This window comes from Coregonus clupeaformis, chromosome 15, assembly GCF_020615455.1.
Source record: "Coregonus clupeaformis isolate EN_2021a chromosome 15, ASM2061545v1, whole genome shotgun sequence".
Taxonomy (NCBI): domain Eukaryota; kingdom Metazoa; phylum Chordata; class Actinopteri; order Salmoniformes; family Salmonidae; genus Coregonus; species Coregonus clupeaformis.
This window is the reverse complement of record NC_059206.1, coordinates 67,042,169-67,114,257: the sequence shown is the minus strand read 5'-3', so window position 1 is coordinate 67,114,257 and position 72,089 is coordinate 67,042,169. Positions and strand designations below refer to the sequence as shown.

At 42.4% G+C, this 72,089-nt stretch overlaps 4 protein-coding genes across 4 annotated transcripts; 2 read left to right on the top strand and 2 right to left on the bottom strand.

Annotated features, from left to right (window-relative positions):
- Positions 1-25,119: 25,119 nt before the first annotated feature.
- On the bottom strand, positions 25,120-28,172 carry LOC121574681 (DNA replication complex GINS protein PSF2). The gene is given in 6 exon segments (XM_045225429.1): positions 25,120-26,452; positions 26,987-27,113; positions 27,256-27,355; positions 27,512-27,626; positions 27,965-28,002; positions 28,005-28,172. Coding segments are annotated over 6 exon segments (558 nt in total). The 5' UTR covers positions 28,054-28,172; the 3' UTR covers positions 25,120-26,323.
- A 2,990-nt stretch (positions 28,173-31,162) lies between these two features.
- On the bottom strand, positions 31,163-34,417 carry LOC121576057 (ER membrane protein complex subunit 8). Its single transcript, XM_041889348.2, has 5 exons — positions 33,900-34,417; positions 33,534-33,610; positions 33,369-33,438; positions 33,171-33,265; positions 31,163-32,147 (listed from the first exon to the last, which is right to left on the bottom strand). The coding sequence occupies exons 1-5, from the start codon at positions 34,110-34,112 to the stop codon at positions 31,988-31,990; spliced, it is 615 nt and encodes a 204-aa protein (XP_041745282.1). The 5' UTR covers positions 34,113-34,417; the 3' UTR covers positions 31,163-31,987.
- Positions 34,418-35,811: 1,394 nt separating this feature from the next.
- LOC121575675 lies at positions 35,812-43,201 on the top strand. Its single transcript, XM_045225342.1, has 5 exons — positions 35,812-35,911; positions 38,301-38,377; positions 38,744-38,908; positions 42,499-42,630; positions 42,897-43,201. The coding sequence occupies exons 1-5, from the start codon at positions 35,880-35,882 to the stop codon at positions 43,031-43,033; spliced, it is 543 nt and encodes a 180-aa protein (XP_045081277.1). The 5' UTR covers positions 35,812-35,879; the 3' UTR covers positions 43,034-43,201.
- A 475-nt stretch (positions 43,202-43,676) lies between these two features.
- On the top strand, positions 43,677-70,807 carry LOC121575674 (dual specificity protein phosphatase 22-A). Its single transcript, XM_041888934.1, has 7 exons — positions 43,677-44,010; positions 44,885-44,918; positions 45,774-45,856; positions 46,653-46,702; positions 64,292-64,366; positions 64,462-64,633; positions 69,442-70,807. The coding sequence occupies exons 1-7, from the start codon at positions 43,990-43,992 to the stop codon at positions 69,640-69,642; spliced, it is 636 nt and encodes a 211-aa protein (XP_041744868.1). The 5' UTR covers positions 43,677-43,989; the 3' UTR covers positions 69,643-70,807.
- The last annotated feature ends 1,282 nt before the right edge of the window (positions 70,808-72,089 follow it).

Below are 72,089 nucleotides of genomic sequence, written 5' to 3'. Positions count from 1 at the left end.
CACGCAATGACTACATCCAGCTTGTGACTCTACAAACTTGTTGGATGCATTTGCAGTTTGTTTTGGTTGTGTTTTGGATTAGGTTCTGCCCAATAGAAATGAATGGTAAATAATGTTTTGTGTCATTTTGGAATCACTTTTGTTGTAAATAAGAATAGGATATGTTTCTGAACACTTCTACATTAATGTGGATGCTACCATGATTACGGACAATCATGAATGAATTGTGAATAATAGCGGCAGGTAGCTTAGTGGGTAAAAGCGTTGTGCCAGTAACCGAAAGGTCGCTGGTTCTAATCCCCGAGCCGACTAGGTGAAAAATCTGTCGATCTGCGCTTAAGCAAGGCACTTAACCCTAATTGCTCCTGTATGTCGCTCTGGATAAGAGCGTCTGCTAAATGACGTAAATGTAATGAGTGAAAAAGCTACAGAGGCATACATTTCATGATCAGAGGTTGACATGTTTTGGGGGCATGATCTTTGTGCATCTGTAACTTTTTCACTCATCATTATTCACAATTAATTCATGATTATCTGTAACCATGGTAGCTTCCACATTACCATAGAAGTGCTCAGAAACATATTCTATTCTTATTTACAATAAATGTAGCTTTACAATTACCATCCATTTCTATTGGGCACAACATCCGAAACAAATACATCCAACAAGTTAATAGTCACAAGCTTGATGTAGTCATTGTGTGCTTGGAATATGGGAACAAATATTAAACTTTGGACTAAATTTAATACACTATAAGGGCCCGATACAGCCTTTCCCACTCACGCCTTTCCTATGCACTTCTCAGTAGTAGACATACGTGCGAAAACCCTCCCACTTGCTGGCCAACAGATTTTCTCGTGGAGTTTTCATTCAATAGGGTTTTCATTTATCTAAAGCCATCCCTTTAAATTGGTGTACCTCTTAAGCTGACAGTCCCTTAAATTGGGCACTAGAATTACTTTAAAAAATATGTATATGTTTACATGACTTATTTTATTGATTTCCCACCGTTTTATAAGTCAGGAGACAGACATCCCTCTGGTGGTCGGCTGCATCATTACATCGATTTATATCACTTCACTGCAACATCAGGTCAAAGGAGCGGTCCTTAGTAAAACAGGGGGCACACACTACTAGATTTATCAAATATTGCCCTCTTGCTAGATTAAAAAACGAAACAGTGCAAAATGGCTGTCAGCTTAACTTTAATTAGAATTTTCTCGACAGACTCACTAGAATATATGGAGAGAACGGTAAAGAATATTAGGGATCAATGAAAGAAAGCCATGTCAATACAAGCATTTTCATCTGTTCTTCAGCACCAATTGGTCGATAATAAAAGAGAGCATTTACACACTAAATATATTGTTGAATAAAAAAAATAGTTATTTGATTCATCCTGAATGTTGCCATATTAAATTGTTCAATCTATGAAATATTTGAAGGTTAGACAAATGTATAAATACAACATTCTACAAATCATAAATCAACTCGGTAGGTTTGGCACTATACTGTCATTTACGCTTGGCTACAGAAGCCTATAGCTTTGTTCTCCAAATGTCATCCCTGCAAGGCCAGCATTTCATAAACTTCACTGTGGAAAAGGTAATATGCTTCAGTTTTCTGCCATATGACTGATAAAGAAATGTGTGAGTAAGATATGACTAAAACATCACACCCTCAGTTAAACTAATAATGTATGACTATTAGTAGACTAGAGCTTAGAGAGTTAATCAAATGTGTTTATATAAGATGCATATTTGCCCAGCAACAGAGTATTTGTGTCTTGTAATTAGGCAAGCAGAAGTGCAAAATGATTGAAACCAATAACAGGAGACCGGTTCCCACACAGGGAGGGGGAGTGAAAAAGGCTTGCAGAATATTGTGAGAACAGCGATAACTATGTATGGGAGTAGAGAAAAAATGCAGCCTGCCCGAGCAAGGAGTAGGCTATGATAAGAACATGTGTGTGTGTGTATGTGTGACCTGATGGTCAGGAGAGCAGAGGATAATCACATGAGCTAAACCCAGGTGTGAGCTTACAAGATGTGTACAGTGGAAAAATACAGCCCGCCTAAAGCGGGGTGGGATTTTTCCTCTGACGTGTATGTATAAAAAGAGTGTATGTCCATTTTGTGGTAGAGCGCTCTCAATGAATAAAGACTGACCATTGCAGTAAGGGGTCTTTGTTTAATTTATTTAAACTAGAGATGTACACCTCTGGGAATTATTCAAAGATTTAAGAAGTGTTTGACACAACCATTGAGATAACAAAATTCTCGTGACAGCTTGGTCCTTCGAGCCGGATATCAATACCCATCTTCTGTCATTCCGGGGGACACCGAAAACCGTGCACGGGCGGATGATACATCCGTATAGACAAAGACCTGCCCTCTGAGATTGAGGGTTCAATACAGGCTGGTGACAAACTGGAAATGACAGAAACGGTGACGATATCTAACCAAAATTCAATCCCACCCTGCAAGAATAAGGTCAGTAATCTTTATTCATGGATTTGGGGGAATTGAATCTGTAACCTGCAGTAAAAATGAATAGTTTAAATTTGCTGTAGTGAGGTTCCGTCAATAATCCGAAACGGGATTGACATCCCGGTAGCCCGCTTTTAGACGTTTATCTAGAGAAAACCCAATGCGGCAGTATTCTAGATAAATATAAGATGGGGGTGTAAGATCAAAAACGGAGTGGGGGTCCGAAATTGACTCCTGGTAGTTGAGGCCATTACCAAAAATAAACTAACCTTGTGTTGCGTTTAATCTGGGATTGTCAATAGTACACAGGAAGGAAGTAAACTTCGCAGTTTTTAGACGTTTATCTAGAGAAAACTTCAAGGAGGGAAATAACTATTATCGTGTGAGATAGATACATTAAACAAGTCAAAAGTCATAAACAACTGTAGATTAGCTGTAACTCTATCAGTTTCAGTGAAAACTGGAGCCTTACAAACTCTGGGTTACCGATAGTGTTAACTAATAAATCATATACTTTTTTTTTCTTTTTTCCCAGGATTGAGGGAAATCCCCTGCAGTATACAGTGAGGGAAAAAAGTATTTGATCCCCTGCTGATTTTGTACGATTGCCCACTGACAAAGAAATGATCAGTCTATAATTTTAATGGTAGATTTATTTGAACAGTGAGAGACAGAATAACAATAACAAAAATCCAGAAAAAAACGCATGTCAAAACTGTTATAAATTGATTTGCATTTTAGTGAGGGAAATAAGTATTTGACCCCCTCTCAATCAGAAAGATTTCTGGCTCCCAGGTGTCTTTTATACAGGTAACGAGCTGAGATTAGGAGCACACTCTTAAAGGGAGTGCTCCTAATCTCATTTTGTTACCTGTATAAAAGACACCTGTCCACAGAAGCAATCAATCAATCAGATTCCAAACTCTCCACCATGGCCAAGACCAAAAAGCTCTCCAAGAATGTCAGGGACAAGAATGTAGACCTACACAAGGGTGGAATGGGCTACAAGACCATCGCCAAGCAGCTTGGTGAGAAGGTGACAACAGTTGGTGCGATTATTCGCAAATGGAAGAAACACAAAAGAACTGTCAATCTCCCTCGGCCTGGGGCTCCATGCAAGATCTCACCTCGTGGAGTTGCAATGATCATGAGAACGGTGAGGAATCAGCCCAGAACTACACGGGAGGATCTTGTCAATGATCTCAAGGCAGCTGGGACCATAGTCACCAAGAAAACTATTGGTAACACACTACGCCGTGAAGGACTGAAATCCTGCAGCGCCTGCAAGGTCCCCCTGCTCAAGAAAGCACATATACAGGGCCGTCTGAAGTTTGCCAATGAACATCTGAATGATTCAGAGGAGAACTGGGTGAAAGTGTTGTGGTCAGATGAGACCAAAATGGAGCTCTTTGGCATCAACTCAACTCGCCGTGTTTGGAGGAGGAGGAATGCTGCTTATGACCCCAACAAACACCATCCCCACCGTCAAACATGGAGGTGGAAACATTATGCTTTGGGGGTGTTTTGGGACAGGACAACTTCACCCCATCAAAGGCACGATGGACGGGGCCATGTACCGTCAAATCTTGGGTGAGAACCTCCTTCCCTCAGCCAGGGCATTGAAAATGGGTTGTGGATGGGTATTCCAGCATGACAATGACCTAAAACACACGGCCAAGGCAACAAAGGAGTGGCTCAAGAAGAAGCACATTAAGGTCCTGGAGTGGCCTATCCAGTCTCCAGACATTAATCCCATAGAAAATCTGTGGCGGGAGCTGAAGGTTCAAGTTGCCAAACATCAGCCTCGAAACATTAATGACTTGGAGAAGATCTGCAAAGAGGAGTGGGACAAAATCCCTCATGAGATGTGTGCAAACCTGGTGGCCAACTACAAGAAACGTCTGACCTCTGTGATTGCCAACAAGGGTTTTGCCACCAAGTACTAAGTCATGTTTTGCAGAGGGGTCAAATACTTATTTCCCTCATTAAAATGCAAATCAATTTATAACATTTTTGACATGCGTTTTTCTGGATTTTTTTATTTTTATTCTGTCTCTCACTGTTCAAATAAACCTACCATTAAAATTACAGACTGATCATGTCTTTGTCAGTGGGCAAACGTACAAAATCAGCAGGGGATCAAATACTTTTTTCCCTCACTGTATGTTAAGGGACAGTAGGAGACAACGTATCAAACATTTTTTTTAAAGATGCCTGGGAATAAAATATCACTGCTTACTTACACGAAGTAAGGGATTATATTGGCAAATGATTGAAATATGACATTAAGAAGGGTGACAGGAACAATATACGGGGAAACAGATATTTCCTAGGTTCTTGATTACATTCAGACGTGAACTGGCTGAGTCAATTCAGTGGCTAGCTTTGCACTTGGCTAGCTAACAGTAGCTGCTAGGGGTAAGTCATAACCTACATTTGTGTTTTGTTTTTACATATTGGTAGCCAGAGTCGTTCAAGGAATTCGGGACATGGGTGACTAGTTAACGTTAGCTTGGCTCTCTCTGTGTGTTCGTGCCGTGAAAGGAGGGGTTTATTCTTTGTCTGAAAGCAATGGCTAGCTAGTATGCTAACTATTCTAGCTAACTAACTGGCTGAATAAGTTGACGACGGACTCGCTCAAGCTGTCGGGACTAACCCACAACGTTAGACATGGACACGAACGATCTGCTTGGCGTGTTGACACACTGGTGGTTTGTTGTGGCCGAGTATTGGTGCTAAACCGTGTTGTTGGAGTCCGGGATGCTAGCTGGCTGTGGCGTCTTATGACTAGGTGCCCTGGACGATTTTCACGGAAGAATACTGTACCTAGTTAGCTAGCTGAATAAACTAAGTTAGTCTATTCCTAGAAAACATTGAACCGCTGTAGTTTACAACAATTATAGTTTCTGAGGTGGAAGTTGGGAGAGTTATATTTGGGTGTTGTGGTGAGGGAGGCCCCACTCTCTCCTTTCCCAGATGTTTAGTTCATTTCATTCCGATCTCCTTTGCATTATTGTAGCCATTTTCTGCAGCCTGTCAACTATGCCTCTGTCTATCCCTGTTCTCTCCTCTCCGCACAGGCTATACAAACGCCTCACACCGCGTGGCTGCTGCCTCTCTAACCTGGTGGTCCCTGCACGCACCACCCACGTGGAGTTCCAGGTCTCAGGCAGCCTCTGGAACTGCCGTTCTGCTGCCAACAAGGCAGAGTTCATCTCAGCCTATGCTACCCTCCAGTCCCTCGACTTCTTGGCGCTGACGGAAACATGGATTACCACTGAAAACACTGCTACTCCTACTGCTCTCTCCTCGTCTGACCATGTGTTCTCGCATACCCCGAGAGCATCTGGTCAGCGGGGTGGTGGCACAGGAATCCTCATCTCTCCCAAGTGGACATTCTCTATTTTTCCCCTGACCCATCTGTCTATCTCCTCATTTGAATTCCATGCTGTCACAGTCACTAGCCCATTTAAGCTTAATATCCTTGTCATTTATCGCCCTCCAGGTTTCCTTGGAGAGTTCATCAATGAGCTTGACGCCTTGATAAGTTCCTTTCCTGAGGATGGCTCACCCCTCACAGTTCTGGGGGACTTCAACCTCCCTACGTCTACCTTTGACTCATTTCTCTCTGCCTCCTTCTTTCCACTCCTCTCCTCTTTTGACCTCACCCTCTCACCGTCCCCCCTACTCACATGGCAGGCAATACGCTTGACCTCATCTTTACTAGATGCTGTTCTTCTACTAATCTCACTGCAACTCCCCTCCATGTCTCTGACCACTACTTTGTATCCTTCTCTCTCTCGCTCTCCTCCAACACTACTCACTCTGCCCCTACTCAGATGGTAATGCGCCGTCGCAACCTTTGCTCTCTCTCTCCCGCTACTCTCTCCTCTTCCATCCTATAATCTCTTCCCTCTGCTCCATCCTTCTCCCTCCAATCTCCTGATTCTGCTTCCTCAATCCTCCTCTCCTCCCTTTCTGCATCCTTTGACTCTCTATGTCCCCTATCCTCCCGGCCGGCTCGGTCCTCCCCTCCAGCTCCGTGGCTTGATGACTCATTGCGAGCTCACAGAACAGGGCTCCGGGCAGCCGAGCGGAAATGGAGGAAAACTAGACTCCCTGCGGACCTGGCATCTTTTCACTCCCTCCTCTCTACATTTTCTTCATCTGTTTCTGCTGCTAAGGCCACTTTCTACCACTCTAAATTCCAAGCATCTGCCTCTAACCCTAGGAAGCTCTTTGCCACCTTCTCCTCCCTGCTGAATCCTCCTCCCCCCCTCCCTCTCTGTGGATGACTTCGTCAACCATTTTGAAAAGAAGGTTGACGACATCCGATCCTCGTTTGTTAAGTCAAATGACACTGCTGGTCCTGCTCACACTGCCCTACCCTATGCTTTGACTTCTTTCTCCCCTCTCTCTCCAGATAAAATCTTGCGACTTGTGACGGCCGGCCGCCCAACAACCTGCCCGCTTGACCCTATCCCCTCCTCTCTTCTCCAGACCATCTCCGGTGACCTTCTCCCTTACCTCACCTCGCTGATCAACTCATCCTTGACCGCTGGCTATGTCCCTTCCGTCTTCAAGAGAGCGAGAGTTGCACCCCTTCTCAAAAAACCAACACTTGATCCCTCTGATGTCAACAACTACAGACCAGTATCCCTTCTTTCTTTTCTCTCCAAAACTATTGAGCGTGCCGTCTTTAGCCAACTCTCTTGCTATCTCTCTCAGAATTACCTTCTTGATCCAAACCAGTCAGGTTTCAAGACTGGTCATTCAACTGAGACTGCTCTTCTCTGTGTCACGGTGGCTCTCCGCACTGCTAAAGCTAACTCTCTCTCCTCTGCTCTTGTCCTTCTAGACCTGTCTGCTGCCTTTAATACTGTGAACCATCAGATCCTCCTCTCCACCTTCTCCGAGCTGGGCATCTCCGGCGCGGCTCACTCTTGGATTGCGGCCTACCTGACCGGTCGCTCCTACCAAGTGGCGTGGTGAGAAGCTGTCTCCGCACCACGTGTTCTCACCACTGGTGTCCCCCAGGGCTCAGTTCTAGGCCCTCTCCTATTCTCGCTATACACCAAGTCACTTGGCTCTGTCATATCCTCACATGGCCTCTCCTATCATTGCTACGCAGACGACACACAACTAATCTTCTCCTTTCCCCCTTCTGATAACCAGGTGGTGAATCGCATCTCTGCATGTCTGGCAGACATATCAGTATGGATGACGGATCACCACCTCAAGCTGAATCTTGGCAAGACGGAGCTGCTCTTCCTCCCGGGGAAGGACTGCCCGTTCCATGATCTCGCCATCACGGTTGACAACTCCGTTGTGTCCTCCTCCCAGAGTGCGAAGAGCCTTGGCGTGACCCTGGACAACACCCTGTCGTTCTCCGCTAACATCAAGGCGGTGACCCGATCCTGTAGGTTCATGCTCTACAACAGGGGTGTCAAACGTACGGCCCGCGGGCCGGATCAGGCCCGCAAACGGGTTTAATCCGGCCCGCGAGATGATAAAAAATAATAATAATAAAAATAAAAAAATTGGTAAAGTATAAAAATGCGCTGCAATTTTTCAATAAAATAAACTGCTGTTCCAATTGCGTCCACTGGATGGCGCAATAGCAATTGTGTTAAGCAAGCAAACTGTTTATACCGGGGCAGAGCAAGTAGGTCAAGCACGTGCAGCCAATGAGCTACTTTGTTTTGTCCGCGATATTTATTACGGCTTCTACTTTTAACATTATGTGCTTTGGCACCCTCATTGCCCCAATATGTCTCTGTCAAAAAATAGAAAAGTGGACGCAGAGTGCAGAGTGTTCCAAGAAAAATGGTCATCCTATTTAATCACGGAATTGAATGGGAAAGCTGTATGTTTGGTGTGTTCAGAGCATGTTGCAGTGCTGAAAGAATATAACCTTCGTCGCCACTATGTTTTTTTATTTATTTATTTATTTCACCTTTATTTAACCAGGTAAGCCAGTTGAGAACAGGTTCTCATTTACAACTGCGACCTGGCCAAGACAAAGCAAAGTAGTGCAACAAAAACAACACAGAGTTACATATGGGGTAAAAAAAACATAAAGTCAGAAATACAACAGAAAATATATATACAGTGTGTGCAAATGTAGCAAGTTATGGAGGTAAGGCAATAAATAGGCTATAGTGCAGAATAATTACAATAGTATTAACACTGGAATGCTAGATGTGCAAGAGATTATGTGCAAATAGAGATACTGGGGTGCAAAAGAGCAAATTAAATAACAATATAGGGATGAGGTAGTTGGGTGGGCTAATTTCAGATGGGCTGTGTACAGGTGCAGTGATCGGTAAGGTGCTCTGACAACTGATGCTTAAAGTTATTGAGGGAGATAAGAGTCTCCAGCTTCAGAGATTTTTGCAATTCGTTCCAGTCATTGGCAGCAGAGAACTGGAAGGAATGGCGGCCAAAGGAGGTGTTGGCTTTGGGAATGACCAGTGAGATATACCTGCTGGAGCGCAGACTACGGGTGGGTGCTGCTATGGTGACCAATGAGCTAAGATAAGGCGGGGATTTGCCTAGCAGTGATTTATAGATGGCCTGGAGCCAGTGGGTTTGACTGACGAACATGTAGTGAGGACCAGCCAACAAGAGCGTACAGGTCACAGTGGTGGGTAGTGTATGGGGCTTTGGAGACAAAACGGATGGCACTGTGATAGACTACATCCAATTTGCTGAGTAGAGTGTTGGAGGCTATTTTATAAATGACATCGCCGAAGTCAAGGATCGGTAGGATAGTCAGTTTTACGAGGGCATGTTTGGCAGCATGAGTGAAGGAGGCTTTGTTGCGAAATAGGAAGCCGATTCTAGATTTAACTTTGGATTGGAGATTCTTTATGTGAGTCTGGAAGTTGAGTTTACAGTCTAACCAGACACCTAGATATTTGTAGTTGTCCACATACTCTAGGTCAGACCCGTCAGAGTGGTGATTCTAGTCGGGTGGGCGGGTGCTAGCAGCGTTCGATTGAAAAGCATGCATTTAGTTTTACTAGTGTTTAAGAGCAGTTGAAGGCTACTGAAGGATTGTTGTATGGCATTGAAGCTCGTTTGGAGGTTTGTTAACACAGTGTCCAATGAAGGGCCAGATGTATACAAAATGGTGTCGTCTGCGTAGAGGTGGATCTGAGAGTCACCAGCAGCAAGAGCGACATCATTGATATACACGGAGAAAAGTGTCGGCCCAAGAATTGAACCCTGTGGCACCCCCATAGAGACTGCCATAGGTCCAGACAACAGGCCCTCCGATTTGACACACTGAACTCTATCTGAGAAGTAGTTGGTGAACCAGGCGAGGCAGTCATTTGAGAAACCAAGGCTATTTAGTCTGCCAATAAGAATGCGGTGGTTGACAGAGTCGAAAGCCTTGGCCAGGTCGATGAAGACGGCTGCACAGTACTGTCTATTATCAATCGCGGTTATAATATCGTTTAGGACCTTGAGCGTGGCTGAAGTGCACCCGTGACCAGCTCGGAAACCGGATTGCATAGCGGAGAAGGTACGGTGGTATTCGAAATGGTCGATGATCTGTTTATTAACTTGGCTTTCGAATACTTTCGAAAGGCAGGGCAGGATGGATATAGGTCTGTAGCAGTTTGGATCTAGAGTGTCACCCCCTTTGAAGAGGGGGATGACCGCGGCAGCTTTCCAATCTCTGGGGATCTCAGACGTTATGAAAGAGAGGTTGAACAGACTAGTAATAGGGGTTGCGACAATTTCGGCGGCTAGTTTTAGGAAGAAAGGGTCCAGATTGTCTAGCCCAGCTGATTTGTAGGGGTCCAGATTTTGCAGCGCTTTCAAAACATCAGCTGTCTGAATTTGTGTGAAGGAGAAGCGGGGGGGCATGGGCAAGTTGCAGCAGAGGGTGCAGAGTTGGTGGCCGGGTTAGTGGTAGCCAGATGGAAAGCATGGCCAGCTGTAGCAAAATGCTTGTTGAAATTCTCGATTATTGTAGATTTATCGGTGGAGATAGTGTTTCCTAGCCTCAGTGCAGTGGGCAGCTGGGAGGAAGTGCTCTTATTCTCCATGGACTTTACAGTGTCCCAAAACTTTTTGGAGTTAGTGCTACAGGATGCAAATTTCTGTTTGAAAAAGTTAGCCTTTGCTTTCCTGACTGCTTGTGTATATTGGTTCCTAACTTCCCTGAAAAGTTGCATATCGCGGGGGCTTTTTGATGCTAATGCTGTACGCCACAGGATGTTTTTGTGCTGGTCAAGGGCAGTCAAGTCTGAGGAGAACCAGGGGCTATATCGGTTCTTAGTTCTGTATTTTTTGAATGGGGCATGTTTATTTAAGATTGAGAGGAAATTACTTTTAAGGAACAACCAGGCATCCTCTACTGACGGAATGAGATCTATATCCATCCAGGATACCTGGGCCAGGTCAATTAGGAAGGCCTCCTCGCTAAAGTGTTTTAGGGAGCGTTTGACAGTGATGAGGGGTGGTTGTTTGACCGCGGACCCGTTACGGACGCAGGCAATAAGGCAGTGATCGCTGAGATCCTGGTTGAAGACAGCTGAGGTGTATTTAGAGGGTATGTTAGTCAGGATGATATCTATGAGGGTACCCATGTTTAAGGATTTAGGGTTGTACCTGGTAGGTTCGTTGATAATTTGCGTGAGGTTGAGGGCATCTAGCTTGGATTGTAGGATGGCTGGGTTATTAAGCATATCCCAATTTAGGTCACCAAGCAGTACAAACTCAGAGGATAAATGGGGGGCAATCAATTCACATATGGTGTCCAGGGCACAGCTGGGGGCTGAGGGGGGTCTGTAGCAAGCGGCAACAGTGAGAGACTTATTTCTGGAAAGGTGGATTTTTAGAAGTAGAAGCTCAAACTGTTTGGGCACAGACCTGGATAGTATGATAGAGCTCTGCAGGCTATCTCTACAGTAGATTGCAACTCCACCCCCTTTGGCAGTTCTATCTAGACGGAAAATGTTATAGTTGGGGATGGAAATTTCAGAATTTTTGGTGGCCTTCCTGAGCCAGGATTCAGACACTGCTAGAACATCAGGGTTGGCAGAGTGTGCTAACGCAGTGAATAACTCAAACTTAGGAAGTAGACTTCTGATATTTATGTGCAAGAAACCAAGACTTTTGCGATTACAGAAGTCAACAAATGATAGCTCCTGGGGAGTAGGAGTGATACTGGGGGCTACAGGGCCTGGGTTAGCCTCTACATCACCAGAGGAACAGAGGAGGACTAGAATAAGGATACGGCTAAAGGCTTTAAGAACTGGTCTTCTAGTGCGTTGGGTACATAGAATAAAGGGGGCAGATTTCCGGGTGTTATAGAAAAGATTCAGGGCATTATGTACAGACAAGGATATGGAAGGATATGAGTAAAGTGGAGGTAAACCTAAGCGTTGGGTAACACTGAAAGAGATAGTATCTCTAGAGGCATCAATTGAGTCGGTCTCTGAGTGTATGGGTGGAGGGACAAAAGAGCTAACTAAGGCAGGTTTAGCTAGGCTGGGGGTCTACAGTGATATAGTACAATTAGAAATAACCGAAACAACAATAAACTAACCATGTTTGGGCTGAGGCTAAACATAAACAGGATGTAGTACCGTAAAAAAGGAACAGTCCAGCAGATATCAGCTGTATAGCTGAGTTATCATAAGGTCCGGTGGTGAAGTGCTAGTGAGTAAGAGGCCACGGCTAGCGTGTGCTACGTCCGTTTTGTTGTAGCCAGCTGGTAGCGAAGAATCCGGAGTTAAAGGTCCAGTGATTCCGGCGGAAAAACTGATATGTTCTGGGTCGATAACGCGCAGTGCTGACTGGCCGAATATCCGGTGATCAAAGTCCAGTGATTAAAATTAATCCCGCGGAAAAAAATCAAATGTTCTGGGTGAAACACTGCTAGCTGTGGCTAATAGCAAGTAGCTAGTCCAGTAGCTAGTTCAGTTTAGTGAGTAAGCGTGTGCTAACGGGCCAGGGCTAGCAGATGGATGGAATCTTCGTGGTTACGTCGTAACCACATCAGACGATTTCGTCGGCAGACCAGTCGTGTAGGATCGGCGGGGCTCCGTGTCAATACTATGTGGTCCCGTCCGGTTGATAGAGAGGTAGATAGCCGGGAGATGGGCCTAGCTCAGGTTGATTAGCCAGACCACAGCGTCCGATTTGTTGTAGCCAGCTGGTAGCGATTAATCCGGAGTTAAAGGTCCAGTGAATCAGTGATTCCGCGGAAAAACTGATATGTTCTGGGTCGATAACGCGCTGTGCAGACTGGCCGAATATCCGGTGATCAATGTCCAATGATTAAAATTAATCCCGCGGAAAAAAATCCAATGTTCTGGGTGAAAACACCGCTAGCTGTGGCTAATAGCAAATAGCAAGTAGCTAGTTAGCTGGCTAGCTAGTTTCAACTGGAGATTCTAGATTCTAGATAAAGGTAAGTCAATAATAGAATCCGTTCCACATTGAGTGAGGCGGGTTGCAGGAAAGTATATCTTGTAGAAGGATGAAAAGTCTGATAGGGAAATATGTACGAAAAATGTACGAAAATAGGGTATTTACAGGCTATTTACAGACAGACGATAAAAACACAACTGCACTACTTCGCCATCACATATGTGAGTCTTCATGCCGACAAATATGACAACTTTGACAACTGATGGTTAAGCCGAGGTGCTGTGCTGAGGCGTTTCTTTGATTTACGAGAAGAAATTGAACAGTTCATGGAAGAAAAGGGCAAACCAGTGTTAGAATTTCATTCCGCAGAATGGATGCCGGACCTTGCATTTATGGTGGATGTTACAGAGCACCTGAATAACTTGAACAAACAGCTGCAAGGGCGCAACAAAGTTGTCACGCAGTATTATGACAGCATACGTTCTTTCAAGTTGAAGCTGTCATTGTGGGAGACGCAACTTGCCGGTGGTGATGCAGCTCACTTCCCCTGTCTAAAAAATGTGTGCGCGACCCAACATGTGGCAGACATGAAGCGGTTCAAAGATAAAATAACGGGACTGTTACGGGAGTTTGAGCAACGCTTTCAGATTTATGTTTATATGTTTTTATGTTGATGTGCTATTGTTTTTAATTGATTTTATTTTATTTGTATATTTAACCTATTCTTGACTCTGTGGTTCTTGCACTTGTTTGGGGAACAGGATTTCATTATTTTTATCTACATTTCTGCCTGAGAAATGACACCCTGATATAGTTCTGTGATCTGTGATATACTTCTGTGAATCACTGAGGCATTGTGTGTTTGTGTTCTTTGTCCTCAGAACTTTCAAATAACTTGAGGTGTTTTATGATTAATAGTGATGTTGTGCTTTTGGACACTGTCCTCAGGCTCCAGCTTTATGTTTATATGTTTTTATGTTGATGTGCTATTGTTATTAATTGATTTTATTTTATTTGTATATTTAACCTATTCTTGACTCTGTGGTTCTTGCACTTGTTTGGGGAACAGGATTTCATTATTTTTATCTACATTTCTGCCTGAGAAATGACACTCTGATATAGTTCTGTGATCTGTGAAACAGTTCTGTTAATCACTGAGGCATTGTGTGTTTGTGTGTTCTTTTTCTTTAGAATTTTCAAATAAACTTGACGTGTTTTATGATTAATAGTGATGTTGTGCTTGTACTATTTTGGACACACTGTCCTCAGGCTCCAGCTTTATGTTGTATGTTGATCGTATTACAGTTTTTCTCCATTGGTTTGGCTCATTTCTTGAAACAGAAATTACATTCTCAAAACTCTAAGATCATTTGGCAAAACAGTCTTACAGTTCAGCACAACACTATAGCTCACTTGCAAAAGCTCATACCTCTCCCAAAACAGTTCACGCATGTGTCAAAACTAAATTTCCTTCTCATTTAAACAGTCAGTGCCCCCAAAATGCTTCGTCCATTTGGCATTGTGTAAGCACTGCAAGTCAAAATGTTTAGATGTTTTGTCACTATGGCAGAGGACCATTGAAATATCCCTCATGTCCACCTTTCAGTCTTAGCCCAGTCCTTCATTGACAATGGTTACTGTACTGTTTTTTGTCTAGCTAACAGAATACAATTGTGTATAAAACTGAAAAAAATAAATAGGATTTTAGGGTAAGAGTAGCCTCCAAGGTTTGACATCACACATTGCACTCATACTGCCAAGGAAATTGTAACCATTATCATTCACACACATAAAGTAACTTCCATACATCAGAGTAAAAGAAAATGTATACAGCATAATATACTGTAATATAAACACACAAACAAAAAACAATGAAAATTATATGCAGCCTACAGTGCTGTAAATAAAGCTGGAGTTTCACAACTAACAGTTCTTCACTGGTCGCTGTCCTCACCCTCCTGGCCATCCACACGCTGCTGTCTGTCTGGCCACAGATTCTCGTCCACATCACAGCGTATATTCTCCCTTGCGATGCAACGAGGGAAGAAACGGCGTGCATGTCACAACCATCCCCTACACTGATCTCCTGTAATATCCTCACACGCAGCGTCCATTGCATGGAGCAGGGACCTCTGATCTTGAGCCCGATGCTCATACACTCTCCACCTCCAAGCGGAGAAATACTCCTCAATAGGATTGAGGAAAGGAGAGTAAGGTGGTAGGAACACCATGACCATCCTTGGATGAGTAGTGAACCAGGCCCTGATGAGCGGGCCACGGTGGAAATTCACATTGTCCCATACAATGACATATTGTGGTAGGTGAGGCCCTACGAGACCGCTCTCATTTTCAGGGATCAAATCAACATGAAGGCGGTCCAAGAAGATGAGGAGCTTCTGTGTATTGTATGGGCCAAGACTGGGGATGTGAGTGGCCACACCATTCTCCGATATGGCAGCACACATAGTTATATTGCCCCCTCGCTGGCCTGGGACATCCACCATGGCCCGGTGGCCAATAATATTACGGCCACGTCTTCGGCCCTTGGCCAGGTTGAAGCCAGCTTCATCCACAAATACGAGGATGTGATGGGTCTCGTTTCCTTCCAATGCCATTATTCTCTACAATAGCGTAAAAAAAGAAAACATCAAATCAGTCATACAGAAGAGTCATACACTACAGTTACAGACAATTACATAGGAATGTTCTATGTTCTCCACAAGTTCAATATACTACTGGCCACTACTCCAGTGGTTCCAAACCTGGGGGTACATGTACCCCTATGCAGAGGTACTACAGGGGGTATTTGACAGAAAGGGGAGGGGGGAAATCATCAATGACTAGACTTACTGAAATGTTACAGTAAAACCCACAGTATTAGATAGATTTACATGGGAGGCACTAATTGCAGCTCTTTGACCCCTTTTCTTATTGTATGTTATATTCTTCAAAATAAGGATTATAATGATAATTGCATCATACAGTAAGCTGCAGTTTTTAGGCGAAATGTTGAAGTCAGATAAATCAAATACTTCCATACCTGGATTACCTGGATACACAAATCAGGTAAAGTGGGTACTGAAGCCAAAAAGTTTGGGAACCACTGCTTAATTGTAAAAATGTTATAATGATGGACAACCAGTAACTGACTTACATGTACATACTGGTACCGCAGCTCTTTCACTCTATCAGAGTTCCTCTCAAATGGTACCCTGTAAATTTGCTTCATTGTCATCTGATGCTTCTTCAATATCCGGTCTATTGTGGAGATGCTTATAGAGTTGACATTTTGGAATATGGCATTGTCTTGTAGGATTGCAGCGCGGATCTGTCTCAATGTGATGGCATTATTTGCCATCACCATGTTACAGATCTCTTGTTCTTGTTGTTCATTGAGAAGTTTTCCTCTGCCACCTGTGCAAGGTTGTCGTCCAATCCTAGATATAGAAGTCAAAGGACAACACTCCATTCGTAATGTATACCTTATGTATTCCTTACAGAATGAGTTACCTATGTAATTGTATTGTTGTTTTACTTACAGTAACTTTACCACAATTCTAATGCATCACTGCACAGTGACTGGAATACTACTGTAAACTGTATCATCAATACTGTAGAAAATAAACTATTCCATAGTTTATTTTCTCCAATGTTTTTCTTGTCATTTTTAGTATCATAACATCCCATTGAGGTAAGATATTACTGTAGGCCTATCACACACACACACTAAATGAATAGGTAAATATGTAAATAAATATATTTCTTGCTCTATGCACAGTGTCCTGTCCTATACAACATATAATTCCATCATTGACTGACTACATACCTGTTTTCCCTGCGAAAGGTTTGGATGATGGAGGAGACTGTTGAGCGAGGCACATTAGGCTGCACTCGGCGACCTGCCTCCGCCATTGTGAGGCCATGGTTGATGACATGGTCTATAATTGTGGCCCGAATTTCATCCGGGACAGCATGGTGTCTTCGTGCTCCTCGGCCTCTTCCCCCTATTCCACCACCACGCACCCTTACTCCTCCTCCTCCTCTTCTTCTTCTTCCTCTTCCTCGAGCAGGCAGTTGCCCTTGTTCATTTACTTGGCCAGGTGCCTCCATGTTCAGAAATTGTACTGGTCCTGCATGGTCAAGCTCTTTACATACATGTTTGGCAGCATTCACAGTCATGGACAGCACCTGTCAGGTAACTAAACATACTGTTTGATTGGTCATCTGAGATGTGTGAAACTCCTCCTTCGTTAGTCAAGTTCTAGTTTCACCTGACTGTCAATTGCTGTAATAAATTTATCAAATGTTCCAAGGGATTCATATATGGTATTCATGGTATTATGTTCTGGACTAATTTTGACAATTGAACAGACTATTGTGCATGTGATGACTTATACAATGAAATGACGCTGACACGTTTTGGAGCGAACAACCATTAGACTGAGAATCAACAATCAGTTTAGATCAACAAGATCTATTCACTTGGAAATTGTGCTAAATGTAGGCTACCTGTACTTAATCATTTGCAAAGATGTACTGAGACATTGAGACATGTACTTAGACATTTGCAATTTGATGAAATGAATGAGAAATTCAATTCTGTTGTGAACAATTGCCAAGTGGTTTGGAGGTTTGTCCATGTAGTTTTGAGAATGTAATTTCTGTTTCAAGAAATGAGCCAAACCAATGGAGAAAAACTGTAAAACAAAGAAAACAATCTGAAGTTGTTGTTTTTAAGTTATATATACCATGATTTTTCCGGTCCGGCCCACTTTGGAATAGATTTTCCTCCATGTGGCCCCTGAGCTAAAATGAGTTTGACACCCCTGCTCTACAACATTCGGAGAGTACGACCCTGCCTTACACAGGAAGCAGCACAGGTCCTAATCCAGGCACTTGTCATCTCCCGTATGGATTACTGCAACTCGCTGTTGGCTGGGCTCCCTGCCTGTGCCATTAAACCCCTACAACTCATCCAGAATGCCGCAGTCCGTCTGGTGTTCAACCTTCCCAAGTTCTCTCATGTCACCCCGCTCCTCCGCACACTCCACTGGCTTCCAGTTGAAGCTCGCATCTGCTACAAGACCATGGTGCTTGCCTACGGAGCTGTGAGGGGAATGGCACCTCCGTACCTTCAGGCTCTGATCAGTCCCTACATCCAAACGAGGGCATTGCGTTCATCCACCTCTGGCCTGCTGGCTCCCCTACCTCTGCGGAACCACAGTTCCCGCTCAGCCCAGTCAAAACTGTTCGCTGCTCTGGCACCCCAATGGTGGAACAAGCTCCCTCACGACACCAGGACAGCGGAGTCACTCACCACCTTCCGGAGACATTTGAAACCCCACCTCTTTAAGGAATACCTGGGATAGGATAAAGTAGGATAAGACGCTCTTATCCGGCGTGACTTACAGTTAGTGAGTGCATACATTTTCATACTGTAAAGAAGACAGGATAAATAATTGAACATGTGGAAAAAGAAACGGGCAATCCTATGACATAATGTCTGGCATAAGGATAAATTATTAATTTATTAAAGTCACCGTTTTGATATGCGGAAATATTGACACATGGGTAAAGCCATGGGGAATGGTAGAGCAGGTTAGGAAACACTTTGTGGCCTATGGTATAACGAAAAAATAATAATGTTGTTCCAGATCTGTATACAGAATAATCACCAAGGTAGAGAGAGCACCCCAGGGGGAATATCCCCTGGCAAAATATCCAGTCCAGCAATTGGAAATTGATTTTATAGCGTTATCTCGGAGTGAAGGGAAGAAATTGGGTACAATGTCTACCGATAGTATTAATCACCATTAGAGTAACCCCAGATAAAGATGGGTTATCCCCCTTCGAGAAGGTATTTGGGAGACCATACAGAATGCCTGAGTTAGGCAGACTAGAGCAGGCAGACATAGAAGTAGAAGACACGTTGGCAGAACATATGAGGAGACTGTTCGTTAACCAAACACATATGTCAAAGATTTTGTGCCCCACAGGAGAACTAAAGGAGAAGGTAACCCACTCTATCCAACCAGGTGACTGGGAGTGGATCCAATCCTTAAAGAAGAAAGACTGGAAGCAGCCCCGTTGGGAAGGTCCATATCAGGTCCTGTTGGTGACGGCCTTCGCTGTAAGAATTGCGGACAGATCCACCTGGGTGCATGTCACACACTGCAAAAAGGCAAACCCAGCCACACCTGACGAACAAACACAGAGTTAGGAGAAAGAACCGATCACCACTAGGGCTCTGGGGTTGGCTCCTTAACGAAGATTCCCTTACCCTGTCTGATCATCCCTGTGTGAGTTCGATAGAAGGGAAAGCAATGGGTTGGCCTCTGGTGTCTGACATGTTCGCGGGACGAGGGTGGGGATTTACATGTTTCCTGACGGTAGGTGGCTGTCTGATTGTGGTAGCCATATTCCTAGCACACCCAAACCCGCCTGAACCGCCAGAAGTAGTAGTTAACCTAACTCAATTTAGGAAGGTAATGCCCGGGGAAAGCAAAAGCAGGCAGAAAAGACAGCTTGACGTAGGGAAAGGGGAAGTACTAGTGACTGTAGGAAAGGACATCACCTTTGAGGTCTTCGCGGACCAGTTGGGGTCTCTCGAGCCAAGGCTGGCTGGTAGTGTTATAAAGGACGGGAGATATATACAGTGAGGGAAAAAATTATTTGATCCCCTGCTGATTTTGTTCGTTTGCCCACTGACAAAGAAATGATCAGTCTATAATTTTAATGGTAGGTTTATTTTGAACAGTGAAAAACAGAATAAAAAAAATAAAATCCAGAAAAAAATGCATGTCAAAACTGTTATAAATTGATTTGCATTTTAATGAGGGAAATAAGTATTTGACCTCCTCTCAATCAGAAAGATTTCTGGCTCCCAGGTGTCTTTTATACAGGTAACGAGCTGAGATTAGGAGCACACTCTTAAAGGGAGTGCTCCTAATCTCAGCTTGTTACCTGTATAAAAGACACCTGTCCACAGAAGCAATCAATAAATCAGATTCCAAACTCTCCACCATGGCCAAGACCAAAGAGCTCTCCAATGATGTCAGGGACAAGATTGTAGACCTACATAAGGCTGGAATGGGCTACAAGACCATCACCAATCAGCTTGGTGAGAAGGTGACAACAGTTGGTGCGATTATTCGCAAATGGAAGAAACACAAAAGAACTGTCAATCTCCCTCGGCCTGGGGCTCCTTGCAAGATCTCACCTCGTGGAGTTGCAATGATCATGAGAACGGTGAGGAATCAGCCCAGAACTACACGGGAGGGTCTTGTCAATGATCTCAAGGCAGCTGGGACCATAGTCACCAAGAAAACTATTGGTAACACACTACGCCGTGAAGGACTGAAATCCTGCAGCGCCTGCAAGGTCCCCCTGCTCAAGAAAGCACATATACAGGGCCGTCTGAAGTTTGCCAATGAACATCTGAATGATTCAGAGGAGAACTGGGTGAAAGTGTTGTGGTCAGATGAGACCAAAATCGAGCTATTTGGTATCAACTCAACTCGCCGTGTTTGGAGGAGGAGGAATGCTGCCTATGACCCCAAGAACACCATCCCCACCGTCAAACATGGAGGTGGAAACATTATGCTTTGGGTGTGTTTTTCTGCTAAGGGGACAGGACAACTTAACCGCATCAAAGGGACGATGGACGGGGCCATGTCCCGTCAAATCTTGGGTGAGAACCTCCTTCCCTCAGCCAGGGCATTGAAAATGGGTCGTGGATGGGTATTCCAGCATGACAATGACCCAAAACACACGGCCAAGGCAACAAAGGAGTGACTCAAGAAGAAGCACATTAAGGTCCTGGAGTGGCCTAGCATGTCTCCAGACCTTAATCCCATATAAAATCTGTGGAGGGAGCTGAAGGTTCGAGTTGCCAACGTCAGCCTCGAAACCTTAATGACTTGGAGAAGATCTGCAAAGAGGAGTGGAACAAAATCCCTCCTGAAATGTGTGCAAACCTGGTGGCCAACTACAAGAAACGTCTGACCTCTGTGATTGCCAACAAGGGTTTTGCCACCAAGTACTAAGTAATGTTTTGCAGAGGGGTCAAATACTTATTTCCCTAATTAAAATGTGAATCAATTTATTACATTTTTTACATGCGTTTTTCTGGATTTTTTTGTTGTTATTCTGTCTCTCACTGTTCAAATAAACCTACCATTAAAATTATAGACTGATCATGTCTTTGTCAGTGGGCAAACTTACAAAATCAGCAGGGGATCAAATACTTTTTTCCCTAACTGTATGTACAGTGGGGAGAACAAGTATTTGATACACTGCCGATTTTGCAGGTTTTCCTACTTACAAAGCATGTAGAGGTCTGTAATTTTTATCATAGGTACACTTCAACTGTGAGAGACGGAATCTAAAACAAAAATCCAGAAATCACATTGTATGATTTTTAAGTAATTAATTTGCATTTTATTGCATGACATAAGTATTTGATACATCAGAAAAGCAGAACTTAATATTTGGTACAGAAACCTTTGTTTGCAATTACAGAGATCATACGTTTCCTGTTGGTCTTGACCAGGTTTGCACACACTGCAGCAGGGATTTTGGCCCACTCCTCCATACAGACCTTCTCCAGATCCTTCAGGTTTCGGGGCTGTCGCTGGGCAATACGGACTTTCAGCTCCCTCCAAAGATTTTCTATTGGGTTCAGGTCTGGAGACTGGCTAGGCCACTCCAGGACCTTGAGATGCTTCTTACGGAGCCACTCCTTAGTTGCCCTGGCTGTGTGTTTCGGGTCGTTGTCATGCTGGAAGACCCAGCCACGACCCATATTCAATGCTCTTACTGAGGGAAGGAGGTTGTTGGCCAAGATCTCGCGATACATGGCCTCTTCCATCCTCCCCTCAATACGGTGCAGTCGTCCTGTCCACTTTGCAGAAAAGCATCCCCAAATAATGATTTTTCCACCTCCATGCTTCACGGTTGGGATGGTGTTCTTGGGGTTGTACTCATCCTTCTTCTTCCTCCAAACACGGCGAGTGGAGTTTAGACCAAAAAGCTCTATTTTTGTCTCATCAGACCACATGACCTTCTCCCATTCCTCCTCTGGATCATCCAGATGGTCATTGGCAAACTTCAGAGGGGCCTGGACATGCGCTGGCTTGAGCAGGGGGACCTTGCGTGCGCTGCAGGATTTTAATCCATGACGGCGTAGTGTGTTACTAATGGTTTTCTTTGAGACTGTGGTCCCAGCTCTCTTCAGGTCATTGACCAGGTCCTGCCGTGTAGTTCTGGGCTGATCCCTCACCTTCCTCATGATCATTGATGCCCCACGAGGTGAGATCTTGCAGGGAGCCCCAGACCAAGGGTGATTGACCGTCATCTTGAACTTCTTCCATTTTCTAATAATTGCGCCAACAGTTGTTGCCTTCTCACCAAGCTGCTTGCCTATTGTCCTGTAGCCCATCCCAGCCTTGTGCAGGTCTACAATGTTAACCCTGATGTCCTTACACAGCGCTCTGGTCTTGGCCATTGTGGAGAGGTTGGAGTCTGTTTGATTGAGTGTGTGGACAGGTGTCTTTTATACAGGTAACGAGTTCAAACAGGTGCAGTTAATAAAGGTAATGAGTGGAGAACAGGAGGGCTTCTTAAAGAAAAACTAACAGGTCTGTGAGAGCCGGAATTCTTACTGGTTGGTAGGTGATCAAATACTTATGTCATGCAATAAAATGCAAATTAATTACTTAAAAATCATACAATGTAATTTTCTGGATTTTTGTTTTAGATTCCGTCTCTCACAGTTGAAGTGTACCTATGATAAAAATTACAGACCTTTACATGCTTTGTAAGTAGGAAAACCTGTAAAATCGGCAGTGTATCAAATACTTGTTCTCCCCACTGTATGTCACCATGTACATCCTGGGACCATGTAGTCGCTCATACCGAGAGGGGGGGATATGTGAATCTCCATACGCAGTCCCGACAGATGAAATATCCTCTTCAACTGGGGCACCCTATAGAGTAAACATTTCTGAGGGAGGGAGTGAGACTGGGGCCGTGGTGAAGATGGTGCAAACTATAGACCTGAAGGAGGTATTAGAGGTGGAGACTGGTTATAAGGACCTGAATCTATGGTTGGAATGGATACAGCATACGGCAAGAACTATGTCCAAGGAGGACTGTTACGCCTGTGGAACAGCTAAACCTAGGTTAACCACTACTCCGTTCCCTTTGACTGGCTTTAACACTCCGTCAGGTTTATCCTGCATGGTTAAATTGTTCAAACCACTTGGGAATGTGGTGAATGAGTCTTGTGTTAACTTGCACTATCTGTATCCCCCATTATCAAAGTATCCTAGACCTAGAGTACCCCCTTTTGAAGTATCAGTGGAGGCGTATTATTGCTTTTCTAGGATGGACAAGATGGGGTACGAGGTAGGGCATCTTAGCTCTTGCTCCCACACAGAGAATGTCACGACCAAAGACACCATGACTAATCTCTCCTCTTTGTTGCAGCCAGAGGATTTTAGGGATCAAAACCAGGCCAGCGCTGACATCTGGTGGTTGTGTGGTGGGAACAGACTGTGGCCCAGACTACATGCGAATTGGACTGGAACCTGTGCGCTAGCTCAGCTGGTAATGCCTTTCACTCTCATCAAACGATCTAACATGTCAGAGACTGATGGGTTGTCGCATAAAAAGCGAGACCTCCTTCCGGGATCCTTTGATGAGAGGATATATATAGATGGGATAGGAGTACCTTGAGGGGTTCCAGAAGAATTCAAAGCTAGGAATCAGATCGCGCCTGGGTTTGAGTCAAGTCTTTTAAATTACATTTACTACAACCAGCAGAGATTTATTAACCACACTCGTGATGCAATAAAGGGATTGGCTGAGCAGACAGCGGCAACTAGCTTAATGGCATGGCAGAATAGAATAGCCTTAGATTTGCTTTTGGCGGAGAAGGGCGGGGTTTGTGTTATGTTTGGATCTATGTGCTGTACTTTCATCCCCAATAATACAGCACCTGATGGGTCAGTGACCAAGGCTCTTCAGGGACTCACCATGCTGACGAACGAACTGGCTGAGAACTCTGGTATTGATAACTCACTAACCGGTTGGTTTGATAACATGTTTGGAAAATGGAAAGCTATTGTTGCAACTTTATTAGGGGGGGCTTTGGCTGGAATGTTCATGCTGGTGTAATGTGGATGTTGCCTAATCCCATGTGTGAGAGGTCTTGTGTTCAGGTCTCTGGAGAAAGCAGTGACCCAACAGATTGTGAGGTTTGGACCCATTCCAGACTCAGACCAATGGAATGAACGCTACATGCCTCCCGCTCTGATGGAGGATGCAGACGATTTCAATCCTGATTAACCTGAATTGAATGAGACAATTTTTTATGTTTAGTATACTATCTTTTCAATGAAAGTTATAGTGAAAATCCTAGAAAGGAGAGTTATGGTTGGAAGTAACATTTGATAGCATGCAAGACAAATTGTATTCTTATTGTGTGATTCATACGAGTGATTCATTTTACATGCAAAACAAGTTGTATGCTTTGTTGTGTGTTTTATTTTATAAGAATGTAGTTTAAATGTGTGTGTGAAATTTAGTCAAAGGGTGGATTGATAAAGAAATGTGTGAGTAAGATATGACTAAAATGTCACACCCTCAGTTAAACTAATAATGTATGACTATTAGTAGACTAGAGCTTAGAGAGTTAATCAAATGTGTTTATATAATATGCATATTTGCCCAGCAACAGAGTATTTGTGTCTTGTAATTAGGCAAGCAGAAGTGCAAAACGATTGAAACCAATAACAGGAGACCGGTTCCCACACAGGGAGGGGGAGTGAAAAAGGCTTGCAGAATATTGTGAGAACAGCGATAACTATGTATGGGAGTAGAGAAAAAATGCAGCCTGCCTGAGCAAGGAGTAGGCTATGATAAGAACATGTGTGTGTGTGTGTATGTGTGACCTGATGGCCAGGAGAGCAGAGGATAATCACATGAGCTAAACCCAGGTGTGAGTTTACAAGATGTGTACAGTGGAAAAATACAGCCCGCCTAAAGCGGGGTGGGAATTTTCCTCTGACGTGTATGTACAAAGAGTGTACGTCCATTTTGTGGCAGAGCGCTCTCAATTAATAAAGACTGACCATTGCAGTAAGGGGTCTTTGTTTAATTTATTTAAACTAGAGATTTACACCTCTGGGAATTATTCAAACATTTAAGAAGTGTTTGACTTCAACCATTGAGATAACAAAATTCTCGTGACAATGACTGGTTTCACATTTTGTCTCCAGCTATCATAAGGTAAAATAGATCTAAAACAATTACATTCATAATTACAATCCCATTATCCAAACGGCTGACTCATTTACCTAGCTCTTATGAATTTGTAAATTACAGTGCATGGAGAATGGTATTATTTCTATTGAAAAAAAGAAAGTAGATGTTGTTCCACTTGGAAGCCACAGGTTGCTCCACCTTATTCGTTTCATCATGCATAATGGGGGTGGAATTATGAGCGAACTAAGTTTTTTTTAAAACAGCGTAGACACACCTCCGCCACCCCTAACGAATAGCGGTATGATTAGCATTCTCAAGCTTAAATGTAAGGTCAGAATACACATAAAGAGTATACATGCCAACTGTTGTCTTATGTATCCAGAGGGGCATACATGTAGAAATTAGGGTTATGAGAGGTGTCCCCTGGACTAACATAAGGGGATGCACTTTGTCACAACACACACTTACCAAAAATATATACATATTTTAATGACACATAGTGAAACATATGTTATGATGTAAATGTAAATGTTATAACATGTTTCGCAGGTTGCTTCTTTGATTTCCCAATGTTCCCCTCATTCTACTAAGGAATCAGATAGTTGGGACATGACAACTTCAGATAAGTGCTCCCACTTCATAAGAACTGCTGGTCAGCTCTGACTTCACTAGGACCAGACTTAGGGCCCTATAAAATGTGTTTTAAATTTTTTGCCTGATTCCATTTTCTCTATTTTGTTTTTCCAGGTTTCCCATGTACCCGTTTTTTCAGGTTTTCGCTCTCAAAAATCACACTTTTAATAGAAAAACAAGTTTGGATTTTCTAAGTCCACAAGAATGCTTAAACCACATCAGAGACCACTTTTGAGGTGTGAGAATTATTTTAGAAATATACTCTTCAGAAAGTTGCAGGAAATACAAATCACTGATGCATTCTGTTCATGTCTTATGATAAACTTTAGTTGATTCCCTACTAAGTTCAATGCATTTTTGAATTTTGTTGAAATCTGTTTTAATGTCTGGATTCCGTGATTCCGTCCGCATTCTCCTTATCGCAGATTTTATTTTACTTTGCAGCTGGTGCAAATGCTTAGTAAAGCTGGGCCTAAGTATGCTCCATCTTGCTGAAAGGAGAGGCTGCAGCGCAGGTCCAGGTCTAGTCCATAAATACAGATCAGTGGTCCTGGGCTTTGCCCACACTGGAGCCGGGCTGCAGGTTGGAGCACAGTTTATACATGCAGTTGAGTGTGTCCAGCAGGAACGACCGTGTCGTGTTAATCTCCATCAGAGTCAGGTTGTCCAGCTGGAGAGGGAAAGATGGAGAGGGAGAGATGGAGAGGGAAAGATGGAGAGGGAAAGATGGAGAGGGAGATGAAAGAGGAGGAAAATGTAAATAAGGGAAAAAATAATGTTTCTACACAAAGTTCCCACATTTAACAACACATACAGATGCATTAATCTAACTATACTTTACTTCTATCATCTTATTAATGCCATGTCTCTTTTCTTCCTGTAAAGTGTGTTGGGACCGTTGTGTGAATGTATGTGAAATAAAGTTGTATTGAGGGAGTTTGTTTTGCTTTAATTTCTTGTTTTCACATGTAAAACTGTTTGCTCTTGATAAAAAGCCATGTATCACTTTATCTGCCTTGCCAGTTTGGCCTATGTTTCTGAACGATCTATCATGCTGCCTTGTTGACAATATTACCCGGTGGTGCTGACTACTGTTCGATTTGAGCAGGGCGGTCCGCCCTCATCGGTTTTGCCCGGTCACATGACAGGCCATAACCTGGTGCCCCCTGGTTCAAATCGAACTTCCTCAGTGATTGATTGATACCTTGGCGTGTGCTTCCTGCTGGCTGATGAAGCTGTCAGCAGAGAGGCGGAGCTTGGCAATGCGCGTGTCCCAGATGTCCTTCACCAGCGTGCGGATCTCATCCGCTTTGGAAATGTTATCAGATGCACTGCAGAGAAACAGGGATATATGACAACACACTGAACACACAGTTAGGTGCCACCTTCCAATCAAATTACAAGTCAATAGCTATATCCAAACTAAGACAATATATCCAAGTTCAAAGTTAGGAAGTATAGGATGATACTGACTGGTTGAGTAGCAGCTTGGTCAGCTCCATGTAGTATGGACTGGAGACTGGGGTGAATGCGTCTTCCTTTCTCTCGAGCTCTCTTATCTCCTCCAGTTTCTCTGCACACAGATGAAAAAGGAAAGAAGTTCAGCTCTGACAATTATTTAAGCTCAAACAACAGGTAGAGAACACATTAACATACATAATTTATACATATTGATATTTAACCAGGACTATGATAAACCCTCTGAGAGACACCTGTCTCCTTAACTTACCTACATCCATCCACTCTGGCGGCACTATCCTGCATTTCTGCCTCTGTTTCAGATTGAGGGCCAGCCACACAGGCACGTCGACAGGTAGCCCTGGGTTAAAAGGACCAAGATCGCCCTGGAGACAGAAATCAAATTCAGAGTCATACTTGGCAGAATGTAAACAAACATACAGTATAAGTAACGTTAGCTAGTTAGCCATCCCCATGGATCTGGCAGAAAAACATGGGAGCCTGGAGTGTAGATAGCTAGTTAGATGGCTAGTAAATGAGTGCGGGCTTTATTAACGTAGCTAGCTAGTAGTTATGAATTAGCTAGTTATTAAACAACATGTGTGATCAGGCCAGCAAAATAGCCTAGCTAGTTATTTAATGTGATAGCTAACTAGTAAGCTAGGCTAACGTCGTAACTAAACAAGAAACCTGTTAGCCATCTTAATGACGTTAACCAACTCACCCCGATCAAGTAGATTTTGTCAAGACTGAAATTGGGGTAATCTTCACCACCTCCTTCTCTGCAAGGAATTCGACCTCAGAAGGGTCCATTCTAACCTTACTTTTATCGTTTTACGTGTAACGTTATCTCCGCAACAACAGTGCCTATCGATGTTGTTGCAAGTTCCCGCGAAATATTCAGAGCAGTGTCACTTGGAACGCGGAAGTCCCTCCTCCTCTCCAAATCAGTCAATTGCATACCATCGTCACTGAGTGGCAGTATTTACCCACAATAGAGGTACAGACGCACAACATGGCCAGAGACGGTAGAGAAAGACCTCCAGATAGAGGTCACTTCATGTAGCCACCTGAAAGAATTGGATGGGGGTAAAAAGCAATATTGGGTCGATTCCGACCCGAGTTAAGCGCGCGTAAATGGAACGTAGGCTAAATGCCTTTTTATGCACTTTTCTCTCTATGTGTATTCTGACCTTGAATTTATGCATTAGAATAGCATGCTATTCACCCCGCTATTCGTACGGAAATTAAGGTGTGACGGAGGTATGTCCAATAAGAAAAACGTACTGGACAGTGTTCAGTAGGAACGGGCAAATTAACAATGGTATTTAAAAGTGTTTTCTAAAGTTGATTAAAAATAACAAAACATTATTTATAATGCTACTATTAATTATCATAGTAATATTATTATTCATATTATTACCGCTATTATTATTAATAGTAGCATTATAAATAATGTTTTGTTATTTATTACTGTTTTTACCATGATAACTATCTATTAATCATTACGTTGAATGCTGTTAACAATAATGTTAATGCTATAATATTATTTGTGCTATAATGGCGATTAAATTTATTCATTTTTGTCTACAGATATGCTGTATTCTGAATTTGACTCAATTCCCTCATAAATTTACCACCGTTTTTTCCTTAGTAAACCATTAATAAGGTCAAGCAAACCTGCCGTTTCCAAGTGGAAAAAGCATCTACTTTATTTTTTCCCATAGAAATAACAGCATTCTCCATGCACTGTAATTTAATCATTGATAAGAGCTATTGATAAAATATAGGTAAATGAGTAATCCGTTTGGAGAAGGGGATGGTAAATAGACATACCAATTGTTTTATATGATTTTCCCTTATGATCCCTGGAGACTAATGTGAAACCAGTCACATGGAAGCAAACAGAAAATCATATAAACGCGAACAGTGAAATCGGCTATAAATAGCTGTGCCGTTATTCAGAATTGTAATTGTGTGCCCTCACAATTTACGTGGATGAAATTTGGAGACCCAAGCTATAGGCTTCTGTAGGGCTGAACCTGCCGAGTTGATGTATGCGCTTTATAATGTTTTATTTATATACCCGGGCTTTTCTCAATTTTATTTTACAATTTGTATCATGTTAAATATTAGCCACTATCAGGAGCCACCGTCAGTAATACCTACATACATTTATAACTGTCATTTTAGTGTTCGTTTTCTTCAATTTCTAGCTGACATTTTGGATCATTCCATTCCGTTTACCTTTCTTTCCTGTCACTCCTATGTAGTTATTGCAGAGGGTCGCTAGCATTAGTGGATCATATTAGGGTAACGTTGTGCAATAATGTGGGACATGTAGCCTATTTTAATTTTTATGGAACTCAAACCACATATACCCATTGTCATACAGTTCCATGGTTAGTGACGATTAGGGTAGATTAATAGGACTATTGTTCAAACCTTATTGTCCACTTTTTTCCACCTTCCAATATTTAATGGATTGAACTCGAATATGACAATTTTCAGGATGAATCAAACCACTTTATTTTGGATTCATCAATATATTTTGTGCATAAAGGCTCTCAAAACCTGTTTTTTAAATGATTCATACATACTTTCCTAACCCTAAAATGTGCCTAAATAATCTACAAGATCAGTGTATTTTAAAATCGACCAGATGGTGCTGAAACGGAGACGAATATCCATATATTTAGATGTCTTTCTTTCATTGATCCCTATATTCTGAGCCCCTTCTCTCTATGTTTCCTAGTTTGTCTACACAATTCGAATTAAAGGTACACCGTATTTAAAGGGATGGCTTAAGCTAAATGTACTGTAAACCCTATTGAATGAAAACTCCACTAGAAAATCTGTTGGCCAGCAAGTGGGAAGGTTTCAGCGTTGAATTAAATGTATTCAGCACATGCAAGGGAACCACCTCAAATGTTCTACTGCTTGAGCTCCTGTTCCGCTTATAGAATATTAGCTCAAAAGTATTGTGGAGCTCCTGCACCTAAATGTAAACAGTAATGGCACCCAAAATGAGTACTAACACCTATTTCAGTCCAAGCACTGGGTAAATCTGAATACTAACTACTTAGAAGTGCTTAGGAAAGGCATGTTTAAGAAAGGCGTACATTTCCTGTCGGAATCGGGCCCTATGGTAGTAGTTCCATCATATTTTCTGATAGGTTATGGACAGTTCTTCAGGGTAGGGGCTCTTTCAGGAATCAGTTTTTCACCATAACATTTGTCATGGCCTCTTACTTCTATCAGAGATGGTTTAGAATGAACTTTTCTATTCCATTCTCAGCTTCTATATCTTGTCTTTTTGGACCCTCATAGATTGGAAAGTATTTTCCGGCATCACAGTGTTTGAGGCGTCACTACAGACCCAGGGTTGATCCCGGGCTGTGTCACAACTGGCTGTGACTGGGAGTCCCATAGGGTGGCACACAATTGGCCCAGCATCGTCCGGGTTAGGGGAGGGTTTGGCCGGGGGTGCTTTACTTAGCTCATTACGCTCTAGCGACTCCTTGTGGCGGGCCGGGCACCTGCAGGCTGACTTCGGTCGTCAGTTGAACAGTGTTTCCTCCGAGACATTGGTGCAGCTGGCCTCCGGGTTAAGCAGGCAGGTGTTAAGAAGCGCGGTTTGGCAGGTCATGTTTCAGAGGATACATGACTCGACATTCGCCTCTCCCGAGCCCGTTGGGGAGTTGCAGCGATGAGACAAGATTGAAATTGGGGGGTAAAAAATAAATACAAATGGAAAGTATTTTCCATTAATATCCACTGTATGCTGTCTCAACCCAAAGTGATGGAACACTGTGGATCCCTCAAGTGTGTAGGGCAGCGCTTGGGTAAGGGAGTGATTTTAGAAAAAGGCATAAAAAACATGCACAATATCTGAAAAGTTACATTTTATTTGTACATTCAGTCCAAAAAATTTTTTTACAAAAAGGTTTAATATATAAAAACCTCAAAAACTATTTTATTTAGGCTTTTATATCGTAACCCAACCCAAAATATGTAATTAATGAATCAATATTAATAACATGGACATTTAGCAGATTTTTTTTATCCCAAGTGACTTACAGTTTATTACCTATCCAATAACAAACTTTTATTCAGCAATTAAAGTAAAGAATAATCAGATAATCTTTTAACAAATAAATACTAAGCTATCTCTTATAAGAAAAACAGTTATCTGAGAATATAAACATTAAGACTTAATAGGTAGTGAAATAAAAAAACATAACATATCTCGTTTAGTACAATTCTGTAATATTTCAATAAGTCAAATCTCAGAACAATAATTTATAATGACTATCATCTCTTTAAGACTACTATTTCTGAAGAACCTAAAGTATTAAATATAAGTCAAAATAAATTATATTCATTTTTCCCTACAATTCAGAATTACGCATACATCTTCACTAACTATTAGCATACAAAAACCATACTCAAAAAATGAGAAAGAAAATGAACACATGTTGTATTGAACGACACCAAGGTCTTGATCACCTTGATCCTCCCTACTTCGGGAACAAAGATCCCAATGGCACCCGTGTCCTGCTTACCCATGAAAATACAACTGGCCAGTGCTCTGAAAGCTCTCTTCCCTGTGAGAGCAATTCACTGGGAACAAAGACTTAGCATTCAGCCCTTTGCATTCCTGCGCTACAGTAGTAAAGGGCACGTCCAACGCCGTTTTGGCCGCAATGTCTTTGTCGAGTGCAGTGCAGTCACTCGGCTGGGAGGCTTAGCACAGGTGCAGCACAGACTTGTTGATCTCAGGGTTGGTCCAGTCATTCCTGAGGTCGTCTAGGTGATTGTCGAAGTCGATCAGGCTCTCGTAGGACCTGCCCTCCAGCAGAGCCGACGTGATCTTCTGAGCCTCACACCAGTCCTCAAAGCAGTCCCTGGATACACACACACACCAACACTCCAGAACCTCAGCTTCACGTTCGAGAATCACAAATCCAATCACATTTGTCACATGAGCCGAATATAACAGGACAATGACCCAAAGCACAGCCCTAAACTATGCAAGAACTATTTAGGGAAGAAGCAGTCAGCTGGTATTCTGTTTATAATGGAGTGGCCAGCACAGTCACCGGATCTCAACCCTATTGAGCTGTTGTGGGAGCAGCTTGACTGTATGGTACATAAGAAGTGCCCATCAAGCCAATCCAACTTGTGGGAGGTGCTTCAGGAAGCATGGGGTGAAATCTCTTCAGATTTCCTCAACAAATTGACAACTAGAATGCCAAAGGTCTGCAAGGCTGTATTTGCTGCAAATGAAGGATTCTTTGACTAAAGCAAAGTTTGATGGACACAATCATTATTTCAATTAAAAATCATTATTTCTAACCTTGTCAATGACTACATTTCTTATTAATTTTGCTAAATGTCCTATTCAAACTCATTTCATGTATGTTTTCATGGAAAACAAGGACATTTCGAAGTGACCCCAAACTTTTGAACGGTAGTGTACATGAAGGCAGGGTAAAGTAACTAGGCATCAGGATAGATAATAATAAGAGTAAAATAAATATCTACCACACTGGGTTCTATTTCACTAACAGATATGGGGATAGTATACCATGTAGTTCCAAATCTTTTTCTGGACAGGAGAAAGACACCCATCAAGAAATTATGCTTGCACAAGTCTAAGACTGCTGCAGTGTTGCAATGCAAGACTGCAGTGTTGCAATACGGTGTGCAAGGCCGACCATAGAATTACATATTAGAACTCATATTAGATCCAATTAGTAATTTAATAGGATCTCTGAGAGGTGACAGCCTGTGTATATGGTATAGCGGTTAAGACTGTCAAATGTCTGCACGTCCAAATCTTTTTGGATAAATGGCTGTTCAGTAGCTGTGATATATCTAGCCCACATGACATATTAGGACAGTCCTATCTGCTCAGGAACACTTACACATTACAGTCCCTGCATTTCCACTTGTTTTCATGGTGGTCATAGATGGCTAATATGGGCTCATAGCAGCCCATGGTGAATCTGGTGCTGTCCACCTGAGGAAAACAACATTATTAGAGATACAGTTGTCAGTGTAGGTCTTATGTGTGAATTCAGTAATGTGGCAGTTCTGATATTGGTCAGCTGATAGAGGATTACCATAATCATTGCTGCTTCGCTGAAGTTCTCTGCAATTCTGGCCGCAACTCTTTCAGCAACCTGGTTAGGTCTGTGGGAGTCAAAAGAAGATAGAGTACATTGTGTATCATATCAACACAACTCTCCACAGAACTTGAAAGGGATCCTGTATCAAAATCTTGTTACCTGAAGTCCTTTGTGCGCTCGTTGGCTTGGTAATACCCAGCTATGACATATTTGTTCTCTTTACACCACGTGTCAATCTGGAAGTGGGGAAAGAAAAAAAATATTAGCTTGTTTGACATTAGCTGACTAAACTCAACTCCATGGTGAAGGAAGTTTCTGATAAACTCCACCAACGGACAAGTACATCAGAAACTTCCTTCACCATAATGTTGACATTAGCTTGACATGTCAGCAGGATTGACAGCTGTTAATGAACTTCTACTTCAACAGGCCCAGAACTTGCAGTGGTGAAAATGCAATGGAATAACATGAAAAATGTTGAAACATTACATGTGAATAGAAGATAAAGACTTTCAATTCACTCACCAATGTAAGTGCCACTTCCAGCATAGGTGCCAATGCAAGCGTGCCGTGGAATAGTGGTATACAATCCACGCAGAGGATTGGAGTGGAATGGCTGTCTTTCTTCTTCTCCTTCTGTTTCTCAGCAACCAGCAATCCGTTCACGGCGCAATGAGGATATTTAGCAGCATGCAAAAGCATCTTGCAATAAGCCTGAGTTGTCAATTTAATACTCATTCTTATTTCCAGATAAACACTAAACTAGTTAATTGTACAAGGATGGTCTAGAGACTGCTAGTTTGACAGCTAGCCAACGTATATCATTCCCGATACAACAGAGAGACCGTGACAGCTCTGGTTGAATACGGTATTCGAGTCTCTAATAACTAGCTACCTACATAAAGGTTACTTTTTGTGAATGCTACAGTGCATTAATGTTATATATTGGTCAAGACGGTAACGTTATATCCTACTACAAATTCACGCTGCTTGGCTTCTCGTTGGTGGTTTGCACCGGTATCGTAAACACTCACACCGCTGTAAAGCATGAAGCAGGCAAGAATAGATAAATACTTCCGGGTCACGGATTTTTGGAATCCTTCAGAATAAATGTCCAGCCCTGTATACTTTGCAAATGAATAACTAGGGCGAAAAATATGGAAAAATAGCAAAATTATCGATATATTTTATACTACTTATCATACAAAGAATAATCAAAAGTAATTATATAAGATATTATGTCGTTTATTTGTTGATGTTATTTTTTTTTTCAAGCCTAAACGCATACTCATTTATTGCACCTTACAAAATAATCTGTATGTTGTGGCCCATCTTAAATCCAATAGTTTTTTTTTATATTGGACACACATATTGTACCTATCTGTACGTTGTGCCACAGTAAAAGGGGTCCATTCTACTCAGGAGCACATATCGTTTCCAAATCCACAGAGTTTACACCCAGAGGAGCATCGTTGGTGATTTGGTGGCCCTGATAGAGAGCCCATCAACTTAAATCCAATGTCCAATATGAAAAAACTATTTGATTTAAGTTGATGGGCCACTCTATAAGGGCCGCCAAATGAGCAGCGACACTCCTCTGGGTGTAAACTCTGTGGATTTAGACATTTGAAGTGCTGCTAAGTAGAATAGACCCCCCTTTTTACTGCGACACAATTTACATGAAATTGTGTACTACTGTGCAATAAGAAAAACGTACTGGACAGTGTTCAATACGAAAGGGCCAATTAACAATTGGATTTAAAAGTGTTTTCTAAAGTTGATTATTATAATAATAATAATAATATTATTATTAATATTGTTATTACAATTATTATTAATAGTAACATTATAAATCATGTTTTGTTATTTATTACTGTTCTTACCATGATAACTATCTAGTAATCGTTACTTTTAATGCTGTTAACAATAATATCAATTATTTGTGCTATAATAGCGATTAACTGTATTCCTTTTCCACAAAATTCTTAGTCTTCTAACTTTTCCTCATAAAATGTTACGCATTTCGAACATTTGTACTATTTTTCACGATCTTCATTTTGGAACTTTTATTTTGAAGGAAAATCGCCGCGGTCACGGCCTTATTCTTGCTAGGTCTTGCTTATTCTTGCTGGTGGAACGAAGGTAGCACACACCCGGGTTGAGAATCCCACGCGTCCCGCACCATATGACAGGCCACAAACACCATTTTGGTTCATCTCAAGGCACACGGCGTGACAGGAAGAATACCAATGCTGCGCCAACATGGTAGCGAATGAACACTAGTTTCGGTACATTAACGTCGTAAAAGTTCAAATTCAATTGCACAGCGAAATGAATCACAGCTCACATTATTTTACAAATACATTTTACTATTTCTAAAATAGTGAAATTCAAATCGTATATTATAAACATCGTTTTACACTATGACAATATGACCGATTGACCTTCCATAGTTTCCCATAATCCCTCACCAGTTACGTATTTCCGGTTAATCACACTTGCTTTATGGTTTTGGAGCGTCGCCGAAAGGATAACAAGTAAGAGATGGCGGGTGGATTTTCTAAATTATTAGACGTCTGAAATACAGCTATCATAGAATATATTATATAGGTTTTAATGAAGATAAACATGCTACATATCTGCTGTGTAATCAGCAATGGATTTGTCAATGTTTCCGAGAGAGCCGAGTGAAGAGATGTGACATTGAGAAGAGAGGCAGACAAGACGAGGCGAATAGGCAGTGGTTGGCTCCATGGACTGTCAAGGCTAGGCTAGCTAGCTTCCTAGCTAACATTCCTGTGTGCCCTGTAGTCTGTTTAGTGGGTATTCCTCCTCATAGTCATGTGTAATGTTACTGTGGAGTTTAGACCGGAGCAGGAATATTACAAAAAGGAATCTAATGTTGGACGTCTATGTATTTGACCTTGTGCCGGTTAGCGATGGATTAGCATTAGGCCCCGTGTAGCTCAGTTGGTAGAACATGGCGCTTGCAACGCCAGGGTTGTGGGTTCGATTCCCACGGGGGGGGGGCAGTATGAAAAATAAATAATGTATGCACTCACTAACTGTAAAAGTCGCTCTGGATAAGAGCGTCTGCTAAATTACTAAAATGTAAATGTTAGCTTGAGTGTGATCATTCTAGCTAGCTAACGTTTGAACCAGTGATGTGTATAAACCCCGGATGCCTGAAGTGGCGCTGTATTGAAGCCACCGTGCAGCCATCTTGGTACTCCTCCTCAATTGTAAAAAATATTTTGGAAGCTATAGAAATGCATTTATTAATGTTTACATTCGTTTTTGACACGTTCATTATATTAGGCACCTTAATGCATACTTTTAAATTACATTGTGAGCTAAACCTAAAAAATATAATATGAAGAAATATCTCTCTATATATATATATGAAAACATTTTCCTTAAAGTATTTTTTTTTAGAGGGTGCTAATGTTACTGTCCCCACTACAACAACAAAAATACTTAAATACATGTAATTTTATCCTTGAAACATTTAATTGAAATACTGTAGAATTCCATTCATTCCTATGGCTGACTGCTCCTACTAGGGAGTGCCAATATGGCCGACCGGTGGCTTCAAACCCTCTCAATAACCAATACATAGCATCACCAATCCAGGGTTTATATACGTCATTGGTTTGAAGTAGTACCTGGGCTTGAAGAGACTATAATAATATAATAATACGCCATTTAGCAGACGCTTTTATCCAAAGCGACTTACAGTTATGCGTGCATAAAACAATTTTTTTTGTGTATGGGTGTCCCGGGGATCGAACCCACTACCTTGGCGTTACAAGCGCCGTGCTCTACCAGCTGAGCTACAGTGGACCATATGACATCTCCTCTGACGTCCAGATCCTTCAATTCAAAGTCCCATTAGCCAGTTCTGCAAATGTTATGTCAAAAACGTTCGGTACTCAACAATATATGGAGTTTCAAAGAGCAACTATCGTCATTACTGCCGTTACTCATGGTATGTACTTCCAAAAAAGGTCAAAGAAAAAACAAAATCAATGATCTTTCTGGATGCTGGATCAGCCGACCTGCGTGTGGGAGTAAGTAAGGTGTATTTGGCGCATGCACACTTGGTAAATATTTTCCTATATATACTTTTTTTTTACTTTTTTTGGAAGTACATGCCATGCGTAACATAAGTTATTACGATAGTTCTGCGAAACTCCATATTTTGATGAGTACCGAACACATTTTGACATAATGTTTGCAGAGCTGACTAATGGGACTTTGAACTGAAGGATCCTGGGTTTCGGAGGAAATCTAGTCATATTCATTCTCTCCTGAAGCCCAGGTACTAGTTCAGCTAAAGTTAGCCTAGGTCGAAATTAACAACTCATTATTTTCAACATGGACGTTAGCTAGCTATCTAACTATTAGCCAGTCTAACGTTACAATGGAAATGTTTGATTAATGTAAGCTTGAAATGTCCACTGCAGATGGATGGCTAAATTGAACGATGGCTAGCTATGTTTAGTTTGCTAGGCAACTTTCTAGCTTAGACATTTTTGCTGCGTAACTTTATCTAGGTTAAGGTAGCTAACTAAGTGGCAAGCAAGCTTTTCCTCTTTTTTTGTTGTTGTTGCCAGTTCTGTTTCTTTGATTGTATTTGTTACAAAAACTGGTTTCTAGCAATGTGTGTATGGGAGGTGACAATAACTAGTTGCTAAATGTATGATTAGGGAGATGTGCAGTTTCATAAATTCTTGTTGAACTGTTGCTATTTTTCTATTTATAAAAACGTAACCACACTATTTTACAAAGACTTGATGGCTAGCCGCTAGGCTATAGTTTCATGTCATCAGAATAACTTATCGGCGATTCGTTGATCAGTAATGTTTTGTTACAGTAGTAGCTAGCTATATTTAATCATTTTCTCATGTATGTTATTTTTTTCAGAATGCTGGCCACCAGAGCCCTTAGCCTTGTTGGCAAACGTGCAATTTCCACATCAATATGTGTACGTGGGGGACATGGTGAGTGATTATGTTGGCAGCACACACCAAATACTTGACCTTCATGGTATGGACCTTTAAAGCCACTCTCTGTAAATTGTACCTACCACTAAAAAGTTGACAAACAAATGTAAACAATGGATGAAATACACCACCACCAGCATGGTTTGGAGATATACAGGAATCAGACAATACCATCTTATTGTAGAATAAGATATTACAGCTTTATTAGGTAAGCTAAAAAAGCAGTTATGCGGCTCCCAAAGGCACACAGTATGTATTTGCCTATGCACGTATTTGCTAAGCAGGTCCTATGCAGGTTTGAATACATGTATTTATTGGTTATGTGTGTCAGTCCTATGTAGTAACATGGTGAGTTTCCTGCAGGTGTTGCCAAGGTGGACGACTACGCTCTCCCATGCTACTTTGACAGGCGGGAGAACCCCCTCCCCGACGTCCAGTTTGTGACCGAGCTGAGTGCAGCGCAGAAGTCCTTAAAGGAGAAGGAGAAAGGCTCCTGGGCTACACTCTCCAACGAGGAGAAGATTGCATGTAAGTGGTTTTTACCCTTTTGTTTTTGTCCGTTTTGTTGTCGCAAGGTAAATGCTTACTCAAATAAAACAAAACTGCTATTGCATAGTTGTTTGGCTATCTGTTCTGTTAGTAAGGATGTAACAATTCACTGATACGCATCAGACCCCGGTTCAAATGTTTAAGATGCGAGTGCATCGGTCCGTGGGAGGCCAAACCGATCCATATGAAGCATGCATTGGTAAGAACCAATTCAAACGTTACAAATCGCCGGTTCCCTAACGTTTATTACTCTTTTTTTTTTGTTGCCTTATTCCGAAAATACCTCATCTGTTGTGACTGAATTGATGTGTCCTCTTCAGCCTATCAAACGTTTATGCATGTCACTGCGTATGATATTGATCTACAAGTCAGATAACTGTGCGCACAGTGCGGGAGACACAGCTGCACGCGCCAACGAGAGGTAGGCCTACCCTAACCCTGTTCGTAGGCTACAGCTGCACGGCACATTCAGCATTCAGATGTTTTTAAAATGGCTTTCGAATTATTCAGTCATAGGCTTTATTAATTGAGGGACAACCAATATAATTTGCTGGGTCATTAGCTAGGTTTCCATCTAATTTGCGACAGATTTTCATGCAAATATTCTAAAATCCGCATAAAAACAATTTTCCCAATAGATGTTTCCATCAAATTGACTTGTTGGTGATAAAAGGCTCTGTGTGATGACGTAGTGCACATAAAAATAGCTTTTACGGTTAAATTCCCACATACCGAACAAAAAACACAAGTTAAATGGGTTTCCATCGCATTTTCAACTCTACTGATGGTTTTCTCACAAAAAAAATTATATTGCGTTATATAGCGAGTGTGCCCACTAGTATTGGCACATGCGCTCTAGCCAACAGCTCACAGAAACAGTGCAGGTATAGCCTACTTGAGATTATTATGGACAAAAGAGCAAGATTATTTTTCTTTGTCACAGCAGCCAAGCATCGATGATCATGTCACCAGAATAAGACCCTCGATATTTATTGGAAAGGAGGATCAAGCTCATCACCTGCACTTTCACCACCCTGTGAAGTTAATCATAATTCATTGAATCTGTATTCTAATAAACTGCATGCTTTCCCGACGAGTCGTAGTGGAAGGACCACACAACATTTCATTGCGTGACTCCAAGTTTACTTCGATATGATGGTTATTATAGTAATATTTGTGCATAAAAGGATTTCCACCGTCATTTCTTGCATAATTTTACAGACACAAAGATCCCACCTTGTCTAGCCTGTTTTGTTTTTGGAAAGTTCACCGACAAATGTTCTGTTTCCATCAGGCCTGTCATGACATTATTTTGGACCGACATGTACTTCACTTGCATAAAAAGGTTGGATGGAAACCTGGTTTGTGTTGCCAAACGCGCTGTAGAAAATGGTTTTACTGGCAGAGCTACAGTTGAAGTCGGAAGTTTACATACACCTTAGCCAAATACATTTAAACTCAGTTTTTCACAATTCCTGACATTTAATCCTAGTAAAAATTCCCTGTCTTAGGTCAGTTAGGATCACCACTTTATTTTAAGAATGTGAAATGTCAGAATAATAGTAGAGAATTATTTTTTTCAGCTTTTATTTCTTTCATCACATTCCCAGTGGGTCAGAAGTTTACATACTCAATTAGTATTTGGTAGCATTGTCTTTAAATTGTTTAACTTGGGTCAAACATTTCGGGTATCCTTCCACAAGCTTCCTACAATAAGTTGGGTGAATTTTGTCCCATTCCTCCTGACAGAGCTGGTGTAACTGAGTCAGGTTTGTAGGCCTCCTTGCTCGCACACGCTTTTTCAGTTCTGCCCACACATTTTCTATAGGATTGAGGTCAGGGCTTTGTGATGGCCACTCCAATACCTTGTTGTCCTTAAGCCATTTTGCCACAACTTTGGAAGTATGCTTGGGGTCATTGTCCATTTGGAAGACCCATTTGCGACCAAGATTTAACTTCCTGACTGATGTCTTGAGATGTTGCTTCAATATATCCACATAATTTTCCTTCCTCATGATGCCATCTATTTTGTGAAGTGCACCAGTCCCTCCTGCAGCAAAGCACCCCCACAGCATGATGCTGCCACCCCCATGATTCATGGTTGGGATGGTGTTCTTCGGCTTGCAAGCAGCCCACTTTTTCCTCCAAACATAACGATGGACATAACGAGGACATTTCTCCAAAAAGTACAATCTTTGTCCCCATGTGCAGTTGCAAACCGTAGTCTGGCTTTTTTATGGCGGTTTTGGAGCAGTGGCTTCTTCCTTGCTGAGCGACCTTTCAGGTTATGTCGATATAGGACTTGTTTTACTGTGAATATAGATATTTTTGTACCTGTTTCCTCCAACATCTTCACAAGGTCCTTTTGCTGTTGTTCTGGGATTGATTTGTACTTTTCGCACCAAAGTACGTTCATCTCTAGGAGACAGAACGCGTCTCCTTCCTGAGCGGTATGACGGCTGCGTGGTCCCATGGTGTTTATACTTGCGTACTATTGTTTGTACAGATGAACGTGGTACCTTCAGGCGTTTGAAAATAACTCCAAAAGATGAACCAGACTTGTGGAGGTCTACCATTTTTTTCTGAGGTCTTGGCTGATTTCTTTTGATTTTCCCATGATGTCAAGCAAAGAGGCACTGAGTTTGAAGCTAGGCCTTGAAATGCATCCACAGGTACACCTCCAATTGACTCAAATGATGTCAATTAGCCTATCAGAAGCTTCTAAAGCATGACATCATTTTCTGGAATTTTCCAAGGTGTTTAAAGGCACAGTCAACTTAGTGTATGTACACTTCTGACCCACTGGAATTGTGATGCAGAGAATTATAAGTGAAATAATCTGTCTGTAAACCGTTGTTGGAAAAATGACTTGTGTCATGCACGAAGTAGATGTCCTAACCGACTTGCCAAATCTATAGTTTGTTAACAAGAAATGTGTGGAGTGGTTGAAAAACAAGTTTTAATGACTCCAACCTAAATGTATGTATACTTCCGACTTCGACTGTATGTAGGCTACCGGAGTGGACACAACTCACATCTTGCTGATTGCACATCTAACTGCTGATTGGGGCTTTTTGGTTGCCAGGTTCACCTTACAAATTGTTGTTACTTCTGCTTTAAATAGTCAGTGCATTTGGTCATTTTTACATGAACAGTGTAAAGGTGTAATTTCATAAGGACAGCAATAATATTTGCCAGCCACACTGGTCGGAACGGGAGAAGAGCGCAGCTCTCCGTAAAGTTCCAAAAGTCAAAACCATTTGCTTTTGAGACGGGTGAAATCCAAAGCTGCATTATATTAATTGGCTATGTATGTCATAGCTCATTTCTAATATTAAAATGTTACTAGCTCCAAATAAACAAATCTGCTATATGACAACTTATTCAGTGGGTGTGATGAGGATTTAAAAAGTGGGGGACAAAAACATTAATTGATTAATTTAGAATTGAAAATGAATGTTTATCCAACAATTGTTTGTGCATCACATCGATATGTTACACTAATTACATCTAATTGCACCAAATCGTTATTATCTAACCAAAGTCTTACATTTTGTCTTTACTGACAGTGTACCGCATTAGCTTCAAGCAAAGCTTCGCAGAGATGAACGAGGGCACAAAGGAGTGGAAATCGGTTATCGCAGGAATGTTCTTCTTTATTGGCATGACCGGACTGGTCGTGCTATGGCAGAGGAAGTTTGGTATGTCTTGTAATAGGAAAAGGAATAGGAATATTTGGCCATCAGTGCCCCTTCAAAAAAATGGGTTGCATGTCTTCTCTGCCCAGTGTATTGCCTCAACCATAATTGTTATAACTGACAAGTAACCAGTTGTTATTGTTAAACAGAATATGTTCTCAATTGTGTTTACCTTGGTAGATAAACGTTCAATACAGACTATTAGAGAATAGATGTTCATAGGTATACTTTAAGGCAGAGCCTAACAAGCTGTGTCTGTCTCGCTGCAGTGTACGGACCTGTCCCCCCCACCTTTGAGTCAGAATGGAAAGAGAAGGAGTTGCAGAGGATGCTGGACATGAGGATCAACCCCGTGGAGGGCTTCTCTGCCAAATGGGACTATGAGAACAAGGAATGGAAGAAGTAAACCAACCATCCAGAGGACCACATTACATACCATGACACCAACAAACATACCAATACTCTTGTCTGTATTTATCTATTGTCCACATTACCTCAGTCAATATGTTTTGGAAGGCCTCTTCCTCTTAAGGTTATCATGTATTATAGAGCAAAATAAAAGTTATTATGTTTACCCAATAGTATGTCTCCTTCTTTGCTGTTATACTACCATGTTGTGGAGGGTTAAACGCCACTGGAGGAGTAGGCCCTACATGCCAATTATATGTGTAGGGCTTACTAGTACAATGAACATCATAAAAATAGCCTAGGTGTGATTTTTCCACATCCATGGATTTACCCTGTTTTTAAACCTGACAAGACTTGTTTCCTTGCCTCTTATCTAATTGTGTTTTAAAATCGGACTAGGGTCAAAAAGTGGTGAAGCGCCATGTAGTTAGTTGCCATTTTTAAGGAATGCATGCTGTAGTCCTGGATTAGGCTATGGCAAGCATTTGTGGGTTTACAGGAATTAAAAAAGCTAAAAGGCATTTCAATACTTGAAATGCATGTCGTTAGGACCTAGTACAAAGCAGTAGTACTGTATGAGTTAATCATAATCCTTTCCAGGTCTGGGCTGCATTACGTTCACATGTACCAATGAAATCATTTCTCAGGGAAAACCCGGAAGAGGATTATGGAGCGAAGGTTATACAGAACAGCGTTATGGCGATCGTCTTGTGAAGCAATTTAGAGAAAGCGGTCAAAAGTACACCCATGTTGTTGAACTACAGAGGCGCAAAGTGGTCTTACTAGTGACCGACATAACATTTCGCAATCACTAGCACGCACCCCTTCATGTTAGTGAAAGTCAGTCCATGTTCTTGTCCAATGTTTTGCGTTGTTGCTTTGAGACGGAAATACTCAGCTGTATTTTAACGTAGTATTTCAAATACTTCATAATCTTTATCGTCTGCAAGAGACATGGGAAATGGAATGAACAAGGTAGGGGCCTATGGGTTTTTGTTATTAATGTATCTGTTCTGTTCAATGGCTTTTTATTGTTTTTTTTGTAGCAAGGCACTTCCTCAGAGGGGCGTAAACGTTGCACATAGAAATGCGCGGAATAGATTGTTGTCTATCATGTTATTTACATCATTATCTACATTTCTATCTGCAACACTGAATGTCCCTATATTTCCCTGAATAAAACCAAAGGGTAGGCCACTCATCACACACTCTCACATGATATAATAACGTGATAACTCATACACGTTTGGATTTAGGCTATCAAATGGAGAAAAACACTTAGCCCTACTATTTTGACTGTTTTAAAGCCCTTATTGTCATCTGTCAATAGCTGGGTGTTTAAATGTTATATATATTACACTTCTTAGTGTCCCGTTAAGGTGATGGGAGTGTCCAGAAGCACAACTGTAATTCAACCCTGACTGAAGCTCTAAGCTTATCTGAATTTCAAATGACAGAAACATCATAGGCAGGTATATACTTTTTTTTTGAAGTCTTAAATAATGCAGGAGTCTTGTAACGTCTAAATGAGATCATGATCGGATAGCTACAGCTTTATCGCACAGATCTGTGTCAACATGGCCTTATAACCATCAGAGTTGGGTCAGTGCTCCCAGAGTGCTCCTCACTCCCGGTCATGCCAGGCAAGACTATTTATTGCAGGCCCTATAAGGCTAGACATAGCTATGAGAATGGTTCCTGTTTGTTTTCTCAATTGGGAAAATACTGTGTGACCAAACTGGACACCTGCATACCTCCCACAGCGTAGATAAGGAGCATCACTGTTAAGGCCATGCTCAAATTGTGAATATCTAACTAGTGAAATGTCTCTTTGTTTTCCTATTTGCAGGTTGTTGATGGGCTCTACCTGGGAAATATCAGAGGTGAGAACAAGATTCTGTTGAAATCCATTGTTGTTTTATATGTTGCACAATCTGGAATCCCACCCAAGAGGCAACACTCACTCTAATTCACTAGGTGTGGCAGCAGCAGCTGGCTTGAATCCAGGGCAGTTTTCAAAGAGACTCCGGCATTTTCTTCTGTTATTGATGCACATGAGCTGAACTTTCTCTGTCCTTATGTTGTTATAATGTTGTTGATACGTTACCTGCAAGGTATGGTCAAATGTTACAAGGGAAGAGATAACAAGAATATCCAGTGGGTGGACTATAGCTATGTATAGATCAAAGTAGAGTAGCAGAAGGTTATACATGTACTGTAGCTCAATGAACTAAGGCATGGCCTGAATGAAGGCTGCTACATGCATCATACTTTATCCATCAGTAGAATATGGCATATTTACTCCATCTCGTAGTGTTGGTGATTTATCAACAGACAAGTCGCAGAATGTTTAAGGCACATTTTACATCATGCACAATATTGGGCAATATTTCTGCTCCTCAGCCAAGGGGGTTTCTGCCCTACCAGCTTAATGTGACATCTACCATGCTCTAATTTTAGCCATACTGATGATGGCTTAACAAGATGGTCCAAGTACTGCTCTCACACTGAAAATAGCTCAAAGTGACAAGGCCAAATGATCGCTACCCAAATTACAGCCACACAGTCACTGATGCTGCTTCTGGGCAAGCCAGGGATGAACCTGTGTCTTAAACACTTCAAATAATGCATTTCCTCTCTCTCCTTTGGCATTGGTTTGTCTCCACTGAGGCTCTCATAGAAATTCACTGAGAAGAATCACTGATAGACATTTTCTTCCTCCCTTCGTCTTTCCCCAGACTCGGAGAACAGAGAGAGTTTGTCCCAGAACAACATCACCCACATCCTGTCTGTGTACAACAATGCTAAACCTGTGCTGGAGGTGAGTGGGGCAGGCGGCCATAGAAGACACAAGGCCGGTTTCACAGACATAGACTGAATACATTGTTGTGTCTTGAGTAGGCTGGAGTAGGCTTCAATCTGGTTTAGTTGGTCAAGAACTGAAAATGTGATTTCATGACCAGTGACTATAACCTTGAATACCATGTCTTACATGAGTCAAACTTATAAACGTTAATTATTATTAACTTCCTCATACTCAGTCAGTGAATATGGGATTTTGTCTCAAATTCTAGAGAGATGTCTAATAACTTTTTTGGTCAGTATTCAGTTCCTTGATTTGATTCATAGGAATTGTGTAGTGTAACCAAATACGTACAGTATGACATAATTTTGTAAAAGTCGAAAACATAGATTTTGTAGTACACAGTTGAAGCCAGCTGGGGGTAGGGGTGTCTCACGCTTCAATAAATACCAGTGACTTTGGGCTGTAGAACTTTAGACAAAACTTTAAATGTTCATTAGAGCACTTCACTCTACTTGAAGCATCATATTTGTATTTCTTTTACCTCTGTGGTTCATTTATAATACTCAGTTGAGTATGTGTGTGTATTTACTTGACTCATCCAACAACAATGTGCAGTTGATGACCACACACTTTACCTACTAATTACTGTTTCAAACAATGGAAAATAAATACAAGAAAGCTAATTTTCAGAAAGTGAATGATATACCGCTGATAAACTGTACTGTGACCACATGTAGATGGTATGTGTTGTGTGCAGAACAAAACTGACCCTTGTGTTGTGTTTGTACTCCTATCTGTTTACCTCTCACAGGACATGACCTACCTGTGTATCCACGCAGCTGATGCGTCTAGCCAGAACCTGTGAGTTACCACGCACGCACGCACACCATTCATTGTCAAACAAATCCACCAACACAAGCCACTCCACTGTGTACCATCGTCAGAGGTCCCTCTTTTCTTCCTGTGAACAATACATGACTCATGTGTCATATTGTTTCAACAACATCAGTTGAACTTAGGTCTTCAGTTTGTGGCTCCAGGGTGACACACAAGCAGGAAAGTAGATTAGTCACTTTGTCGTTGAAACAAATGAAATAAGCCTGGAAGTCTTTTAAGGGTTCATACAGTATGTGTCAGGTAGAGATAAACAAGGTACCTATAGTATCAAGTCAGAGACCAAAACAGTAAAAAACACTAAGGCCTGATAATCTAAAGGACTCTGAGATGCAGACATCTCAGTTTGACTTGTCTGGCTTTGCTATCAGAGCAGGAAAGAGTGTGGAGACGGTGCAGTATTTAAATGGCTGTAGTTTTATATAGACCCCATCACCACTGTGTGAAATGAGCTCCTAGATAGACTGCTGCTGCTTCACGTGTGTTATCAAGTCCCCCTCTTTCATTATAGCAGCAGACCAAAACGTTTACTTCTCTGTCTCTAAGCTGCTCTCATGTTTGGTGGGTCGCCATTGGCATACTACCATTTAGTATAAATACTGAAAATGTTATAAAACAAGTTGCAGAAATGTAACAGTTGAAAAAAATAAATAATCAGGGGTTGAAACCGAAATTATTTTCCAATGGTTTCAGAACCACTCTTTTTTTCGTTCAGTTCCACTGTTCCGACCATCAAAATAAAGTTCAGAACCGGTTCGAATCCCCAAAAAGTACCGGTTTATATTGTTCCTTTCTGTTCCTTTTTTAACCTGTGAAATCTACCGTTTTTTACATTTAGCTCATTAAATTACTTCACCAATCAGTGCGGATAGAGCAGGCAAGCTAGTTGTTTACATGTGTGATGGACAGACAAGTGTAGCCTGTTGCGCAAGATGTGACTGAAATTCTACGAGTGGGGAGAGAGCAAGAGAGGGTTATGGAGCAGGCTTGAAGCGCTAGGCATGTTGTTATGACATGCATTATCTGAATTAGGTCCACAGAATTATACAGTAACTAGGCCTATAATATTCTTAACTAGCATTGAAAAAGCTAATAAAACATCTCTCTCCCCATCTTCTCACGCTTCTAACGTCAGTACAGAAGGGGGAGGGGCAGGTAACCTAAACATGCACACACATCTGTAAAGATTTTCAGCTTGCAGGCAGAAGCTGGAATACGTTTCTGAGTGACAGAGGCGCTTTGTTGCGTTTTTTTGTGGGACTAGAAAAATATGCCTGGAACGTAAAAGAGTGTTATTAACCGGTTTCCATGCTTTTAAAATAGTGGTTCTGTTCTGGAACAGTATGGACCACTTTCGTTCCCGGTTCCATTTCTGTTCCTTGAAAAATTTCATTCTTTTCAGGTTTTCGGTTCTGTTCCCTGAACCGGTTCCAACCCCTGAAAATAATAATACAAATGTTGTAACAATGTGAGACGAGAATCATTTAAGTAGAAAGGGACTCCGACTCTAGTGTTGTGGTGGTCATTGGAGACATGTCTTTCATGTCACTTGATTACACATTGTGGTTATTTGAAAATAAATGTAGTGTCAGAGTTCCCCTACCATCATATGCTAACCCTGTGATGTCTCTCCAAGTGACTTGACAGCTGAGGGTAGAGTCCCTGTAGCACTGCGAGGGTTCTCCTCAGCTCTGCTCTGCTCTGTGTGGGTGTCCTTCCTTCCACCCATGCCATTATCTCTTTCACATTCAGTCTTTAGTAGAGTTGAATATTTTCGGGGTATTTAAAAAATGTTCCATCCCAAGAATTAATCACTTCTCTCCCAGGCACCCGGTATTTCCCGCCAAAACCGGAAGTGTCATTCCAAAGCATATAAAACATTGAGTGTACCAAACATTAGGAACACCTTCCTAATATTGAGTTGCTCCCCCTTTTGCCCTCAGAACAACCTCAATTAATGGACTCTACAAGGTGTCGAAAGCGTTCCACAGGGATGCTGGCACATGTTGACTCCAATGCTTTCCACAGTTGTGTCAAGTTGGCTGAATGTCCTTTGTGTAGTGGACCATTCTTGATACACACAGAACATTGTTGAGCGTGAAAAACCCAGCAGACCCGGACCCTAATGGTCGACTATCAAGTGCTCTGATGGGGAGTGGAATGGATAGGGGAACCAATGAAATGCCTAGACGGCGTGAGAATGCCCTGTCCATAAAGTTCTTTGCTGCGCCTGAATCGACTGGCACCTTACACTGGGGAACTACCATGATATCGGGAAAGTAGATGGGTAGGGTACAGTGCGCAGCAGAGGGCTCTGAACGAGTGTGGGTGTTCGATACCTGAGGTGATGCGAGAGTGCCCCGCCTGCCGCCTCCAGACCCAAAAGAGCATTGACGACCACGTGTGGTGTACTGTCCCTTCGTGCCACCCGAGTGACACTGTCGCTGTCGTCCTCCGCTCTTTCTGATGGCGGCTCCACCCAGCTCCATCAGCTCGGGATCCGAGAAGTAGAGCTCCAGTTGAAGGAGGAATCCTTGGCAGAGCGCCGCCGTCCCGTCGAACTCCCGTGATCGGGATATGTGGATCCCTCCGGGTGCTGGGGTGTAGGTGGCTGGATCCGATTGGCCAGCTGGTCTCGACAGACCGGGTTCTCTCCTCTCCAGGTGTTGGACGACCTGAAGAACCCGATCCATCGCTTCCCCCAAGCTGGCCAGCATCGTGGAATGCTCCTGGACCCGTGCCACAACTCCAGGCATGCGCTCCTCTCCCGCTGACTCCATAGCGGGTGGGTGATTCTGTGATGAGTGTGATTAGAAGGAGTCAGGCGCAGGAGGGTAAATCACCGAATACAGAGTTTATTCCGTCGTACACAGTTGCGCTGGATAGCGACAACAAAATACAGGCACAGGGGAATAATCTACCCCGGCAATACAAGGTACGGGTAGCTCCAACAAAATACAGGTACAAGGGAATAATCTACCCCAGCAATACAAGGTACGAGTAGCTCCACCGAGCTACACTCAACTCACATAAAACAATCACCCACAAGGACAAGCGGGCAGAGGGAACACTTATACATGGACTAATGAGGGGATATGAACCAGGTATGTGTTATTGACAAGACAAGGCAAATGGAATGATGATATATGGAGTAGCAGTGGCTAATAAGCCGGTGACAACGAACGCCGAAGCCTTCCCAAACAAGGAGGGGAGGCAGCCTCGGCGGAAGTCGTGACACCTACAAGCAACTGATGCAGACCTTTGGAACATCTACATTTCTAATAAATCAATGTAATTTAGCCTACACCATCACAATAAATCCATTATTTATTTTAGACAGGTCTAAAGAAACATGATATGAAGAAAATGTTGTCTATTTCAGATGAACAGAATAGCATACTCTGACTAGTCCTTATGTTAGGCCCTGATCTGGCTATGGCATATGGCTATAGGTTACACTAGTTCATTTAGCAGACAAGATTTGCTTGGAATTCCATGGCATTATTTTATATAATTTTATAGCATGAAGAATACAATTGAACATAGCTGAATAAAATAGGATATTCTCTCCAAACGATTTGAGGGAGTGCGCACATGCGGCTATTCTGTGTTGAGCGGTTAACAAAGGAACAGGTACTCCTGTATGCTTAATTTAAAGTTATTTATGTAACTTTAGTTGTGATACCAATGTTGGGCTATATGTTTTGATTTTTAATACATTTAATACATTCTAATGATGCGACTCTAATGATGATTTGAAAAAAAGTTGCCTGGAAGGCATGAGCTCTGCTTTGTTTTTTGCGCAGACTGTACACACTTCATCAGTCTCTCATTCATAATTTGACAAGCACTTGATAATGCCTCAGGGACAGTGGCAGGTGGGGAGTTTGACTGGGGCGATACACCTGTCAAACGGTAACGCAGGTGTCCTAAGGCGAGCTCAGGATGGACAGAAACCTCCCGTGGAGCAGAAGGGCAAAGGTGCATTTTATGGTGAAAATTATCTTCCCAAAACTTGAAACTCAAGCGCTTCCTATGTATGCCAGTTAGGCTCTACACCCATTGTAAAGTGGAATAATGTGCATATTTTAAGAAGTTATTTGGCCACTTTAGTTGTGATACAAACCTTATCAAAACATATAGGCCTATGGGCTAGGCTACATGAGGTGTGCGACTATGATTTGAAAAAGTCACACAAAAAAAGGTATGCGCTGTTTCTTGACTTAAGCTGGGCATCATTCACAAGTGATAATATATAATTCACAAGTGATAGGCTAATAGTCACCCATCAGACAATTCTTGATTTAAATACGAAATAATATATGTGTGAAATTTGTTTTGATTTAGTATGGACCATTGTCATGCACCTGTCTCGAAACAGGGGCAGGGGAGCAAAATACATGTAATCTATGCACTTAAATAGCGAAGGTAGGACGCTTTTCCTGTGGTTCATTTTCATGCCAGCCAGGTAGGCTATACTCCTGTTGTAAAGAGAAGCAATGTGCTTAATATTAGGAAAGTTGAGAAATAAGTATAGTAATTCTGGCCTATAGAAAGCTGATGGGATCCTCCTCTTTTTAATGGAGGCCATCACTCTGTTTTCTCACGCAATTGCATAGCCTATAGAAATGTTACGCAACATGAGTGTTTGATTAGATTTTCAATTACATTTGCAATGATGTCAGAGTGATTAGAGGGACAATAGAGTGCTGAGTACCAGGCAGTTAGCAAGTTTGGTAGGCTACTAATGACCATCAGCAGCATCAGAGCTTGGAGAAGCCTAATTACCGTGACTAAACGGTCACCTGGAATTTGACTGCCGTCATGACTCGTGTCCACCGGTGTGGCGGTAATATGGTCACCATAACAGCCCTAATATACATTTCTATAATTTGTAGGCTGACGCATATATACCTTTCATAAGGTGTGTATTGCGCAAGAGACAGAGGCTATAAGTTAGAAGCTTATACATAACCCATCATTTATTAGCTAAATATAAGGCTAGTACTGCATTGGATTTATTTCCTGAAAGAGGTAAGCTCGGACATACAGTACTTTTCCAACAGTCTTGAAGGAGTTCCCACATATGCTGAGCACTTGTTGGCTGCTTTTTCTTCACTGTGCGGTCCAACTCATCCCAAACCATCTCAATTTGATTGAGGTCGGTTGATTGTGGAGGCCAGGTCATCTGATGCAGCACTCCATCACTCTCCTTCTTGGTCAAATAGCCCTTACGCAGCCTGGAGGTGTGTTTGGTCATTGTCCTGTTGAAAAACAAATGATAGTCCCACTAAGCGCAAACCAGATGGGATGGCGTATGGCTGCAGAATGATGTGGTAGCCATGCTGGTTAAGTGTGCCTTGAATTCTAAATAAATCACTGACAGTGTCACCAGCAAAGCACCCCCACACCATCACACCTCCTCCTCCATGCTTCACATGGGAACCACACATGCAGAGATCATCCGATCACCTATTCTGCGTTTCACAAAGACACTGCAGTTGGAACCAAAAATCTCAAATTTGGACTCATCAGACCAAAGGACAGATTTCCACCGGTCCAATGTCCATTGCTCGTGTTTCTTGGCCCAAGCAAGTCTTTTCCGTATTGACTGACCTTCATGTCTTAATGTAATGATTGACTGCCATTTCTCTTTGCTTATTTGAGCTGTTCTTGCCATAATATGGACTTGGTCTTTTACCAAATAGGGCTATCTTCTGGATACCATCACTACATTGTCACAACACAACTGATTGGCTCAAACGCATTAAGAAGGAAATAAATTCCACAAATTAACTTTTAAGAAGGCACACCTGTTAATTGAAATGCATTCCAGGTGACTACCTCATGAAGCTGGTTGAGAGAATGCCAAGAGTGTGCAAAGCTGTCATCTGGTACCTATGACCTGCACCATCTGTTGAGTTTGTTCTGTGTCCTCTGTCCACATTAATTACTGCTCATTACATTAGTATTGTAGCACGCTGTGTAGCGCAGTAAGGATAACTACCAGGGTAGAATGTCCTACCCTGCTTTTCATACCTGGACAGAAACACCCTGTCTGCCAGTCAGTCAGAAAGACAGACAGACACTAGTGTTAAAGACATGCTCCGTAATTTTGGCGACTAGTAAGTCTTTTTTTTAAACCTCCCGCAAGCAGATCATAACCCAGTCAGCCTTTCAATCACTTGTCTTCTCAGAGGAAAATAAGAAGGCGAGAGATGATAATGATGAGGGTGGTTGGTTGGAGGTTGCGGAGGACGGGATGTTGTTGTTGGGTTGGGGGGCCTCTGACCCCCATGTCGCAACAAACTGGTCTGCAGGCAGCAGGAAGGAAGCCTTGCTGTGACATCCTGCTGTGCCTCGGTCACCAGGCCTATTATAGTCCCTCTGTCACAATCCCTAGGCTGGGAAAACAGGACTAACGGTTGCCCCTCATGTTTCATCACGTCCCCCTGTCCCCCGCTCCTAGAGACCAGGCCAGACTGACATGGCTAGGGTACTCTAGGGGCTAGGACTGGGGGCCTCTATCTGTGAGCTCCTGATGAGTCTCTGAGAGTGTGTCAAATTATTGTGGTAGGATGCTGACCTGACCCCCACTTCATGTTGTTTTATTAAACACTCAAGAACCAAGAATTAGAATCAGGTGGACATGTCCTATATATTCAGTTACCAGATATCACAAAACTAAAGCACCACAGAGTCTTTGTTTGGAGACAGCCATAAACTGTATTTTGAAAGTACCATACAGTTTGCCGCTGTCCTTCATTTGTGAATATACACTGAGTGTACCAAACATTAGGAACACCTTCTTAATATTGAGTTGCACCCACCCCCGGTCCTTTTTCCCTAAGAACAGCCTCAATTCGTTGGGGCATGGACGTTACAAGGTGTCGAAAGCGTTCCACAGGGATGCTGGCCCATGTTGACTCCAATGATTCCCACAGTTGTGTCAAGTTGGCTGAATGTCCTTTGGGTGGTGGACCATTCTTGATACACACGAGAAACTGTTGAGCGTGAAAAACCCAGCATCGTTGCAGTTCTTGACACAAACCGGTGCACCTGGCACCTACTACCATACCCATTTCAAAGGCACTTAAATATGTTGTCTTGCCCATTCACCCATTGCACACATACACAATCCATGTCTCAATTGTCTCAAGGCTTAAAAAGTATTATTTAACCTGTCTCCTCCCCTTCATCGACACTGATTGAAGTGGATTTAACAGGTGACATCAATAAGGGATCATACCTTTCACCTGGATTCACCTGGTCAGTCTATGTCATGGAAAGAGCAGGTGTTTTTAATGTTTTGTAAACTCAGTGTAAGATCCTAATTATTTTTGTTTTCATTTGGAGTTCAGCCTTTCAAAACACCAAATAATCACCACATAATACATTTCTGCACATTTAACAAGATAGCCGGAAACCGCTGGACCAGAAAGAATTAGAAAAGTGCTGAGGAGACATCTTTCAGCAAGAGTTTGGCTCCAAGTGAGGAGGGAACATGCAATCCATCTATTTTAGCCCCTGTCTGTTGAGTGGATTGGGTAACCAAGCAGCCTTTGCTGTTAGAGGACAATCCTCCCCACCATATGACTCTCCTATTGCACAATGCTTCACTACTATTTCCAATAGTGTTTGGAGTGGTAGTCATACACCAACACCAAAACACGGATCAAGTCACAGTATAGAGTAGACGGAGGGAGAACGTAAGTTGGGGTATGCTGTATTGATCTACATGAAAAGATGATCTCTAAAGATGGAATGATAGTGGTTGTAATGTCCGGGAGGGAAGCAGTATAGGAGTCCCCTATACTCTCATTACCTCACAGTCCAAAAAAGGTGCATGAATTGACAAACCAACGGATTGTGAGAGAGATATTATGACTTTCTTGGATGACAATGAAAGTTGAGTAGAAAATACTTCTAGGTTCTCCTAGTAGTGTCCAGTGGAGAGTGCTACTAAACAAGACAACTGTATAGGGGAGATCACTTCCACCACCACCTCGAGAGTAAGCTACCCATTCCTTCCCCCTCCATAACATCGTTGTGCGTCTTTTCCTACTAGCACTGACTTTGCTGATAACTACTTTGTTGAGGGAAAATGTACTTGCTACGATTGTGATATGTTGTTGTCTCACCTACAGTAGCTATCTTAAGATGAATGCACTAATGTAAGTCGCTCTGGATTAGAGCATCTGCTATATGACTAAACTGTCAAATTTGCCCTGGGACATCCCAGTGATGTGATGATTGGACACAGATACATGGTTACTTGGGTATCAGACAGGACAGGTATCTATCTGGACATCATGACTGAGATTAAACGGATTGAAGGAACTTGTGCTGTGCAGAGATGGAATCCAGATGACTTTTACACCTTAGTTTCACTTCTTCCAGTTCTTTCTCATATCCCATAAAATCTGACCTGAAATCTATTTATATATTTATAGATCTGGTCTCAACTAGGGCTGTGGCGGTCATTACATTTTGTCAGCCGGTGATTGTCAAGCAAATTACTGCCGGTCCCACGGTAATTGACTGTTAATTAACATAAACATATTTGAGCTTCTCCTGGCTTCCACACATAGCCTACAAGCCACTGATGCAGACTTTTGGAACATCTACATTTAAAAAAAGTCTAATAAATCCATGTAATATAGCCTACACCATCACAATAAATCCATTATTTATTTTAGACAGGTCTAAAGAAACATGATATGAAGAAAATGTAGTCTATTTCAGAAGAACAGAATAGCATACTCTTAGTTGTCCTTATGTTAGGCCCTGATATGTCTATGCCATATTGCTGTGGGCTACACTAGTTCATTTAGTAGACAAGATTTGCTTAGAATTCCGTGGCATTTTTTATATTATTTTATAGTATGAAGAATACAATTGAACATAGCTGAATAAAATAGAAAGGATATTTTCTCCAAACGATTTGAGGGAGTGTGCATATGCGGCTATTTTGTGTTGAGCGGTTAACAAAGAAACAGGTACTCCTGTATGCTTAATTTAGAGTTATTTATGTAACTTTAGTTGTGATACAAATGTTGGGCTATATGTTTTGATTTTTAATACATTATAAGGCTGCATGATGGGACTCTAATGATGATTTGAAAAAAGTTGCATGAAAGGCATGAGCGCTGTTTTTTTTTTTTGCGCAGTCTGTACACACTTCATCAGTCTCTCATTCACAATTTCACAAGCACTTGATAATGCCTCAAATTTCCCAGCGGCATCCCCTTTGTGTGGCTGTAATGCCCCCTAAAAAAATCCATGTATTTTCGGCCAGTGGCCGTTTTGCCCTTGGTCTGAATATAATAGTTATAATTCCCTTCTCCTGGCTGCACGCTCTGAAGCACCTCTCAATCACATGGCTCTCCATCACGTGATTGGGTCTTTCTCAAAGGCTACGGTACCAGTCAAAGGTTTGGACACACCTACTCATTCAAGGGTTTTTCTTTATTTTTACTATTTTTTACATTGTAGAATAATAGTGAAGACATCAAAACTATGAAATAACACTTATGGAATCATGTAGTAACCAAAAAAGTATTAAACAAATCAAAATATATTTGAGATTTGAGATTCTTCAAGTAGCCACCCTTTGCCTTGATGACAGATATGCACACTCTTGGCATTCTCTCAACCAGCTTCACCTGGAATGCTTTTCCAACAGTCTTGAAGGAGTTCCCACATATACTGAGCACTTGTTGGCTGCCTTTCCTTCACTCTGCGCACCGACTCATCCCAAACCATCTCAATAAGGGATCATAGTTAAGGGATCATAATTTGGTTGAGGTTGGGGGATTGTGGAGGCCAGGTCATCTGATGCAGCACTCCATCACTCTCCTTCTTGGTAAAATAGCCCTTACACAGCCTGGAGGTGTGTTGGGTCATTGTCTTGTTGAAAAACAAATGATAGTCCCACTAAGCCCAAACCAGATGGGATGGCGTATCGCTGCAGAATGCTGTGGTAGCCATGCGGGTTTAGCTCATGTTTTCCTCTGCTCTCCTGACCATCAGGTCACACACACACACACACACACACACACACACACACACACACACACACACACACACACACATACATACACACACATACATACACACACACATGTTCTTATCATTATCTACTCCCTGCTCGGGCAGGCTGCATTCCTTAGTTATCGCCGTCCTCACAATATCCTGCAACATATTTCATACTCTCTTCCAAGCCTAACGGTTTCTCTCCTCCCTACATTGGGAGGCCTCTTTATCTTGGTTTCTCAGTTGTCTGTAGACAGTTCTCCTTGTCCTTTGTTGTCTGGTCTAACTCCTACTCGCATTGCTAAATAGTAACACAATGTCATAATCTTAACTTGCCCTCATCTTGTTAAAAGACAAATAAAGAAAAACCCTTGAATGAGTAGCTGTGTCCAAACTTTTGACTTTTTGTCATCAAACAAGATGAGTAGGCCAAACGAACCGAAAAAGCACTAGCCTATGTCAATCTACTATCCCCCATAGTACAAAGGTTTACCTATTCTATTCTGTGAGAGCAATAAATATTTGAAACATAGTCTGGGACAGTTGTGGGATGCGATAGATCCCAAATTAATACAACCACTAGCATCAAAAAACCTTTTTTAAGCAATGAGCCTGATGCAACAGATGAGAACGTTTAGCTTAAAATGTTGATAAACTATTAGGCTATTTCTTCACATTATAAGTGCAGCAATGCGCACACGGCAGTAAGCTATAAGCGTGAATGTTCCATTAGCAGGAAAACACCATTTTCAAAAGTGACTGCAAATGCAATTATGAATGTAATGCTTTTATTATAAAGGTGCATTTTTATGGTGAAGATTATCTTCCCCAAACTTGAAACTCCCGCGCAGCATATGTATTCCAGTTAGACCCGTTGTAAAGCGGATTAATGTGCTTAATTTTAAAGTTATTTGGCCACTTTGGTTGTGATACAAACCTTATCAAAACATATACAGTGGGGGAAAAAAGTATTTAGTCAGCCACCAATTGTGCAAGTTCTCCCACTTAAAAAGATGAGAGAGGCCTGTAATTTTCATCATAGGTACACGTCAACTATGACAGACAAATGGAGAAAAAAAATCCAGAAAATCACATTGTAGGATTTTTAATGAATTTATTTGCAAATTATGGTGGAAAATAAGTATTTGGTCACCTACAAACAAGCAAGATTTCTGGCTCTCACAGACCTGTAACTTCTTCTTTAAGAGGCTCCTCTGTCCTCCACTCGTTACCTGTATTAATGGCACCTGTTTGAACTTGTTATCAGTATAAAAGACACCTGTCCACAACCTCAAACAGTCACACTCCAAACTCCACTATGGCCAAGACCAAAGAGCTGTCAAAGGACACCAGAAACAAAATTGTAGACCTGCACCAGGCTGGGAAGACTGAATCTGCAATAGGTAAGCTGCTTGGTTTGAAGAAATCAACTGTGGGAGCAATTATTAGGAAATGGAAGACATACAAGACCACTGATAATCTCCCTCGATCTGGGGCTCCACGCAAGATCTCACCCCGTGGGGTCAAAATGATCACAAGAACGGTGAGCAAAAATCCCAGAACCACACGGGGGACCTAGTGAATGACCTGCAGAGAGCTGGGACCAAAGTAACAAAGCCTACCATCAGTAACACACTACGCCGCCAGGGACTCAAATCCTGCAGTGCCAGACGTGTCCCCCTGCTTAAGCCAGTACATGTCCAGGCCCGTCTGAAGTTTGCTAGAGTGCATTTGGATGATCCAGAAGAGGATTGGGAGAATGTCATATGGTCAGATGAAACCAAAATTGAACTTTTTGGTAAAAACTCAACTCGTCGTGTTTGGAGGACAAAGAATGCTGAGTTGCATCCAAAGAACACCATACCTACTGTGAAGCATGGGGGTGGAAACATCACGCTTTGGGGCTGTTTTTCTGCAAAGGGACCAGGACGACTGATCCGTGTAAAGGAAAGAATGAATGGGGCCATGTATCGTGAGATTTTGAGTGAAAACCTCCTTCCATCAGCAAGGGCATTGAAGATGAAACGTGGCTGGGTCTTTCAGCATGACAATGATCCCAAACACACTGCCCGGGCAACGAAGGAGTGGCTTCGTAAGAAGCATTTCAAGGTCCTGGAGTGGCCTAACCAGTCTCCAGATCTCAACCCCATAGAAAATCTTTGGAGGGAGTTGAAAGTCCGGGTTGCCCAGCGACAGCCCCAAAACATCACTGCTCTAGAGGAGATCTGCATGGAGGAATGGGCCAAAATACCAGCAACAGTGTGTGAAAACCTTGTGAAGACTTACAGAAAACGTTTGACCTGTGTCATTGCCAACAAAGGGTATATAACAAAGTATTGAGAAACTTTTGTTATTGACCAAATACTTATTTTCCACCATAATTTGCAAATAAATACATTAAAAATCCTACAATGTGATTTTCTAGATTTTTGTTCTCAATTTGTCTGTCATAGTTGACGTGTACCTATGATGAAAATTACAGGCCTCTCTCATCTTTTTAAGTGGGAGAACTTGCACAATTGGTGGCTGACTAAATACTTTTTCCCCCCACTGTAGGCCTATGGGCTAGGCTACATGAGGTGTGCGACTATGATTAGAAAAAGTCGCAAAAAAAGGCATGTGCTGTTTCTTGCCTTAAGCTGTGCATCATTCACAAGTGATAATATATAATTCACAAGTGATAGGCTAATATTGTCACCCATCAGACTATTCTTGATTTAATCTTGTCTTTACATATACTAAATAATATCTGTGTGAAATTTGTTTTGATTTATCATGCACCTGTCTAGAAAAAAAGGAGGAATCTCTGCACTTAAACAGCGAATGGAGGACGCTATTCATGTGATTCATTTTCATGCCAGCCAGGTAGGCTATACTCCTGTTGTAAAGAGAGGCAATGTGCTTAATATTAGGAAATTTGATAAATAAATATAGTAAGACTAGCATATAGAAAGCTGATGGGATCCGCCTCTTTTTAATAGAGCCATCACTCTGTTTTCTCATGCAATTGCATAGCCTATAGAAATGTTGTGCAACATAAGCTCATGGGCTCTCATGAAGTGTTTGATTAGATTTTTTTTCTACATTTTCATTTATGTCAGATTGATTAGAGGGACAATAGAGTGCTGAGTACCAGGCAGTTAGCAAGTTTGGTAGGCTACTAATGACCATCAGCAGCATCAGAGCTTGGAGAAGCCTAATTACCGCCTAATTTCGTGGTCCTCTGTAGCTCACCTGGTAGAGCACGGTGCTTGTAACGCCAAGGTAGTGGGTTCGATCCCCACCCATACACCAAAAAAAAAATGTATGTACGCATGACTGTAAGTCGCTTTGGATAAAAGCGTCTGCTAAATGGCATATTATTATTATTATTATTATTATTATTATTACTAAACGGTCACGTGGAATTTGATTGCCGTCATGACTCGTGACTGCGGGTGTGGCGGTAATATGGTCACCTTATCAGCCTTAGTCTCACCTACAGTGAGGGAAAAAAGTATTTGATCCCCTGCTGATTTTGTACGTTTGCCCACTGACAAAGAAATTATCAGTCTATAATTTTAATGGTAGGTTTAGTTGAACAGTGAGAGACAGAATAACAACAAAAAAATCCAGAAAATCGCATGTCAAAAATGTTATAAATTGATTTGCATTTTAATGAGGGAAATAAGTATTTGACCCCTCTGCAAAACATGACTTAGTACTTGGTGGCAAAACCCTTGTTGGCAATCACAGAGGTCAGACGTTTCTTGTAGTTGGCCACCAGGTTTGCACACATCTCAGGAGGGATTTTGTCCCACTCCTCTTTGCAGATCTTCTCCAAGTCATTATGGTTTTGAGGCTGACGTTTGGCAACTCAAACCCTAAGCTCCCTCCACAGATTTTCTATGGGATTAAGGTCTGGAGACTGGCTAGGCCACTTCAGGACCTTAATGTGCTTCTTCTTGAGCCACTCCTTTGTTGCCTTGGCCGTGTGTTTTGAGTCATTGTCATGCTGGAATAGCCATCCACGACCCATTTTCAATGCCCTGGCTGAGGGAAGGAGGTTCTCACCCAAGAGTTGACGGGACATGGCCCCGTTCATCGTCCCTTTGATGCGGTGAAGTTGTCCTGTCCCCTTAGCAGAAAAACACCCCCAAAGCATAATGTTTCCACCTCCATGTTTGACGGTGGGGATGGTGTTCTTGGGGTCATAGGCAGCATTCCTCCTCCTCCAAACACGGCGAGTTGAGTTGATGCCAAAGAGCTCCATTTTGGTCTCATCTGACCACAACACTTTCACCCAGTTCTCCTCTGAATCATTCAGATGTTCATTGGCAAACTTCAGACGGGCCTGTATATGTGCTTTCTTGAGCAGGGGGACCTTGCGGGCGCTGCAGGATTTCAGTCCTTCACGGCATAGTGTGTTACCAATTGTTTTCTTGGTGACTATAGTCCCAGCTGCCTTGAGATCATTGACAAGATCCTCCCATGTAGTTCTGGGCTGATTCCTCACCGTTCTCATGATCATTGCAACTCCACGAGGTGAGATCTTGCATGGAGCCCAAGGCAGAGGGAGATTGACAGTTCAATCAATTTCAATTTTATTTTATATAGCCCTTCTTACATCAGCTAATATCTCGAAGTGCTGTACAGAAACCCAGCCTAAAACCCCAAACAGCTAGTAATGCAGGTGTAGAAGCACGGTGGCTAGGAAAAACTCCCTAGAAAGGCGAAAACCTAGGAAGAAACCTAGAGAGGAACCAGGCTATGAGGGGTGGCCAGTCCTCTTCTGGCTGTGCCGGGTGAAGATTATAACAGAACCATGCCAAGATGTTCAAAAATGTTCATAAGTGACAAGCATGGTCAAATAATAATCAGGAATAAATCTCAGTTGGCTTTTCATAGCTTCGATCATTAAGAGTTGAAAACAGCAGGTCTGGGACAGGTAGGGGTTCCATAACCGCAGGCAGAACAGTTGAAACTGGAATAGCAGCAAGGCCAGGCGGACTGGGGACAGCAAGGAGTCACCACGGCCGGTAGTCCCGACGTATGGTCCTAGGTGCTCAGGTCTCTCAGTTGGCTTTTCATAGCCGATCATTAAGAGTTGAAAACAGCAGGTCTGGGACAGGTAGGGGTTTCGTAACCGCAGGCAGAACAGTTGAAACTGGAATAGCAGCAAGGCCAGGCGGACTGGGGACAGCAAGGTGTCATCATGCCCGGTAGTCCTGACGTATGGTCCTAGGGCTCAGGTTCTCAGAGAGAAAGAGAGAACGAGAGAATTAGAGAGAGCATACTTAAATTCACACAGGACACTGGATAAGACAGGAGAAGTACTCCAGGTATAACCAACTAACCCCAGCCCCCCGACACATAAACTACTGCAGCATAAATACTGGGAGGCTGAGACAGGAGCGGTCCGAGACACTGTGGCCCCATCCGAAGAAACCCCGGACAGGGCCAAACAGGAAGGATATAACCCCACCCACTCTGCCAAAGCACAGCCCCCGCACCACTAGAGGGATATCCTCAACCACCAACTTACAATCCTGAGACAAGGCCGAGTATAGCCCACAGAGGTCTCCACCACAGCACAAACCAAGGGGGGCGCCAACCCAGACAGGAAGATCACGTCAGTAACTCAACCCACTCAAGTGACGCACCCCTCCCAGGGACGGCATGAAAGAGCACCAGCAAGCCAGTGACTCAGCCCCTGCAACAGGGTTAGAGGCAGAGAACCCCAGTGGAGAGGGGAACCGGCCCGGCAGAGACAGCAAGGGCTGTTCGTTGCTCCAGAGCCTTTCCGTTCACCTTCACACTCCTGGGCCAGACTACACTCAATCATATGACCTACTGAAGAGATAAGTCTTCAGTAAAGACTTAAAGGTTGAGACCGAGTCTGCGTCTCTCACATGGGTAGGCAGACTGTTCCATAAAAATGGAGATCTATAGGAGAAAGCCCTGCCTCCCGCTGTTTGCTTAGAAATTCTAGGGACAATTAGGAGGCCTGCGTCTTGTGACCGTAGCGTACGTATTGATATGTACGGCAGGACCAACTCGGAAAGATAGGTAGGAGCAAGCCCATGTAACGCTTTATAGGTTAACAGTAAAACCTTGAAATCAGCCCTTGCCTTAACAGGAAGCCAGTGTAGGGAAGCTAGCACTGGAGTAATATGATCAAATTTCTTGGTTCTAGTCAGGATTCTAGCAGCCGTATTTAGCACTAACTGAAGTTTATTTAGTGCTTTATCCGGTAGCCGGAAAATAGAGCATTGCAGTAGTCTAACCTAGAAGTAACAAATGCATGGATTAATTTTTCTGCATCATTTTTGGACAGAAAATTTCTGATTTTTGCAATGTTACGTAGATGGAAAAAAGCTGTCCTTGAAACAGTCTTGATATGTTCGTCAAAAGAGAGATCAGGGTCAAGAGTAACGCTTGAGGTCCTTCACAGTTTTATTTGAGACGACTTTACAACCATCAAGATGAATTGTCAGATTTAACAGAAGATCTCTTTGTTTCTTGGGACCTAGAACAAGCATCTCTGTTTTGTCCGAGTTTAAAAGTAAAAAGTTTTCAGCCATCCACTTCCTTATGTCTGAAACACAGGCTTCTAGCGAGGGCAATTTTGGGGGCTTCACCATGTTTCATTGAAATGTACAGCTGTGTGTCATCCGCATAGCAGTGAAAGTTAACATTATGTTTTCGAATAACATCCCCAAGAGGTAAAATATATAGTGAAAACAATAGTGGTCCTAAAACGGAACCTTGAGGAACACCGAAATGTACAGTTGATTTGTCGGAGGACAGACCATTCACAGAGACAAACTGATATCTTTCCGACAGGTAAGATCTAAACCAGGCCAGAACTTGTCCGTGTAGACCAATTTGGGTTTCCAGTCTCTCCAAAAGAATGTTCTCCAGTTCTTTTGTGTTTCTTCCATTTGCGAATAATCGCACCAACTGTTGTCACCTTCTCACCAAGCTGCTTGGCGATGGTCTTGTAGCCCATTCTAGCCTTGTGTAGGTTTACAATCTTGTCCCTGACATCCTTGGAGAGCTCTTTGGTCTTGGCCATGGTGGAGTTTGGAATCTGATTGCTTCTGTGGACAGGTGTCTTTTAAACAGGTAACAAACCGAGATTAGGAGCACTCCCTTTAAGAGTGTGCTCCTAATCTCAGCTCCTTACCTGTATAAAAGACACCTGGGAGCCAGAAATCTTTCTGATTGAGAGGGGGTCAAATACTTATTTCCCTCATTAAAATGCAAATCAATTTATAACATTTCTGACATGCGTTTCTCTGGATTTTTGTTGTTGTTATTCTGTCTCTCACTGTTCAAATAAACCTACCATTAAAATTATAGGCTGATCATTTCTTTGTCAGTGGGCAAACGTACAAAATCAGCAGGGGATCAAATACTTTTTTCCCTCACTGTATGATAAGACAATCCACATCCTGATATGATCAGTGATACACTTTTTACACTACACTGTTTATTCTGTACTTGTACTTATAAGGTCATGTATTTTTGTCTTTGCAGGTCACAGCATTTCAAAGAGAGCATCAGGTTCATCCATGAATGTCGTCTAAATGGAGGGGCCTGTCTGGTGCACTGGTACGTACACCACCTAACCATAAACCGCTAACTTTCTGTTGACCGTACCTGACCACTCCTGACTGTGCTCTCCCTGTCCCTGTCCCATAATGCAGCCTGGCTGGTGTGTCCCGTAGCACTACCATGGTGGTGGCCTACCTGATGACCGTCACCACCTACAGCTGGGAGGAGTGTCTGTCGGCTGTCAAGGCTGTGCGTTCCTTCGTAGGCCCGAACTATGGCTTCCAACAGCAACTACAGGAGTACCAGATGAACCAAGTCACAGAGGTAGGTACACACACATTAAAACACACAATACACACACACCCTGTATAGATAACATAATGATGTCCTCTAACCAAAAAAATATAGTCGCTGTGCCCTTGAGCAAGGCACTTAACCCTTAATGCTCCAGGTACGCTGTACAATGGCGACCCTGGCCATGACGCCCACACCCTGCGGGTGTCTCAGGGGGAGTTGGGATATGCAAAAAAAAAAACAGGACAAATATAAGCACCCCCCAAATTATTATTATTATTTTACATTTTCGTCATTTAGCAGACGCTCTTATCCAGAGCGACTTACAAATTGGTGCATTCACCTTATGATAGCCAGTGGGACAACCACTTTACAATTATTATTTTATTGGGGGGGTGGGGTAAGGGGGTGTAGAAGGATTACTTTATCCTATCCCAGGTATTCCTTAAAGAGGTGGGGTTTCAAGTGTCTCCGGAAGGTGGTGAGTGACTCCGCTGTCCTGGCGTCATGAGGGAGCTTGTTCCACCATTGGGGTGCCAGAGCAGCGAACAGTTTTGACTGGGCTGAGCGGGAACTGTGCTTCCGCAGAGGTAGCGTAGCCAGCAGGCCAGAGGTGGTGAATGAACGCAATGCCCTCGTTTGGGTATAGGGACTGATCAGAGCCTGAAGGTACGGAGGTGCCGTTCCCCTCACAACTCCGTAGGCAAGCACCATGGTCTTGTAGCAGATGCAAGCTTCAACTGGAAGCCAGTGGAGTGTGCGGAGGAGCGGGGTGACGTGAGAGAACTTGGGAAGGTTGAACACCAGACGGGCTGCGGCGTTCTGGATGAGTTGTAGGGGTTTAATGGCACAGCTTCCCGCAATTCAATTACTCGGGGGCAAAAAAACACCATGTAACACAGCTCAGGCGTAATATTTAGACTTGCATAGTTCAGGCCTATCAACGGTAAACAATTTCAATGAGTAAGAAGAATGCCGGTTAAGGCCCACCTTTTCTCTAACACCCACTCGGAAGCCAAACTGTTAGCTTACTCCCACTCAAAGTACAGAGTCACAGGAATGTGTCATCATCCAGCTGCCATCAGTTAATGATGCAACTGTATTTTACAAGGCCATGCCACTCCTGCCCTGTCAGGTTCATACTTTTGGTTTACTTTCACTTCTGTGGATGGAGGTGGGTCTCTGACAGTAAACCTGGAGCTCATCCTTCCTGGTTGCCTGTCTCAACTTTATATGACATACCAGGGATCATCCTAAACTCATCATGCTGCCCATTGGTCATCTGGGAGATGATCTCTGTGATGGCTGATGGCTTTGTCAGGACTTGCTGTTATGCCTGAGGTGGTTTATGAACCCTCAATGTATTTAGGCCAACAGAAGACAACAAGATCCTGTGTAAACTGTTTCTATGTGACTTTCGTCTGGGCCACCAGAAATACATAAGTTATTTAATTAGAAGTGCCATTATCATGCATATTAACCGTGACTTCACCCTCCTCCACTCTCATTTCACTAGACCTACACTAAAGTGTTTGCTGGTTTCAAAGTGAGTGTCTGTGTTGTCAGTTTATTTATAGCCATCTGCATATTATTCACACATTCAAGATGTAGTGGGGTGAGAAAATGGCTTTCCTGTTATGGGGCAGCTATTTCCACATACATCAGACTTCATACCTGTGAAAAGATGTGTGACATGCACACGCACGCGCACACACACACACACAAACGTTTCTAGACCATGCTGCAAAGAGAGCTGTGCATGGAGGTGGCTGAGAAGGGCTTTGAGTCTCTAGCTGGTGAGATGCACCCAGCCAGTGGTACTCAGTACGTGTTTGTAGTATACAGAAGGGGAACTGGAGGGGCTTGCTGAAATTGCATTAGCCTGCTACTGGCCATCACGTGACTGTAATTACTGTCAGAGGCTTGCAACATGTCTTCACCAAAGAATAAAAAAATATTTGTTATTTTCTTATTGTTTGGGTGATTTGCCAGTGATTTTGAGGGTCAAAGGGGAAATGGGATTTCTTTCTTCATGCTTTTCCCATGACTGTGTCTTAGAGAGAAATTGCTCTTGTCATCCCAATAGTTTGATCTATAGTGTTATACTGTATATAGGGTTGGTGATCAATTGTATCTTTTTTTCATTTCACGACACTGATACAACTAAGTTAGTATGTCTGTTGTTAAAAATGATTATAAATGCATTATTACGTAGAAGTTGACTTTACTTAAAATGGGTGTTTTGTTGAGTGTAAGTTAAGGTTCAGTGTGATAGTGTCTTAGGGGTTGTGTCCAGGTCACTGTGCCTCAGTTTTGACTTTGACTTACTTTGAATGGATTCAAAGCAGAGAGACGTTTTCAAGCAAACAAAACTGAAATGGACATCATTTGTTCCAATTTTGAGTAATCCTTTTCTCATGAATTGATGATCCGGATGTGAAAACTGGTAAAGGGATGGTGGAGAGTCTGACTCAAAGCTGGGTTTGGGATTCAAGTCCCCCGTCTGTCCTTATCATGTGTTGTCTAACTGTTCATTGTACCTTCCTTGGTGTGTATTTTTGTAACACAGTGCATTTCTTGTAAAGAGGTTTGAGTATGTTGTATGGCTGGTTATGGATGGTGGTAATGTGTGGGAGTCGCTGTGACACCTGACGGTTGTGTGGGAGGAAACATACGTCACTGCGACACACCTGAACACAACTCTTCTCTATTACCAGATGAACTTTCTTGGTTCATCTGGAACTCCTGAATTTATGATAGGAAGTCTGTAACACTATTTTGTATATAACATTACAATTATACTGTATATCATGATTACCCATCTAATGTAAATAATGTACCACTAGTTTGTTTACCTATAATCTATTACAGTCGTGTATAGGTTATTTATAAGTAAATCCCCAAATAAGTACACCTTACAATATTTTGTTGAACTATTACATTGGTGGCTATGCATTGAAACTAGTAGCCACCCACCACTCCATCCAAGACATGTCTACCAGAAGCATGTGATGTGCTGTTCCATTGTTGTAAATGTCAGCCATGTCTTCCCATAGCAAGCGTGAGAACTACACTGATCAATCCCTCTGTCCTGTGTGGAAGTCTGACCCAAAATAACTTAAACTGCACTTCTCTTTCTATACTCGGCCGGTCTTCAAATGACATCCATGTTTGTTGTGTTCTGTGAAGGGTAGCAATGTTCATGTCAGAACAATAATATGTCGAACTGTGTGGTTGTTTTGATCTCTCACTGCATTTCCAAAATGTTTATAAATGATGTCTATACTGTAGGTCCAGTGGTGTGGAACATATCTAAACTGCATAACCTATATTAGTGAAAACACAGGTGCCAAAAGAATGTGACAACTGAATCGAAAAGAAACTGAATGGTTAGGTTCATTAGGCTCACACTAGTGTGAACATTTTATTTGTCTCCTTATAATCCACAGTTCCCTCTTTGTATTAATATTGCGTTACTGAAATGCACAAAACAGTGAATCCTTTTGAACATAATTCCAAATATTACTTTCAGAGACACTTTCAGTTCGTCCTATTTCGCAAAGTATATGGTGTTACACAACAAATTATTAGATGGTTATTTCCTGGATTCCCTCCAGAAACCGCAAATCTGGATGCTCTGTTGGACTTGTTGACCTAAATGGTTAGCGCTTTACTGGAAGGGCAAGATGGAGCATGTCCCACAGGCTGTGGTACCACTCTGATAAAAGGAGGGCTGGGTAATGTTCAATTAACGTAGTGTGTGTCACACTTACAGAATCACCAGGACTGACATAGAAATAGAACACATTAATAAAAGGAATAAAAAACAATATTGGTCAAATACAATTTCTTGTGTAAAGTGTATTTTTCTACATGCTTCAATGGAATTGGGTGACATCACTTGAACAGTCACTACAATCTAGGCTGGCCCTAGATCTGTTTGTGCTTGAGAGCCCCGTACCTACTGTGTGAGCAGGAATGTCAGAGGAGGAGTGACGGAAGTGGAGGCAGATTCCTGTTAAAGCTCTGATTCAGAGCTAGCTCTCCCCACCCCCTCCTCAGCTCTCACTGGTCCCTATGTAAGCCCACTGACCGCTGGGCTAAAGACCTGGGACTTCTGCCAGGGGTTTCCCACCCAACCCCTGCTGCCTCCCCGAGGCCCTCTAACCAGGACTAATCCCTGTGTACCGCTAAACCCAGAAAACACAGACACTGGGCCATTTTAGAGGACATTGTCTGTGCAAGGATATGATACTAACATTCCTCACAGAAGGTCACATCTTGTCTTGAGATCAGCATGTGTAACTTAAATTTTCACAAGTTACCAATGCAATGACATCAATGTATGATTTACATGCACAGAACTCAAGTTGGGATCAAGCCCAGAAGCAATGTTGTTAAAGCCAAAGTAAGTGAGTGTGTTTTTTCTCTGTACAGTTGCCGTGGTCAGAGACTTCTGACCCAACAGGGTCACAGCTGTTGGACCTCTTATGGCTCTCTGAGCTGCTGAGGAAAGTCCCTCGTTTTCAGGAATGTCTGCCGTCCATTTGCCAACCACACACAGAGATTGATCTAGAGATAGATTGCTTAGATTGTAGCTGCCTCTATCTACATCTATCACCATCTACTGGGAAGGAAAAGAAACCAAGAGAAAGTGTGGTAAACTACACCACAATGGAAAAATAACTTCTCACCCACACAGTCTCCTCTGATACCAGCACACTCTGCTCTCACATCCCACCCTTGGAGGACCATAGAACACAAATTGAGCTGAGCTGAACTGAATTGAATTACTTAATTCCATCGAACATGGTATTTTCTGTCTGTCTTGTTTCCAGTACAGGGCATGGCTGCGGGCCAGTTTCCGCCCCAGTCCCTTTAAGGACCAGGAGCAGGTGGGAGCCCTGCTGAACCAGTACATAGAGCAGCAGCAGCAGGAGAACCAGAGGAGAGGAGGGGACCACGGCTGGATGAACCAGGCCTCCAGTGTCTACCCTCTACCCTACAACGCCTACAACGGCTCTAGGGGCAACAGATGAGCCTGAGTGAGTCTCCCTGGTCCCACCAACCTCCAGCTCTGCCTGGAGAGTGAGACACAGGCCCAGTCCCAAAATCACCCCTAGGCACTTGTATAGATCTGAAAGGATCTGATGGGTATAAGTAGGGCCAGGGGTTTTCTCTTCACCAATACATTCTCCAGACCCTAGTCCTAAGCAATATGGTAATAGCTCCACCCTGCCCTCTGATAGACTAGGTGGAATTGTCACCCTATTGCCTGTAACTATTTAGTATTTGCAGGTCCCAAGTGCATAGGGGTTAGGGGTCTTTTGGGGCATTGGCTAACTGACTCTCTCACCACTGCACTACCTCCCGTGTCCCTCGCCACCTTCACCACTGAACTGACCTTAGTACAGCCTGATCAGGAGTTCTGATGCTCACTGAAGCCTTAGTCCAAACACCTCCACACCTCAAGACCTTGACCTTACAGCCACATACTACCATGAGGCTTCACCTGTCCTATAACCTCGCCTCAATTCATCTCTAAACATTTAAGGCCAAACAAATAAAGAAGTGTAGGACTAGCAGTTTTTTCGTAATCATATGTCTTCACACAAAAAAACATCAGCCTAAAACCTATAACTAGGACCTGGTTAGGTCACATGGTAAGACAAAAGTCCTGCACCTAACATTACATTTTAATCAATGTTATTAATATGTTTACCAATATGTTATTACATGGTACCATGATTACATAATGTTAAATGCAGTCCGCTGGTTAGATGGAGGATCTGATTGGTGTTGAGGGTTTAATGGACATAGAATGAACATAAGATGCTCTCCGCCCTTATTTAAGCTGATCCAGCTACTGTATACCTGCATGTGATAAAGCTTTAAATAACAGCAGTTTTGCCATAGAAAATGAATGCCTCATTCCAGTCAGTAAAATGAAGGATCATTACAGCCCAAAGCCATAACGTGGGGTCTTCCTAAAATGTACGTAAATGTTCTATGGAAATTTGTCTTGTCAATTCATCAGAAGTTATAAATATTATTTTATTTTTAGGGAATTTTTAAGATCTTTGTTAAATGTTTAGCGGTACAAATTCTGTTGTATCATAGTGTATGTATCTGCTTTTTTAATATGAAAATGTACACTTTCATTGTTTGCCCAAAAATAAATCTGCTAATAAATACTATTATGAAGCCAAAGCAGTATCTTGTTATTGAGACTGAAACAACCTTACAACATATACAACAATTGTATAAGGCTGGCTACAAACCAAAGTATTATCAAATCATAACAAAACAAATGTGTGTTTGTGTCCACACGTACGTGTGTGTGTGGACCGAGTTTGGGAAACTTGCTTTTTAATCGCTTTGGTACTATTTCCGCAAGTATGTGGTAAAATTTCACAACTCTTAGTACATAACTCAAAACGTATCATCAAAAAGGCCGTTTTTTTTTCAAACTTTAAGAGGTCAAAGAGGTGGGCATGGGCCCCATGAAAGAGGTGGGCATGGGCCCCGTCAGGGAACTGTTGTATCTAATGAAGTCCGGGCCATCGTCATTGACTGTGTGGTAAACAGAGGCCTTACCATGGCAGAGGCTGCCAAATTATTTCACCCCAATCTGAAAAGATCAACTGCCAATTTGATCATGAGAACATTTCGCCAAGAAAACCGGTAAGACTGCAGGATATGCACTATGCTTTACCATTACATTTACAGTAAATTACATTGTAATGCATGTCAATTCACAAAACGTTACAATATTCTTACAGTATGATCTATTGACAGTATACTCTGTTCTATCCTCAGAAATGACAGAAAACCCAATGGTGGTGGCCGTGTGCTGACCGACCAGTAGGAGTGGGCAGTGGTGGAAATGGCGAGGGCCAGGAATGACATACGGCTGTCTGAAATAAAGCAGGCCATTGAGGAGAACGATGACACCTTTGCCAATGTGGCATCCATCAGCCTACCAACAATCGGCCACATTTTGAAGAGGCACCAGGTATCAATGAAAAACATTTACCTTGTGCCTTTTGAGAGAAACGACGACTGGGTGAAACAACTGAGGGCCGAGTATGTTTAGGTACAGCGCTATACTGTTACTATTTGATGCACATGCTACTTCACAATATAATGTTGGAACTATACTGTAAAAATAACTAATCACAATATATTTTTAGAGGGTGATGGTGCTTGATGCTGCTGTGAACAATCACAAGTATATCTTTGTTGATGAAGCGGGCTTCAACCTGGCCAAAACTCGGCTCCGTGGGCGGAACCTCATCAGCCAACGGGCGACCGTCCAAGTGCCTGGACAACGTGGGGGAAACATCTCCATGTGCGCAGCTATCTCTGAAGATGGTGTGGTAGGAGATCGGCCATTACTTGGATCTTACAACGCTGCACACCTCATTGTGTTTTTCAATCAAATTGAGCAGGCCTGTCAAGGTGAAGGGGTCACCTATGTCATTGT

Bases quoted from the DNA above. Each gene is read 5' to 3' on its own strand.
- LOC121575674 (XM_041888934.1), top strand. From the start codon at position 43,990: ATGGGAAATGGAATGAACAAG. The intron at 44,011-44,884 runs GTAGGGGCCTAT...TCCTATTTGCAG, and splicing joins TGGGAAATGGAATGAACAAG to GTTGTTGATGGGCTCTACCT. The intron at 64,367-64,461 runs GTACGTACACCA...CCCATAATGCAG, and splicing joins GGGGCCTGTCTGGTGCACTG to CCTGGCTGGTGTGTCCCGTA.
- LOC121576057 (XM_041889348.2), bottom strand. From the start codon at position 34,112: ATGAGTATTAAATTGACAACTCAGGCTTATTGCAAGATGCTTTTGCAT. The intron at 33,611-33,899 runs GTGAGTGAATTG...CCCCACTTCCAG, and splicing joins TGGAAGTGGCACTTACATTG to ATTGACACGTGGTGTAAAGA. The intron at 33,439-33,533 runs GTAACAAGATTT...TGACTCCCACAG, and splicing joins GAGCGCACAAAGGACTTCAG to ACCTAACCAGGTTGCTGAAA.
- LOC121575675 (XM_045225342.1), top strand. From the start codon at position 35,880: ATGGTTTTGGAGCGTCGCCGAAAGGATAACAA. The intron at 38,378-38,743 runs GTGAGTGATTAT...AGTTTCCTGCAG, and splicing joins ATGTGTACGTGGGGGACATG to GTGTTGCCAAGGTGGACGAC. The intron at 38,909-42,498 runs GTAAGTGGTTTT...CTTTACTGACAG, and splicing joins CAACGAGGAGAAGATTGCAT to TGTACCGCATTAGCTTCAAG.